At 45.0% G+C, this 72,089-nt stretch overlaps 1 protein-coding gene and 1 pseudogene across 1 annotated transcript; one reads left to right on the forward strand and one right to left on the reverse strand.

The window, feature by feature from the left end:
- Positions 1–24,881: 24,881 nt before the first annotated feature.
- Positions 24,882–27,245, forward strand: LOC127339478 (cell division cycle protein 48 homolog pseudogene; annotated as a pseudogene).
- Positions 27,246–32,885: 5,640 nt separating this feature from the next.
- Positions 32,886–33,879, reverse strand: LOC127341895 (uncharacterized). The gene is made up of 2 exons (XM_051367833.2): positions 33,318–33,879; positions 32,886–33,201 (listed from the first exon to the last, which is right to left on the reverse strand). The coding sequence occupies exons 1-2, from the start codon at positions 33,663–33,665 to the stop codon at positions 33,151–33,153; spliced, it is 399 nt and encodes a 132-aa protein (XP_051223793.1). The 5' UTR covers positions 33,666–33,879; the 3' UTR covers positions 32,886–33,150.
- Positions 33,880–72,089: the final 38,210 nt, after the last annotated feature.

The raw sequence follows: 72,089 nt of genomic DNA on the forward strand, positions 1-72,089 counted from the left end.
CATATTTTCCTCTCTCATAATAACTTTCAGTAGTGTCATGAGAAAACTCAACAATATAACCATCACATAAAGCATTCTTATCATGAGTCTCATGCATAAAATTATTACTCTCCACATAAGCATAATCAATTTTATTAGTACTAGTGGGAGCAAATTCAACAAAGTAGCTATCATTATTATTCTCATCATCAAATATAGGAGGCATATTGTAATCATAATCAAATTCATCCTCCATAACAGGCGGTACTAAAAGACTACTATCATTATAATCATCATAAATAGGAGGCAAAGTATCATCAAAGTAAATTTTCTCCTCAATGCTTGGGGGACTAAAAAGATCATGCTCATCAAAGCCAGCTTCCCCAAGCTTAGAATTTTCCATATCATTAGCAACAATGGTATTCAAAGTGTTCATACTAATATGTTCCATGGTTTTTTAATTTTCTCATCAAACCATCCATGTCTTAAATCAGGAAATAGAATAAGAAGCTCACTGTTGTCCATTATGCCAAACTAGTGTAAACAAGAAACAAAAAGATGCAATTGCAGGATCTAAAGGAAATAGCTTCGAGCACACACACAACGGCAACAGAAAAGTACTTAGCTACCTGGGACCGAAGTATGAGAGCCTTTTACCTTTCCTCCCCGGCAACGGCGCCAGAAAATAGCTTGATGTCTACGACCCCTCCTTTTCCTGTAGACAGTGTTGGGCCTCCAAGAGCAGAGGTTTGTAGAACAGCAGCAAGTTTTCCCTTCAGTGGATCACCCAAGGTTTATCGAACTCAGGGAGGAAGAGGTCAAAGATATCCCTCTCATGCAACCCTGCAACCACAAAGCATGAAGTCTCTTGTGTCCCCAACACACCTAATAGGTGCACTAGTTCGGCGAAGAGATAGTGAAATACAGGTGGTGTAAATAAGCAGTAGCAACGGCACCAGAAAAGTGCTTTGCCCAGGACAGTAAACAAGCAGTAGTAACGCAACAGTAGTAACGCAGTAAAACAGTAAACAAGCAGCGATAGCAGTATTTAGGAACAAGGCCTAGGGATTAGACTTTCACTAGTGGACACTCTCAACATTGATCACATAACAGAATAGATAAATGCATACTCTACACTCTTGTTGGATGATGAACACCATTGCGTAGGATTACACGAACCCTCAATGCCGGAGTTAACAAGCTCCACAATTCAATGCTCATATTTAAATAACCTTAGAGTGCAAGATAGATCAACACAACCAAACCAAGTACTAACATAGCATGCACACCGTAACCTTCACACTATGAAAGGAGGAATAGATCGCATCAATACCATCATAGTAATAGTTAACTTCATAATCTACAAGAGATCACAATCATAGCATAAACCAAGTACTTCATGATGCACACACTGCCAACATTACATCATGGAGGAGGAATAGACTACTTTAATAACATCACTAGAGTAGCACATAGATGAATTGTGATACAAAACTCATATGAATCTCAATCATGTAAGCAGCTCATGAGATCATTGTATTGAAGTACATAGGAGAGAGATTAACCACATAGCTATCGGTACAGCCCCGAGCCTCGATGGAGAACTACTCCCTCCTCATGGGAGACAGCAGCGTTGATGAAGATGGCGGTGGTGTCGATGGAGGAGCCTTCCGGGGGCACTTCCCCATCCCTGCGGCGTGCCGGAACAGAGACTCCTGTCCCCCAGATCTTGGCTTCGCGATGGCGGTGGCTCTGGAAGGTTTCTCGTACCGTGGCTTTTTCGTATCGAGGTTTTAGGTCCAGGGGCTTTATATAGGCGAAGAGGCGGCGTCAGAAGGTCAATGGGGCGACGACACTATAGGGGGGCGCGGGCCCCCCCCTTGGCCGCGCCGGCCTAGGGTTTGGTGGCCTTGTGCCCCCTCTCTGGCGGTTCTCGTGTGTTCTGGATGCTTCCGGGCAAAATAGGAACCTGGGCGTTGATTTCGTCCAATTCCGAGAATATTTCCTTACTAGGATTTCTGAAACCAAAAACAGCAGAAAACAGCAACTGGCACTTCGGCATCTTGTTAATAGGTTAGTTCCAGAAAATGCACGAATATGACATAAAGTGTGCATAAAACATGTAGATATCATCAATAATGTGGCATGGAACATAAGAAATTATCGATACGTCGGAGACGTATCAGTCATCTCGCTCGACATGGTCTTCATGCGCACCATTTGATGGGGCCAGCCGCGCCTGGTTGTCTTGCATGAAACCGCGCCTCAGCAGGTGCTCCTCCAGTTGTCCGGAATCAGGGTTGATCCAACGCTCGAGTTTGCATGATCGACACGGACATCTTATCTGGCGCCTATTGTTCCGAATCATGTCCTCCTTCGTGTCTATCTTGTATCTAGAGATTCGAGCGGAACTCATCGAGAGGACCATGCTTGCCTGCAAATGGTATACATAGAACAGGAAATTAGAACCGCAACAAATGCACACACATGCATGGGCCGTACCTCTCCTCAAGGTATTACATGGAGCGGAAAAATTCGGCATGACCTCTCCTCAAGGTAGGACATATGGGTAGTGCAAAATTTGCCGAAACGGAAATGAATCAACATTTCGGCAAACATCCATGCACCACACCGGCACACACACAAGCGCTTCACCTGCAACAAGCATCCATACACACGACGGCCACACAAGATCTACAAGCATATGCATGTCTCCTCCAAGCATATGTATGTCTCCTCCAACTACTCACCTTGTAGATTCGATACCGAGACGAGACCGCGATCGATGAGTTCGAGAGGAGGAGAGAGCATGGAGAGCCTTCTCCTCAACTCCAATTAAGTATCAACCAAAGTAAGTGCAATAAATACCCAAGCAAGTGAAAAGTAGAGCCAAAATGGTATGAGAGAGAAGGGGGGACGAGCTAGATGGAGGAAGAAGAATGGCTTGTGTAGTGTGGTAGGTGGGAGGTTGGCTCACTTTTGTATATCTGGTTCGCTATTTCTGTGGCGCACCGAACACAGTGCGCCACAGAATACCTTATTTCTGTGACGCACCAGGCATACTGCGCCACAGAATACCTTATTGTTGTGGCGCACTGTTGCCGTGCGCCACAGAATAAGGAATTTCTGTGGCGCACTGGGGTACGTGCGCCATAGAAATAGTAAAACCAATGATTGGGGGTGACAGGTTGTGGGGCCCACCAAGTTTTTGTGGTGCACGGTTCGCTGGTGCGCCACAGAATTAAGCTATTTCTGTGGCGCACCTTGCCTGGTGCGCCACAAAATAAATTTCTGTGGCGCATTTTTAATGGTGCGCCACAGAACTAAGCTCTGCCTATAAGGGTTTTCCTACTAGTGCTTCATCTAATCGGCATTTGAAATCCAAGGAATCATTGTACCGTTCAAGTCCTCTTGGATACCTAGTATAGTGAATTACATAGCTCGTTATTCCCTTTAGATAGTGCATCACTCTCTCAAGAGCATGCCAATGATCGTCTCTCGGGTTGGCCAGAAACTGGCTAAGTTTGCTTATAGAAAAAGAGATGTCAGGCCTCGCTGTGCATGCTAAATACACGAGCGAACCAATGATTTGAGAGTATCTCGATTTATCTCTAGTTGCCTTTTCATTATTAGGAAGCAATACACTAGGATCATAAGGCGTGGGAGAATATTTGCAATCAGCATAGCCAAATCTGCTCAACAACTACCCAACATAATGATATTGCACATGTGTAATCCCATTATTCTCATCTCCCAATAGCTTGATGGTCAAGGTAACATCAGCTTCTCCAAGATCTTTCATCTTGAAACACTAAGATAGGAAGGTTTTGACCTCCTCAATCAATTTGAGACTTGTCCCAAAAAAATTATGTCATCCACATACAAACATAGGACAACTCCCTCGCCCCCACCATGTCGGTAGTACACACATTTGTCGGCTTCATTTGCAACAAAGCCCAAAGATGTCAAAGTTATTTCAAACTTATCAGGTCATTGTTTCGGAGCTTGTTTGAGGCCATACAAAGATTTCTGTAATTTACACGCATTTCTTTCTTGACCTTCCAGTACAGAAGCATCAGGTTGATTCATGTAGATTCCATCGTCCAACTCTCCATTTAGGAAAGCCATTTAACATCCATTTGATGAACGAGATGACCGTGTGAGGTAGGTATCGAAGAAATCTCCGTCTTCCTTTTGGGTACAACCTTTAGGCACAAACCGAATTTTGTGCTTCTCAATATTGCCATCAGCTCAAAGCATCTTCTTAAGTACCCATTTACATTCTATAGGTTTGCACCCATAAGGATGTTCAGTTAAGTGCCATTAGCCAAGATGGAATCCATCTCGCTTTGAACCGCTTCCTTCCAGTAGTCTGCATCATGAGTTGCAAGAGCTTCTGAAATGGTAGTGGCAGTTGATACGTCTCAAATGTATCTATAATTTCTTATGTTCCATGCTAGTTTTATGACAATACCTACATGTTTTGTTCACACTTTATATCGTTTTGATGCGTTTTCCGGAACTAACCTATTGACGAGATGTCGAAGTGCCAGTTCCTGTTTTCTGCTGTTTTTGGTTTCAGAAATCCTAGTAAGGAAATATTCTCGGAATTGGACGAAATCAACGCCCAGCATCTTATAATTCCACGAAGCTTCCAGAACACCCGAGAGGGACCAGAGGAGAGCCACAGGGGGCCCACACAGGGTGGCGGCGCGTCCCAAGGGGGGGCCCGCGCCCCCCTATTGTGTGGCTGCCTCATCAGCCTTCCGACTCCGCCTCTTCGCCTATTTAAAGGTCCCTGACCTAAATCTTCGATACGAAAAAAGCCACGATACGAGAAACCTTCCAGAGCCGCCGCCATCGCGAAGCCAAGATCTGGGGGACAGGAGTCTCTGTTCCGGCACGCCGCCGGGACGGGGAAGTGCCCCCAGAAGGCTTCTCCATCGACACCACCGCCATCTTCATCAACGATGCTGTCTCCCACGAGGAGGGAGTAGTTCTCCATCGAGGCTAAGGGCTGTACCGGTAGCTATGTGGTTAATCTCTCTCCTATGTACTTCAATACAATGATCTCATGAGCTGCCTTACATGATTGAGATTCATATGAGCTTTGTATCACTATTAGTCTATGTGCTACTCTTGTGATGTTATTAAAGTAGTCTATTCCTCCTTCACGGTGTAATGGTGACAGTGTGTGCATCGTGTAGTACTTGGCGTAGGTTATGATCATAATCTCTTGTAGGTTATGGAGTTAATTATTACTGTGATAGTATTGATGTGATTTATTCCCCCTTCATAGTGTAAAGGTGACAGTGTGTATGCTATGTTAGTACTCGGTTTAAATTGCAAAGATCTATTATGCTCTAAAGGTTACTTAAATATGAATGCCGAATGTTGTGGAGCTTGTTAACTCTGGCTTGAGGGAGCTCTTGTAGCCCTACACAACGAATGGTGTTCATTATCAAACAAGAGTATATGTAGCACAAAGGAAGAGAACTTATTTATTATGTGATCAATGTTGAGAGTGTCCACTAGTGAAAGTATGATCCCTAGGCCTTGTTTCCAAATACTGCAATCATCGCTTGTTTCTTTTTTCGCATCTTGACTTCCTGCAATATTACTACCATCAACTGCACGCCAGCAAGCACTTTTCTGGCGCCGTTACTACTGCTCATATTCATTCATACCACTTGTATTTCACTATCTCTTCGCCGAACTAGTGCACCTATACATCTGACAAGTGTATTAGGTGTGTTGGGGACACAAGAGACTTCTTGTATCGTGATTGCAGGGTTGCTTGAGAGGGATATCTTTGACCTCTTCCTCCCTGAGTTCGATAAACCTTGGGTGATCCACTTAAGGGAAACTTGCTGCTGTTCTACAAACCTCTGCTCTTGGAGGCCCAACACTGTCTACAAGAATAGAAGCACCCGTAGACATCAGGAGTATCATACACGAGGTACACAATGAAGTCGGTACCAAAATTATTTGCAGTACTTTGTATATTGCTCCTTGTGGGAGCTTCATTGTAATCCTCATGCGATCTTAACTCTCATTATCATATTCCTCACCAAACTCCATAAGAATTTCAGGAATTGGATAAGATCTGCAACTAGACATGCTATACATATCTGTAATAGGAAATTATATCCTAAATGAACGTAGCTTCTCTGGACTCAAAGATGGTACCAAAATTCATGCCAACCACTCCAGGTTTCACCACAAGAAATCTATAAGCAATGTTATGGGAAACATAGCCAAGAAAGAAACAATCCACGATTTTCGGTCCAAACTTTTGCTGCTTGTTGATTGGCAGATTCACCTTTGCCAAACAATCCCAAGTTCATAGGTAGGAGAGTGTTGTTCTTTTCTTTTTTCCACTCCTCATATGGGATAATCTCTTATTCTTAGTTGGAACACGTTTTAGGAAATGACACAAAGTCAATATAGCCTCCCCCTGGCCCCCACCATTTTTCTGGATAAACCGAAGTATCTAACATGGCGTTAACCAAATCTGTTAGAGTATGGTTTTCCTTTCCGCAATCCCATTGGACCGATGAGAATTGGGATGCATCCTCCATTGGATTATACCATCTTCCGGACATAATAAATTGAACTAATTATAAAAGTACTCACCACCACGATCGGACCGAACCCTTTTTTTATCTTTCTTTCAAGTTGATTTTCAACTTCACCCTTATAGATTTTAAAAAATCAAGAGCCTCATCTTTAGTTTTCAGCAGACACACATAACAATACCTAGTGGAATCATCAATCGAAGTCATGAAATATTTCTTTCCCACGTCTTGTCAACTCACCATTCATCTCACATAGATCTTAATGTATGAGCTCTAGTGGTGCCATGTTTCTTTCCTTCGCAGGCTTACGAGAATGCTTTACTTGCACACAAGCATGGCACTTAGAGCCTTTGCAAAAGGTAAACTTCCGAATTAAACTCATATCAGCAAGAAGTGACATACAACCAAAGTTAGTATGACAAAATCGTGAATGCCAACCGTTAGTCTCGTAAACACTAGTGCTGACATGGTTCACAACATTACACAGAAGCCTTCCAAAGAGAAGCGAAACATGCCTTCGCATTCTTAACCCTTTCCAACAAAAGTTTCATACTTAGACAATACAACTTTATTAGACTCAAACACCAACTTCAAACCATCTTTCATTAGGGATCCACTAACGAGATTTTTATTGATAGAAGGAACATGGATCATGTTCTTCAATTGCAAAATCTTGCCTGAAGTAAACTTCAGATCTGCCGTGCCAACACCAAGAACATTAGCATGAACCTCAGGCCTGGTAAGAAGTAAACATAGAGATGTCAACACACACATGAATATTAGAACATGTATATACCCACCATTCTATGTGCTGAAACACGAAAATAACAATAGGTAATAATTTACCGTAACATGAAGTTCCTTCCTCAGTGTTGCCAACGATCATATTGAGAGAATTTGAATAATGTCCAACCTGGCTTTTCTTCCCCTTGCATTGTGTACAATGATGAGCCAAATGGCTCATCTCGCCACACATCTAGCAAGGATATTTCTTCTCCGTTTTCCCCTTATTTTTGAAGTTGGTTGTTTGCGGGACACCTTTGTTCTTTCCCTTGGACTTGCGGGTACTTTTCTTCACCATATTGGCAGCTAAACGTCCCTCGGTTCCACTGGTGTGTTTGTCTTTTTCCCTCGCCTTCTCTTCAACATCCAGGGAGCCAAGAATTGGGAAAGTTCCTCCATGAATGGGGGAGCTCAGTGAAAACGCATCCCGCGACAAACTTGTCTGGTAGCACACACTTGAGGAGCTCGAGTTCCTTTGCCATGATCTGCAGCTCATGGGTGTGTTCCACTACAGATTGGTTCTCAGCCCTTTTGTAGTCGTTGAACTGCTCCATAGCATACAATTCACCTCCAGCATTGGTATCACCGAACTTACCGTCCAATGCATCCGATAGTTCCTTACCGTCTCGGATGTGCAGATAGGCATCAACCAACTTGTCCCCAAGCGAACTTAGGACACCACCCACAAAGAGCACATGGGCCTCCCTGAATGCTTTATCTTCATCAGGAAAAAACGGACCTCTAGGAGTACCATCCGAAACCCAGTGCATGCCCATAGCAGTTAGCCACAAGATTGCCTTAATCTACCATCCTTTGAAATGCAAACATGTAAACGGACTCGGTTTGAACGCAACAGCAACACCAAACGGTGAAAACTGCCTAAGCATATAAGATTTTTGGATTGGTATATTGTTAAGCAATTTCTGAGTGAGTTTAGTACCCAAAGCAACATCACATATACGCTAGTATAATTAACCATAGACATGAAACTAATCACATGCAATAGTCTGCATATGTAACAAGTAGTAGCGCAAGGTTTGCGATGAGAAGCACATACATAGCGACCGGGGAGGTCGCTTCAGCAGCAGCATCACCATGGTCGTTGTTAATGTTGCCCATGGTGTTGTCGGAGATGCTGTATCTGTCGATGAAGAGACAAACTGGCGAGGAAGAACACGGGCAGCAGCAAGTAGTCGTGCCGATACACTCCCCAAAACCCTTATCGCCCACATCCCGGTGCAAGATCTCGACAGACAGGGTTTCAGAGGCCTGCTTTCTCGGACAGCCATGCACACAACCGCCGGGATGGGGAAGACTAGAGGAAGGCGCAACAAAAGTAATTGAACACACGAGAGAGAGAGAGAGAGAGAGAGAGAGAGAGAGAGAGAGAGAGAGAGAGAGAAGCGAGCCGTGAGATACACCGACCGAACCCCACGAGTAGAAAGCTAGGGAAACGCGACAAGTGTCGATACGTACCCAATTCAGTTGGTGCACCAAGCAAAAATTTAAGCTTCCACAAAATCGGTTTCAAACTAGAGTCACGATACGTGACGGGCAGGTGATGGGTGGTGAGGCGGGTGGGGGAGGAGGAGGAGGAGTGTGCGAGGACTTCTTCTCTTCTCACTCACTTGCAAGGACTAGAACAACAACCGTTATAGCCATTCGAACTTAGTCCCAGCTAGCAATGTGAGTCTAAATTTTAGTCCCTAAAACTGTTCACCAGCTGCCATCGTGATGGATGGAATTGTGAGCTATATGGACTGCTTTCCTACATCTAACATAAATCTAAATCTCAAGCAGCCGGCAGCCACGTCGCCCATGGAGCATGGAATGAGCCGACCTAAGTCCAACAGCGCGCCAAACGCGACAGCCACTATAGCTCGGCCCAGTATCTTGACACAGACACACAGTAGGTGTATCTACTCTAGTATAGGATGATCATATCCATCCAGAACAGTAGGTTTAATTTGAGCCCTCAGATTCTTACAGCAATCGACGGTGCTCTTCGTTTGCCGACACATAGAGAGAACACTGCCCAACTCCCGTGGTCTACATGGACGTGCTGTAGCTAGCTTTGGAGCGATGCGGATTAATTTCTGGTGAGCGTGGTAATTAACTAGCGGAGGTGCTGCTGCTGTACGGGCTCACGATTACTGATGTGAGGTGTATATATTGTGCCCACAGTCCACTGATTGATTAGTTAGTTCAATTCTCGAAAATGCATGCTCATTCGTGTTTTGTCAGCTTTACTTGCTACGTTGCTAGACTAGTGAGCCCAGTGGGTAGAAGGGTAAAGTTAACGTAGTACTCTGGATAACATGCGTGGATGCACGCAAGTCAACAATGGCGACGCATGCAAAGCTTGGCATGGCCGGCTGATGCATGAATCTGGCCGCCGGCAATAATGTGACTGTGTGAGGTTGGATGGATAAATCAGTAGTATAGGACCTTGTAGTATGTTGGGTATAAATCCGATTTATCGTGCACCTCCCGGAACCGCCATCTTCTAACAAGATTTGTCTAGATGACTAGCTTTATAAATAAATCCAAATAGCCGAACAAATATGAAGCATGGAGGAAATAATCATAGGCTGGGCCACCAGATTTTTTTTTATACAAAATCAGCCAAGCACCCTAAAAAAACACAAGATTGCAGTACTAAATGCCCCCTTAACAAAGTTGCCGACATGAAGCATGGGAGACACATCGCCGTGGTCGTGAAACACCCAGGCTCATCGACATCGTCCCCAAGACGGACACACCACAAAGCGTCGTTGCTGCCATCCCAGCTGAGGCAGACACACATTTTCACCCAAAGCGTCATAGGGAACCAAGGCGGCGCCCCAAGAGGAAAGTGACCCTTGTAGACATCACTGCCGCCGACGCCGAGGCGCAAAGCTTTCGCTCGGCCTGGCCCCACCCTAAACACTATGATAACATGCCACACACACCCACAACGGATCGAGGACTCCAGATCCAGAGCTTTGTCGACACGATGACAACTTCACTAGGATCACCCACCACGACACACCTCGCCACCCAAGTGGCCAAAGCACACCGTCAACACCTTTCACAACATTGCTCTCTGAGCCAACCATGTAGCCTGCTATCCAGAGCCTCCGCCTCGACATCCACGGGCCCGAGTTTGTCATCGCACCTAGCCTACATCTACCAATCACCAAAGTAAAGGGTCGAAAGGCCCCTCCTTCCCCACCCCTGTACTACGCCCCAACCCGATGCCCAACAACGAGCATTCCCTGATCTATACATCGGCAAAGCCCAACCTGGTGGCCACCAACCGTTGCCTACAACAACGGCCATCATGTCACATAATTAGTGCCGCCCACTACAGAGCCTAGATCTAAACGGGGCTCTGATACATGTAAAATGCATCTATAAACTTTCTACTTTACCAATTAATATTTCAGCATATATAAGGTTCAAATACCTTGTTTAACATTGATTTATAGGATTTTTCATGAAATCCCAATTATTTGTTATCTAACCCTAGGAGGCAAAAAAAACCTTCTGTTAGTCTTCTTAACTTACAGAGACCTATGGTACTACAGAAAGGGGGCTAGGTCAAAAATGTTGGTTGGGAGATTTTTATAGGAATCCAATGAGCTAAAGTAGGACCCCGGAGGCCCAACGAGCTGAAAATGGAAGGCCCAACAAGTCAGGTGGCCACATCAAGAGGATCTAGAGCCTCGAGCATCAGATATCATCGGCTCCACTGCCATTGGTTTCTTTTTCCTAAAATGTTCTTTATATATCTTCAGGGACTTTATTTCGCGAAGGACAGAGGAGGAGATCGAAAACCAGGAAACAAAGTCTGTAGTGCGCCGCTGGAGGAAGATTGGAGGCCGAACTGTGGCCGGGGTCAGCCTCTACTTTCTCTCCTCATTCACCAATGCGTCCACATCATTATCCACCATGGGGTTAGTCCACTCCATGTACTTGGTGTTTATGTAGTAGCTTGATCAAATCTCTCTATGTGATTTCATGTCTTAGATCCTTATGAGCCGCCCCACATGATTATGAACATATTTTGTAAAACCTATGATAGATATTGTGGTATGAGATGACAAGTGTTATGCATTTTGTTTCACGTGGAGATGTTTAATAGATACAATGTTTTGTTATCATTACCTTTGTGTGTAGATAGGTTGCACTATGGCTTGTTGATGCAAGTTATATGGGATTTATGGGGACCTCTGAACTTTATGTAGTGGTTGGACATTAAGTCTTATGAGAGTGCATTTGCTACCCGCATGGGTAGCTACACACCTCTGTGTTAAATGGTGATTCGAACCCTATGAACCTCTTTTAGCTTTCTATCTACCATGGTGGGCACGAATCTCGAGGAATAAATGTACGGTGATAGAAACACCCACACCCATGCGTGGGTGTACAAAAGTATTTCCGTTCTTAGTAGAACACATATTTCTGGTGTACAAAAGTGGTTTCAAAATTTTGATATGAGTATTTTTTGGTCAAAGTCAACTTACCAACGTATTTTTTGTTGACTTTTGAATACTGAGTTGACTTTGACAAAAAAAATCAAATCAAAATTCGGAAACCACTTTTGTACACTAGAATTTCACATTCTACTAGGAAACCGAGCTAAAACAAATTAATATGGATTGAATATTGGTATGTGCGTAGCTACCCATGCGGGTAGCAGGCTTCATTGCATTTGCTACCCGCATGGGTAGCTACAGACGTCTCTGTTAAATGGTGATTCAAACCGTATGAACCTATTTTAGCTTATTTTCTTAGTAGAACACATATTTCTGGTGTACAAAAGTGGTTTCAAAATTTTGATATGAGTATTATTTGACCAAAGTCAACTCGCCAACGTATTTTGCGTTAACTTTTTGAATACTGAGTTGACTTTGACAAAAAAAATTCAAATCAAAATTAGGAAACCACTTTTGTACACTAGAATTCCACATTCTACTAGAAAATCGAGCTAAAACAAGTTAATATGGATTGAATATTGGTATAATGCAGGGGTGAGTAGCTACCCATGCGGGTAGCAGACTTCATCCCTAAGTCTTAGAGTGTATTTGCTACCCGCATGGATAGCTACGCCCGTCTGTGTTAAATGGTGATTCAATCCGTATGAACCTATTTTAGCTTATTTTCTTAGTAGAACACATATTTCTGATGTACAAAAGTGGTTTCAAAATTTTGATATGAGTATTTTTTTGGTCAAAGTCAACACACTAACGTATTTTGTGTTGACTTTTTGAATACTGAGTTGACTTTAACAAAAAAAATCAAATCAAAATTCGGAAACCACTTTCGTACACTAGAATTGCACATTCTACTAGCAAACCGAGTTAAAACAAGTTAATATGGATTGAATATTGGTATAATGCAGAGTTGCGTAGCTACCATGCAGGTAGCAAGTTGCTACCCGCATGGGTAGCTACACACATATGTGGTAAATGATGATTCAAACCTTGTTTGTGGAGCAATGGCCTTGGGAACTGCCACTAGAGGTGTGTTTGTTCGTTTACTCGGTCACACCTATTCATGGCTTCACCGTTATTGCAATTCATCTATGATTAAGTGCAACAGAATCATGAGCACAACACGCATTAGGTTGTTGCGATAACGAGAGATGTGGCCTAGTGACAAAATAGATATTGTGTAAGTGGCCATAGCACCGCATCTCTTGGTACATGCACATCTAGGGATAATGGAGAACAAGTACTTGTGGCCAATGTGACACAAGTGTCATGCTAGTGACATGCACCCATATGGTACTTCACTTCTCACCTTCATGTCTTATTTACATGTTGCCGATATAAATATTTACCATTCAAGCATGGCCATTGTTTGTGCATTATAATTTGTAAGATGGTTACCACTACTATGAGAGAGAGAGATCAAGTGAACCCATGTTCATTATTTACATAAGAGTAAAACCATCATCCTATCCTCTTGCATTGTAGAAGATCAGAGTGGGACATCTGAAAATTTGCTCACGTCAATTACTTTGTTGCATTAACTTGAAAGCAACCAATCAACCCTTGCATCTTCAAATTGTTCAGTGCATAGATAACTAAAATTATGACACTCTAGTTTAAGAAAATAATCTTTTATCTCTAAATAGTAGACCCCCACTACCTGATTTTGCTGCACTGTGGTGCCTCCACGTCATCCTTATTACCCTGCGCGAATTGCTGTCGTCCACGTCTATGTTAGTTCTCTCCATCTCCCGACCTTTTCTCCACTTGGGCTGGTAGTTCATCTTTTCTACATTGGCTGGGCACCCTATGTGGGCTGTTGGCACCCTATGTGGGCTGGACAAGACCCCAGACGACGCATGTCACATTGACACTCTCGATGTTTGTTCTTGAAAAAACCGGCTGTACATGTTCCATGGTGGTGCCGCCATTGCGACCTTCTGCTTTCTCGCCATAAATCGCCCACCCAACAAATTACTCGTGAAACCGATCGAATGCAGCCAAATATTTATCAACCATCATTGCTCTGTAAATGTGCAAGAAACTGCTCGGTTGAACTGAGCGGCTAGTGCTACGTCATGTCTGTGTGCTACTCGATTCCGAAGACATCCTGAACGTTTACTGACACTGGACGTACAGGATCAAGAGGGCCCGTCCCCTTCTGTAAATTTTGCATCTTGCACCCTTAGTATTGATACCTCGGATAAACGAAGAACAGACTCTCCCAAGTCCTCGTCTAGGATTGTCTTTTAATTAGATCCGGCTGCAGCTTGATGCGCCGCCGCAGGCCTGTCCGATTCTTCCGGCCGTGAGCCTCCTGCTGGTTGAACCAGTAACACCAGAGGAGATGCGTGGTTGTTGCTCGCCGCCGATGTTGCCTCCCTAGATCGACCACGAGGTTGCCTGTGTGCTTGTACCAATCGTCCATGGCTAGCTGAACTTGACCAAAGATTGTCTCCTATGCATCCGTGTGTTCCAGGAATCATGCGGATTGCAGAAGGTTGGCCCTCGATGCAGAATTCTTTAGTAATTTAGTAGTTTCGATGTCGATCTACATGTCACTCGTGCTACTGCATTTCCATGAGATTGGGGAAGAAGACAACGGAAATTGTGTTGTTCTTGTGATAGAGTAAATGTTTAGGGGTCCAGATGTGTATTTTCCTACAGGGTAAGTGGGTAGCAGATTGATTATAGGGGGTTCAGTCCTGGCCGTCCAATTCAATCCAACGCCCCTCGTGCGTGGAATCCAGTAGCATGCAAATGGGCTGTAGCACTAGATACTTCCTCCGGCCACGGCGTCCATCCTTAAAAACCTACGTACGTAGTACCAGTAGAGCTAGGGACATCCAACGCTCCTGTCTGCTCGCTTCGACGTCTCTGCTATCGGTATCCACGTTGGTAGCGGTCCGCTTCTGATTTTGCTTCCCCCTTCTTTTTATCGCCTGGACATGTTTGTCAGTCTGCAATGTTTTGCTCCGGCTCAAAGGCACTCGGCGTTTTGACTTCCCGATTTGACTGGATTGTGTTTGCTGCTTGCTGAAGTTAGGAAGAAGCTGTTGTCATTTGGGTTCTGCATGCTGCTCGCTGAAGGTAGGAGTGGGACTCTAGGAGGAGGCGCCTATCAGCACCAGTACGGCCTACGCAGTAGCTGCTTGCATCAGTACATAACCTCCCTTGCCTTACTCTTAATTTTATTTTACTTTGGATGAGCAAATGCATATTTATTTTCTTATTTGTCTGGCTGGTCGCATGAATTTGTTCTGTACTAGGTGTTTGTTAGAATGTCTAAAGGCCCTTCTCTATTTCAGATTGACATTGTTGTTAGATATTTCATGACAATATATTCGCCTGTTGAGGAGGACATCTTTTCGACAACATTGGCCATCATAATATGTGGCAGGTTTCCACAGGGCTAATTTACCTCAATATCCTTTTTTTATCATTGGCAAATTCTATTCACCCTGCCATTAATAGTATTATAAAGTGTATATATTGCTGAATGATGAGCCTCTACTTGCTTAGTCTCTGTTTTTAGATAAAGGAGCGATAGCCCCAGCCTCTGCATCAATTGATGCACACGACACTTTATTAAATATCACGAAGTATCAAGTACGAGAACAAAAGTATAAAAGAGAATTACAATCATGGATCTGACAAGGTTGCAACATGAATCAACCAACGGAAGCAACGACATCTAAATAGGCTAGCCATACTCTGTCATATTACTGTGTCGCTATCCAGTAGTCCGGTAATAGAAATCCTGCGTAACCATCAGCAGCTTGTTGCAGCCAGTATCCATATCCTTGCGCTGATCCTCCGGTAGCAGGAAAGCCCATAACTGTATCCAATGCACAACTCGATGAATAACCTGCAAAAAGTTAGTGCCCTTCGTATTATTAAAAATCATATCATTTCTAGTATTCCATACTGTCCAGCATATAGCAGATATACCAATCCTAATTTTATTTTTATCTTTCTTCGGAACTCCATACAACCAGTTCCCAAACATATTATTGATACTCATTGGTGGCGGAATGTTATAAGTAAAGTAAATCATCCTCCAAATGATAGTAGTAAAAGGACATGCAAGGAACAAATGCTCAACAGTTTCATTTGCATCACAGAAGCAACACTTTTGAGACCCTGTCCATCTACGTTTTGCCAAATTATCCTTGGTAAGTAAAACCTTGTTGTTAAGAAACCACATGAAAATCTTAATCTTTAAAGGAATTTTCAGTTTCCATAAATATTTGCGCAGAAATCTAGTATGACCATTCATATAATCAAGATACATAGATTTAACTGTGAACAGTCCCGAATCTGTAAGCTTCCATACAAACTTATCAGGTTCATCGGTAAGGTTGATGGTAATTAGTCGTTGACACAAATGCAACCACTCAGTATATTTGACTTGCTTAGAGCATCTCCAGTCGCGTCCCCCAAAGCGTCCCCCAAAGGGATTTGTGGCACGCCGGACAAAAAAAGCGTTCCAGCCGCGTCCCCCAAAGCCCATTTTTGTCCGGCGCGGCCCGATACGGTGTCCGGCGCCCCGAGCCCGTCCCCGTCCCACAGGGGACGCTCCGGGGACGCCGGACACAACAAAAAGCGAGGCGGGCTCCCACATGTCGGCGACTATTTGCATAAACCGTTGGTTCGCGCCTCTTTTCTCGTCGCTCCTTCCTTCCCGCGCCTCCCACCCCACCGCCGCCGCTGGATTTCCCGGCCGTTTGGGCGTCTGATCTCTGCTGAGAGTCGGCACCGTTGTCGCGGCTGGGGCTCCCGCCGGTCGTGCCGCCGCCGCGTCGCCAGCGCGTCCCAGAACGCGCCGTCAAAGCCGCCCCACCTCCGCGCACAGAAGGTGCTCGACGACTTGCCAGGTAGGCGCGATTGGCCGCTGTTTGTTGCGTCGTCTGCCTCGGCGCAATTTTAACCATTGATTTTGCTTTAGCCATGGACAGCGACGATGAGATGGTTGCCCTGCTGCTGGAGGATGAGCAAGCGTTCGACGACGACCTGCGGGAGCATTTGCTGATCATCGCGTCCCTCCAGGACATGCTTGACGCTGAGGCGGAGAAGAGGAAGAGGCCGCGCCGCGGAGGATCAAGGCCGGGAAGAAGGAAGTCGAAGCCCCGGCAGAGGATGGAGGGGCATGCCATGCTGCACAACGACTACTTCGCCGACGGGGCAACACATGCCGACAATTTTCGGCGCCGGTACAGGATGAGCAAGGGCCTGTTCATGAATATCCTCCACGACGTTCGAGAGTTCGACCCCTACTTCAAGCTCAAGGTCGACGTTGTAGGCGTTCTCGGGTTCTCGTCCATTCAGAAGTGCACCGCCGCCATGAGGATGCTTGCATACGGAGCACCTGCCGATACACAGGACGACTACCTTCGCATGAGTGAGTCTACTGCCATTGAGTGCATGTACAAGTTTTGCCGAGCTGTGGTGGAAAAGTTTGGCAAATACTACTTGAGAGGGCCAACTGAGGAAGAGACTGCAAGGATCATGGCACAAAATGCTGCCAGAGGATTTCCTGGAATGCTTGGAAGCATCGATTGCATGCACTGGGCATGGAAGAACTGCCCGTTTGCTTGGCAATGTATATACAAAGGGCGTCATGGATATTGCAGTGTGGTGCTTGAAGCTGTGGCAGATTATGACCTGTGGATTTGGCATTCTTTCTTTGGCATGGCGGGATCACACAATAACATCAACGTGTTGCAGCGGTCTCCGGTGTTCAGCAGACTAGTGGAAGGGCATGCTCCACCATGCAACTATGAGATCAATGGCCACCAATATACCAAAGGCTATTATCTAGCCGATGGTATATATCCAAAATGGGCCACTTTTGTTAAAACAATCTCGAATCCATCAGGTATGAAGAATTCTCACTTTGCTACACGACAGGAGGCTTGCAGGAAGGATGTCGAGCGGGCATTTGGTGTGCTTCAAGCACAATTTGCCATTGTCTGGTACCCTGTTCTAAGCTGGTCTCACGACCAAATGTGGGAGGTGATGCAGGCTTGTGTGATCATGCACAACATGATCATCGAGGATGACCGCAAGAATCATGTTAGGTCACATGTTGGTCCCTATGAGTGTCAAGGCCCTCTCGCGGAGGTTGATCATGAGTTGCCTGCAGATTTTGCTGATTTTCTCGCCATGCACGCAGAGATTCGTGACAGCAATGTGCATGAGCAACTTCAAGCTGATCTCGTTGAGCATTTGTGGAGGATCAAAGGAAATACCGTGGCACCTTGATGTAGCATCTAGCCCTATTTATTATATTTGATTACTTGTTTTATTGTTTGTTGTAATTTAATTTGAAAACAATCCTCGCAAACATTTTTATTCATATGCTACATTTGATATAAATGGTTTATGTGTTAAAAAAATTATTTTAAATATTTGGGGGCGGCGTTTGGGGGACGCGGCTGGGGAGCGACGTCCCCCAAACGCGGCACGAATAAAACACGTCCCCCAAACGCTCAATCCGGCGCGGTTTGGGGGACGCTTTGGGGGACGCGGCTGGAGATGCTGTATACGCCAAAGATACTACCATCTGAACCGAAATGCAGTTTCTGTTCAGCAGTAGTATGTTACATACACGTTCTCTCAACTCTCAGATATATGTTGTAATCTTTGAGTTTGTGCCCTGTTCATGCCACATATATGGATGACGCTTGGAAAGGGGCATCAACCTAACATGTATTTACTCCCATCTTATGTTCCGGTGAATTCAGCAAGTGATGTCTGCGCTCTGTATTTTTATTTGAAAAGTGTTATTCCGGCCGGGTATGAATCTGATGCTATGTCTCAGTAGGCCTGACAGATGTTTGAGTAAATTGCCTGCTACCTACTGTATTAAATTTGAGAGGCTTAAGGTATGGATGTTTTCTTTCTTTTGTAAGAAGAGTATTTACCGGCTTGCTCTCTTATCTTTAAGATTATATTGCTGCAATGACTAGCCAAATTAATTATCTCTATCTCAATGATATTATATTCAGTCAACTATATCATGCAATATTTCAAACGGACTTCTCATACGGCTCTTTTAACTGATAGTAATTTGGGTATATCACAACAGTTTAATGTTATTAGATTGCAGCAGATATACGGAGCATCAGTAAGCATGCAATATTTTAAACAGATTTCTGATACGGCTCTTTTAACTTATAGTAACTCAGGTATATCACAACAGTGTGCTGTTATTAGTTTGCAGCAGGTATAAGGAGCAGTAGTAAGCCCAAATTAGGACACACAAGTGGTGACCGAAGGAAGCTTTGGTTTCATCAATCTCCTTTTCCCAAATATGATAGCAACTTTCTTTTTATATAGCATCCATGTAATATTTCCTGCAGCAGTATGAGAGATAGGCAAAAGAATTTGGTACAGTTGACAATTTATTTCACTCATTTGAGGTCTTTAGGATGTGCCTGTTTCATTCAAGTTTACAAGGCTGAATGTACTTCGGATTTTGCAGGCAGCTTCAGGTTGAGTTTATGCTGAGTAGGTCAATTTTTGTTTGCGCTTTATTGTGGTTCTTGATTCTTGGACGACATTTAATGACTCCCAAAATCTACTTTGGCATGTACACAATATCCACAGATATATCATACTTTATTTTTACTGATCATAGTTTCTTCAGACGACTTGAACAAAATTCTCCATGTCGGTTTTGCTTGACGTCATTTGCCATCGCATGTATAGTATAGAGGTGATATTTATTCTATAAACATTCTTTGCTGAAAATCCCGCCGCAACGCGCGAGGTATCCTCTAGTTTGCTTTACATTCTTCTCCTGCGGGCGCAATACCATATACTTCCATATTGATAGGTGCTACAAATATCCCTGCACTTGGAGGCTATCAGGCACCGTCCATCACTGGGAGGTGTCCATTCTCCAAAGGCGGCCTGGTAGGGCCTCGAGTAGCGCCTCCCTCAGATCGATGCCACCAACGGGAGCAACAGGGCAGATCTCGATGCCACAAGGGCCCAAGCAACCACCGACCATGGCCACCCAACCTCACCCGGCGGCACACCATCCACTGTCGTTTAGAAACAATACCATTTTATCAATTTTGCATAGATAAGAATAAATCGCACACTCCAACCCTAATTTGAGCCTTAAGTTTTTTACTACCTTCATCCTGAAACTTAAGGCTTATATTATTTTTAGAAAGTCGTGTCAAGTTTGACTAAATTTTTGCAAAAAATTATTATCATGCAAAATACAAAAGTAATATCATTAGATAGATAATGATGAAATCTTTTGGTATGATATCTACAAAATATTATATTTGTTGATATATTATTCTAGAAATTTGGCAAAACTTTACTGCATTTGACTTTTCAAAAAAAAATTTAATCTTTGGGATGGAGGTAGTAGTAAATATCGTGCAACCAATTTCCAAACATTCTTAGATGACGGGGAGACATTAAATGAAACAAAAAGAAGTATGCATAATAGCTTTGCGGTAGGACAACCAAGAAACAATTGTTATAACGTCCCAATCTCCTTAACAACAGTTCTTGATGTTTACAGATAGTACTTTGAGTTTCCACATGTATTAGTGAGGGTTTTCATTAGTCAAGTGGGCATACATACAGCCTGTTTGGTTCCTATGCACACTTAGCTAGATCTATGTTTGGTAAGTGTGGCTGAAAAATTAGGCGCCATAAAGTGTGGCAAAGGAGGCAAAACAAATCACAATCTGGCAGATGAACCATATTTTTAGATATGGGAAACAGAACTCCAGCCTCTGCATCAAGCATGCACACGTTCTTTCTTCATTATTAAAACAACAAACTCTGGCAAAAGCCATTACAAAGATCATACAAACCAAGGCCACCAGAAAAGACCATCGATGATGACGATGGCAGTCCATCGCCAGCTCCTCGATGAAATCTAGAAAACCCCCAACCGGTCCATGCAAGCCAGGAGCCTAAATTCGCCCAGCATATCCATGAAACGCTCCAACGCACTTGCTCCGGATGTCGCTGCCTCCATCGTCTTCCGCGAACCCATCTTCAGCATGCAGATCGATGAGCAGACTCTCGCTACACTAAAAACAGACACCACTGTGGTGCCAAGTAGGACAACATCCCTGCGCGCTAACTTCAAAGCACATTGTGGTTGCCGCTGGTACACCACAACACCATGCCGCCAAGTACCAACAAAAAACAACTTGAAGTCTCTGGAGGATCCGTTGTGCGTAGCACCTGCCAAACCAAGGATGAGTCAGCGTAGCACCTGCCGTTCAAGCATGACTTAACATTAATTGCTTCGAAGCTCCGTGCAAGACAAAGCCACTCCACCTCCCGCCTCTGCCATCCAGCGTTGCTCCACACACGATGCTCCCAAGAGAGAACACGACACTGCTGCACCACCATCGCCCTATCCGGAAGCTAGATCCTAGGGTTTCCCCTAGAGCAGCACGAGTGGATTGACAATAGTTGCACAACAATGCCTCATCAAGGAAACGGCGTAGAACGCCTCCACCGCCCGCCAAGAAAGTTGGCTCAGTTTTCACCGGCAACTATGTCTCCCTGACTCACCGTCGGGACTAGATGACGGAATGGATCCACCAAATCCAGCCACGAACCCAACCGCCTACTTTCGGCGAAGAAAGAGACCACCATCACCAAGCCCAGGGTCGCCATCCCCAAACTCTGATCCAACTAAGGATGCACACATCCATTAAGCAGGAGTACTAGGTTTTCTAATTTTGTTTAAGATTAAAGCATAGTACTCAAAATAAATTGCATGAGTACCAGGTCCAGCTTGGGACTCAACTATAAATAGGAAACTAATTCGCGTCCGTGGAGATTTGAACTCAGGTGTTGGGTTTGTACATCCACCCCCCAAACCCGTTAAGCTAAGCAGATGAACCATATAAATAATAAAGTGTGGCAACAACCAAATATATTTGCAAAAAAAACAAATATATGTCAAATTTTTGAACAGCATGGCAAATTGTGGCTACAAACAAAAATATGCTCATATATTTAACAATGGAAGAGCACGATGGAGTATCTAACTTCATGAGGAACACATCTAGTTTTTTTTTTGACAGGAAACATAGCTTTATTGATTAACTCTCATAGACTAAATTCGTCGACTATGGATAGATCTTCTGTTGGGATGTTGGTCGCTGAGATCAAGGCTTCTGGGCGAGGCTTCACGTCGATCTCGTTCCGACATGTGAAGCGTGTTTTTAATTAGGCAGCTCATTTGTTAGCTAAATCTAGCTTGGATGTAAACTCTAGTTGTGTTTTTTATTCTGTTCATCTAGTTTTTGTCAAAGGTTAACTGACGTACGCTATTGTACTAAATGAAGGCATATGTAACCATGTTACCCACAAGTATCGGTCTAAAACTAACATTTCAAGGTCTCGTGGATATATTTGTATCACGACTTTAAAAAATCTATAAAAAATACACAGTAGAGTCCTGCTTATTCGGTAAAAAAAAGTTGTATGCAATTGGTTACAACTCGGTCATTATAACATATATACCAGTCAGAACAATTATTGGAAGAAGAGTAGAACAATTATAGGAAGAAGAGTGAAGATCTTGTTTGACTTAGATGAACATTTTCCCTATATGGTCTCAAGGAAAAAAATATTTACTGTGATTCTTTATCGGTAGAAATATTTTATTTCAAAAGTAGATGTAGTATTATTTCATGTAGCTAAAATGTTTATATAACAATTATGAACATTTTTCATACATGGTGGAATATTCCTAATTGTCTGAACTTCTCGAAATGGGCTTTCGTCCCGCTATATTAATATAGCAACCAACCGATACAAGATAGCAAGCACCACTGGGGCAAACAGCACATCAAGCCCAAAATAAAGAAGAGAGAAAAGGTAAAAGAAACTAATGCCGACACCAATAGATCGAAGAAAACAAAGATATCCCGCAATCGCTGCACCCTCCGGAGAAGTCCCACCGCTTCCTAGCACATCAAGTCGCCGCATATAAGCAACACCTTCAACAAGGAAGCGACGATGTCACCGCTGCTGCCCGGACTCATCCTAGGGTTTCCCCCGGTATGTGGAGAGGATAGGGTAGGGGTACCCCCGACGCCCTTCAGGAAGGAAAGGAGACACCCGCAGGCGTCACCGCGTCGGCGTCGAACAGGCCGGCAGGGATTTCTCCCGATCCCCTAAACCACCACTCCCTCAGACGACTCGGAGTGCTCCACCCAACTGCCACCAACCAGCATGCACCACCACGATCTTGAAGCCATCCTCGCTGTCTCACTGTGGTCCTAGACACGAGGCCTCGAGGGAAGGAAGGGCACAACAGGGTAAAGGGAAGCAGCGCCACAACCACGCGGGAGTGAACATCCTCCACCGCCAGCGCGGAAGCAGACCAGACGTGTCAGCAAAAACACACTGAGCCCAACCTAGCCCAACCGGGCCCAACCTGGCCCGTAAGGTTTCCGCCGCCACGCTGCAGCAGGCTGACGTGCAGCGCCGCCACCCACCGAACCCCACCGATGCCCCACGTCCACCTCCATGGAGTAGCATCCGGGCCTGAGGCAGCCCTCCCTAACCCAGATGGGGCCTAAAAGGTCTGGGCTACGAGGGTGCATCCAGCCGCATGTCGGCGACCGGCCGCCACCAAGCCACCGCGCTGCCCCGGCCCGCCGCCAAGGAGCAGCACCTTCGCCACAGGAGCCACCCGGCCGCGCCGGACCAGCAACTAGCCTAGGAACACCGCCGCGGGCGCCGAGCTCCGCGCCTCCTTGCCACGCGCGCGGGGAATGGCAGTCGCCGCCGCCGGCACCGCACGAGCAACGCCCGATGGCACGCGCCGACGGCGGCAGAGGGGAGGGGGAGGAGAAGGGGGACGTGCAGCGGTGCGTAGGGTTGGCTCCCTCTCGCCCGCGGGGGGGGGGGGGGGGAGCGAGCGAAGCGGTATCCTTGTTCATGAACTTCAAATACATGTTTAATAGAATTCATTATTTTGGTAAGGTTACTTTATGAATTACATTATCTTATTTGTAGCATATAGCATGATACTCCCTATGTAAATATAAGGCGCACATTTTTCGCACGATCTTTGATGCACAACTTTGACCACTAATATATACTAAATATGTTGAGTGAGAATGTATAAATAATTGTTGGATTCGTCTCGTAATTCTCTTTCATTTCATAAATATCTATACAAATTTTGTGGACATATTATAAATATAAATCATAGTTAAAATCGTAAGACATTGACCAACGAAAGCTAAGAATACTTTATGATGAACGGACTACAAAATATGCAAAAAAAAATCATAACACTAGATGCGCCAAATGGGCTTTTCACATCAGTCCTTCTGGCTTCGCTTTGTGCGACGCTCTACAAAGAGATCCTCGGGGCCCTTGGCGAATTGGCTGTCGTTGTAGTTTCAAGCAGAATAAAATCAACACTAAGACTTCTCCCATAAAGTTGACAGATGAATTCGTGCACGGAATCGTGTTAACGAATGATTGTGAAAAACACCAAGCAATCTGCAAACTGAAGGAATACATCGTAATTATAGAGTTCAAAGAACATCAGCTCAGACCTAACCTTCAGTTCAGGTCTAATACGCACATAGTAGAAAGAATTGTAAATTGCAGAAGCTATGTTCAGGTCTAACAAGCACATAGTAGAAAGAACTGTAAATTGCAATGTTCAGTTCAGTGCCGAGGATGATCTGGTTTACTTTGCGAAACGCTCATATGGGCCTTACCGGTAACCGGTTTCGGTCTTCTTTTCTTTTCGACCACTCCGTCAACTTTCGGCGAGTCTATTTTCCGAATTTGAATACGTCCAAAAAAAATATTTTCCGAATTTGAACGAGGCTCGGACATCAGCTGCGATCGAGGCATCGAGCGCCCTGCTCCAGTCGGAATCGAATTTTCTGGCCGCGTCTTCAAATAGGAGCGTGACCCGTACGCCTCCTCTTCCTCAACACAAGTCCAGAACAGGAACGCAGCAAACACTGATCGGAGTAATACTACGAGACAAGCACATCGAATCGAGATCAACGATCCAGAGGCGCTGAACACGATGTCGGCCGCGCCGTCGAAGAAGGCCGCGAACCGGCTGGTGGTGGAGGAGGCGACCGACGACGACAACTCCATGTGCAAGCTCCACCCGGCCACCATGGAGAGCCTCTCGATATTCACTGGCGACGTCGTGCTGCTCAAGGGCAAGCGCCGCCGCAGCACGCTCTGCATCGCCATCGCCGACGACACATGCGAGGAGCACAAGATGAAGATCAACAAGGTGGTCCGCTCCAACCTGCGCGTCCGCGTCGCCGACGTCGTGTCCGTGCACCAGTGCCACGACGCCAGGCACGGGACGCGCGTGCACGTCCTGCCGGTGGACGACACCGTCGAGGGCATCACCGGCAGCCTCTTCGAATCGTACCTCAAGCCCTACTTCATGGACGCCTACCGGCCCGTCCGCAAGGGCGACCTCTTCCTCGTGCGCGGCGGCATGCGGAGCGTCGAGTTCAAGGTCATGGACATCGATCAGGGCGAGGACCTCGAGTACTGCATTGTGGCTGCCGACACGGAGATCTTCTGTGAGGGAGAGCCCGTGAAGAGGGAGGACGAGGAGAGGCTCGATGACGTCGGCTACGATGACGTGGGTGGTATGCGCAAGCAGATGACGCAGATAAGGGAGTTGGTCGAGCTGCCGCTCAGGCACCCGCAGCTCTTCAAGTCCATCGGCGTCAAGCCTCCCAAGGGCATCCTTCTCTACGGCCCTCCCGGCTCCGGCAAGACCCTCATCGCCCGCGCCGTGGCCAACGAGACCGGGGCCTTCTTCTTCTGCATCAACGGCCCGGAGATCATGTCCAAGATGGCCGGAGAGAGCGAGAGCAACCTCAGGAAGGCATTCGACGAGGCGGAGAAGAACGCGCCCTCCATCATCTTCATTGACAAGATCGACTCCATCGCTCCCAACAGGGAGAAGACCCACGGCGAGGTCGAGAGGCGTATCGTCTCCCAGCTGCTCACCTTGATGGACGGCATGAAGGCCCACGCGCACGTCATCGTTATGGGCGCCACGAACCGCCCGAACAGCATCGACCCTGCCCTCCGGCGCTTTGGTAGGTTCGATCGCGAGATCGACATTGGCGTACCGGATGAGGTCGGCCGCCTCGAGGTCCTCCGCATCCACACCAAGAATATGAAGCTGGATGTTGACGTCAACTTGGAGGTGGTTGCCAAGGATACGCACGGCTACGTCGGTGCCGACTTGGCCGCGCTCTGCACCGAGGCGGCACTGCAATGCATCAGGGAGAAGATGGGCGTGATCGACCTAGAGGACGACACCATCAACGCGGAGATCTTGAACTCCATGGCCGTCACCAATGACCACCTTAAAACGGCTCTCGTCGGCACGAATCCATCTGCACTTCGGGAGACCGTCGTCGAGGTGCCCAACGTCAGCTGGAACGACATCGGCGGCCTCGACGGCGTCAAGAGGGAGCTCCAAGAGACCGTCCAGTACCCAGTGGAACATCCGGAGAAGTTTGAGAAGTTCGGCATGTCGCCTTCCAAGGGTGTCCTCTTCTACGGGCCACCGGGGTGCGGCAAAACCTTGCTGGCCAAGGCGATCGCTAATGAATGCCAGGCCAACTTCATCAGCATCAAGGGACCTGAGCTGCTCACGATGTGGTTTGGCGAGAGCGAGGCCAACGTTCGTGAGATCTTTGACAAGGCGCGCCAGTCTGCACCGTGCATCCTGTTCTTCGACGAGCTCGATTCCATCGCGATGCAAAGGGGCGGGAGCGTGGGCGACGCCGGCGGCGCGGCGGACAGGGTCCTGAACCAGCTGCTGACCGAAATGGACGGCATGAACGCCAAGAAGACGGTGTTCATCATTGGCGCCACCAACCGGCCTGACATCATCGACTCGGCGCTGCTCCGGCCCGGCCGCCTGGACCAGCTCATCTACATCCCCTTGCCGGACGAGGCCTCAAGGCACCAAATCTTCAAGGCCTGTCTCAGGAAGTCGCCCGTGGCCAAGGACGTCGACCTTGGTGCGCTCGCGAGGTTCACGGCCGGTTTCAGCGGCGCTGACATCACGGAGATATGCCAGAGGGCGTGCAAGTATGCGATCAGGGAAGACATCGAAAAGGACATGGAGAGACAGAAGCTGGGGAAAGATAGCATGGAGGTAGACTGCGTGTCGGAAGCAGAGGAGGTGGCTGAGATCAAGGCAGCTCACTTCGAGGAGTCGATGAAGTACGCGAGGAAGAGCGTGAGCGACGGCGGCATCAGGAAGTACCAGGCCTTTGCTCAGACGTTGCAGCAGTCCAGAGGGTTCGGCACCGAGTTCCACTTCCCGGCGCAGCCGCAGGCGACAGAAGCTGCTACCAACACCTTCGCGGCAGATGATAAAGACGATCTGTACAATTGAGCCATCGTTGTTAGAAACTTAAGTAGCATAGTTTCTGCTTTTTGTTCTGTTTCCTCTTCTGTTAGCATTTTGTTGACTATCTCCATGTACTCACTTTTTCGTATGTAATAAGTATTTAAATCATATACTGTACTAAATAAAATGTCATGAAATAAGAAGCTCCCTGTTGGCCCAAAGAAAACCTATGCGCACTTTCATTTTCAGCAAACTCTGAAACTACCCCGAGCCGTTAACTGAAACCTCGCAGTGGCAATTCAGAAGAGATGAATTAATGTGAAGTGTTTGAAATGACTAAATATGAAGAAACCTGAAGCCAAAGATTGTTTGCATCCTTTAGTAGGCTGTGTCTGAACTCTGAACTCTGAATTCTGGAATCTGTGGCTCACACATTCTTAGTTGGAGGGAGATTTTTTGGGGTCAAATTATCATATATGTAATTTATGTTAGAAATCAGAACCAGCAAGAGGCAAGTTGAGGAGGGGTAGATTGTGCGGTTGTATGTAACTGTCGTGAGATATATCTAACTTGTGTATACTTGTTCAAGTTATGTGGTTGGCTTTTCAGCTCTTCATTCATAACTATGAAGATGAATGCAGTTTTATTGAACACGAGAAGGTTTTCTTTGTCTTCAGATTTGACAGCCTACTTTCTTTTTCTGCTAGTGGGAGTTGCAATTTACTGCATTGCTGCATCCTTCCTGCATTAATTCAGCGCTACCCAGTTGCCTTAGTGACTATTTTTCGTGTGCTCCAAAAGATAATCTCATGTTTTCTAGGAATGTGTAGTTAATTGATGAAACTATGTTGATCTCCTGATAGATTTTTCAAGGATAGATTCTGTGGTTTACATGTGTCTGAACAATAATACGTAATATGACTTCCTTTTGAAGTTTCCCTAAAGTTGCTAATTCCTCGCATCAATCTCACCATTCGTCAAACCGGCATGAACACAAACAGATTTCCTCCTCGCCAAAGGGAAATATCCGGAGCAATCAAACGAGGAGATTGGCTAGTAGGGGATCCATCATGCCAGAAGCTTGCTTTCTTGCCATTCCCAATTGTAAATATTGGTAAAACCAGCAAAAGCTGCTTGTCAGACGCCGGCGACCCATCCCGCGCCCGCCCGTCCGGATGGATCCAAACAGACAAAACCGCGGCCCAACGCGGCCATGCATCGCAAATGCGGATGGCCGCGGTGTCCAGGACGATCCAAACCCGGCCCAAATCTGGGCCGGGTTTGCGTGGCTGCGGATGGCAGGCGGCGTCCTCGCGTGTTCGTCTGGTCCACATGTCTGGCCCATCTGTTGGTGCCCCAGTCCTATTAAATGTGGACTGGGGAGGGGGACTGTCCCTATCTAGTCCCCACTCAACCACTCCACTTCGGCCGCACGAGCTCGACCTTTCGCGCCGCCATGGCCCCGAAGCGAGAGTTCGAGCCGGCTGCCAATGACCACGAGGCCGGCAGCTGCCGTCGAGCCGCGCCGGCAGCGTTCGACATGGGGCCGCCGGCTCCCATCCGCGACCGGATCTACGTCACCGTAGTGGTGGCGCAGATGTTCTGGGAGGCTGGCGTCCCAATGCCATGGGGCGACGTGCACCTCCCCCACGGCTGGCACCTGAGCCTAGATCGGGTTCCGGTGCCGCCGATCCCAGGCTCCGGCCGCGCCCGCGTCGCGCAGATCCGGCGGCGGCGCGCGCGGCTGCCGGCGGACCACCGGGAGGACCCCGCCATACGGCGACACAAGTCCCAAGCGGGACTTGTCGTTCGAGGTGGAGCACGATGCGCGCCGGCGCACGTGCTTCACCTCGGCAACGGTGAGGCCTCGCCCGCGGCCGCCTTGCGCGCAGCCGCGCACGCCTGCTAGGAGGGCTGGTCGCCGCCCCTGCGGCCTCTACATCAACGAGCCCGCGGCGGCACCAGCGCAAGCGCCACAGGCCCAGCCCGAGGAGGAGGACGACCCCGAGCTGCAGGCCGCACTGGCGGCGTCCCGCGAGCTGAACGACCTCGAGGAGCTGGCCAAATGGCCACACCTCGCCTCCGCACTGGAGGAGAAGGACAAGAAGGCCCGGGAGGATGCCGAGGCCGAGGCCGAGGCGTGGGCGTTCCTCGCCATGGCGCACCGGCAGGAGGAGGCTACGCGCCAGGCCGCGCTTCGGGAGGAGGAGGAGCGCCTAGCCGCGCTCCGGCACGAGGCGGAGCTGCAGGTCGTTGCGGCGAAGCTGCGGCAGAATGAGGCGACGTGGCTGGCACGCCTACGTAGGGAAAGGGCGCAGTGGTCGCCCTGGCCGGAGTCCCGGCTCCCATGACGTGTCCAGCCGGAACAGGGCGTCGCCGCCGGGGGGGGGGGGGGGGGGGGGCGTCGTCCTCATCGACGGCGACGACGATGAGTACTACTGGGAGTAGGGTGACGTAAGGCTTTTTTTTGCGTAAAAATTGCCTAAAAGGGCTAAGTTTAAATGAACTCTAGTTCATATTCAATTTGTTTTTGTTTTCCTTTATTTATTTATTTTTGTTATATTTGACATTTGGGATGCATTCGCATGTTGGGGGCAGTGCGCGAACCAAATAGACCGATGGCCAAGTCCGTCAGTCAGTGTGTCCGCGTGGCCACCAAACGGCCCCATCCGGACTGGCCAACGCAACCCGATCGCCACGTTGGAGATGCCCTTATATTTCTATGACCAACTCAACCACTCCCATGAGGCCATCCTCTTGCAAGAAGCCTGTCGGCAGTCCGGTTCCTGTTCGTTGGTTGCTGTTGCTGGTTGACTAATGCACACATGAGTACATGCATGGCACAAGATATGCGGGACATGCAAAAGGTATGAATGAATGTATGATTTGAGGTAATCTGAATCGGTCACAGTTGAGTAGAACTGCTACTAGGAGAGTAGGAGTAAATAGTACAAGGTAGAACTGCTAATTAAGTTGGATTAAATTTTTCACCCAAACGAACATAATCCGTTTGGGTCGGGAGAGAGGATTTTCGGAGCCGGTGCTCAGTGCGTATCCGTATCCGGACCGTCTATGCTCCATCAAGATCCGTACTAGCTCCTTTTTTTCCCCTCTCAAACAACTTCTCTTTTTTATCTCTCACACCACACAATCTTTGGACTTGAAATTTTGCAGATCATATAAACATAACAGCTAGAATATGGGAAAAATATTTTGGATTTTTTATGCCATTATGTATATATATATATATATATATTTCAAGAATTTATTTTGTATTTTAAATAATTTTAAATTTTAAATTGAACAAAAAATACAAACTATTTTTCCCTCGTCGATTTGTTATTTTGACTAACTTGTAAAAAAGTAATTGAAATATTGTATAATTTGAGATATATGAAAAAGCAAAAGTCAAAAAAGTTGAGGGTGCCTAGAGTGCACGTGCTCTCTCACACTTTTCCCTTCGTGTCGCCGGTTTGTGTCACCCCGTTGGTGATGCCCTAAGAGCATCTCCAGTCGCGTCTCCCAAACCGTCCCCCAAATCGCGCCAAATTGAGCGTTTGGGGATGTGTTTTGTTCTCCCCAGCAGCGTCCCCCAAACGCCGGCCCCAAACATTTGTTTAAAGCTTTTTGAACACACAACCATTTATCAAATATAGCATAGAAATAAATATGTTTGCGGAGATTGTTTTCAAATTAAAATACAACAAACAATAAAACAACTAAATAAATATAATAAATAGGGCTAGATCAAGGTGCCGCGGCATTTCCTTTGATCCTCCACAAATGCTCAATGAGATCAGCTTGAAGTTGATCATGAACATTGCTGTCACGGATCTCTGCGTGCATGGCGAGAAAATCAGCAAAATCTGCAGACAACTCATGATCAACCTCCGCAAGAGGGCCCTCACACTCATAGGGACCAACATGTGTCCTGGCATGATTCTTGCGGTCATCCTCGATGATCATGTTGTGCATGATCACACAAGCCTGCATCACCTCCCACATTTGATCGTGAGACCAGCTTAGAGCAGGGTACCGGACAATTACAAATTATGCTTGAAGCACACCAAATGCTCGCTCGACATCCATCCTGCAAGCCTCCTGTCGCGTAGCAAAGTGGGAATTCTTCAGACCTGATGGATTAGAGATTGTTTTGACAAAAGTGGGCCATTTTGGATATATACCATCGGCTAGATAATAGCCTTTGGTATATTCGTTGCCATTGATATCATTGTGTGATCCCGTCATGCCAAAGAAAGAATACCAAATTCACAGGTCATAATCTAACACGGCTTCAAGCACCACACTGCAATATCCATGACACCCTTTGTATATACCTTGCCAAGCAAACGGACAGTTCTTCCATGACCAGTGCATGCAATCGATGCTTCCAAGCATTCCAAGAAATCCTATGGCAGCATTTTGTGCCATGATCCTTGCAGTCTTTTTCTCAGTTGGCCCTCTCAAGTAGTATTGGCCAAAACTTTTCCACCAAAGCTCGGCAAAACTTGTACATGCACTTAATGGCAGTAGACTCACTCATGCGAAGGTAGTCGTCCTGTGTATCGGCAGGTGCTTCGTGTGCAAGCATCCTCATGGCGGCGGTGCACTTCTGAATCGACGAGAACCCGACAACGCCTACAGCGTCGTGCTTGAGCTTGAAGTAGGGGTCGAACTCTCAAACGCCGTGGAGGATATTCATGAACAGACCCTTGCTCATCCTGTACCGGCGCCGAAAATTGTCGGCATGTGTTGCATCATCTGCGAAGTAGTCATTGTGCAGCATGGTATGCCCTCCATCCTCTGCCGGGGCTTGGACTTCTTTCTCCCCGGCCGGATTCTCCGCGGTGCGGCCTCTTCCTCTTCTCCGCCTCGGCGTCAAGCATGTCCTGGAGGGACGCGATGATCAGCAAATGCTCCCGGAGGTCGTCGTCGAAGGCTTGCTCGTCCTCCAGCAGCAGGGCAAGCATCTCGTCGTCGCTATCCATATCTGTAGCAAAATTAATGGTTAAAATTGCGTCGCGACAGACGAGGCAACGAACAGCGGCCAATCGCGCCTACCTGGCAAGTCGTCGAGCACCTTGTGTGCGCGGAGGTGGGGTGGATTTGTCGCCGCGTTCTGGGACGCGGTGGCGAGGCGGCGGCGGAACGACCGACGGGAGCGCCAGCCGCGACGACGGTGCCGACTCTCAGAAGAGATCAGACGCCGAAACGGCCGGAAAATCCAGCGGCGGTGGAGGGGTGGGAGGCGCGGGAAGGAAGGAGCGACGGGAAAAAAATGCGCGAATAAACGGTTTATGGAAACAGTCGCCGACATGTGGGAGCCCGCCTCACTTTTCGTTGTGTCCGGCGTGTCCGGTGCGTCCCCTGTGGGGCGGGGACGGGCTCGGGGCACCGGACACCGTATCGGGGCGCGTCGGATAAAAAACGGCTTTGGGGGATGTGGCTGGAAGCGTTTTTTTGTCCGGCGCGCCTCAAATCCTTTTGAGGACGGTTTGGGGGACGCGAATGGAGATGCTCTAACAAGTCATAGTCATTTGAGACTTTTTTTTTCGATAAAAGGGCCTCACGGCCACAATTTCATTTCTGAAATGGGAGAAACTCAGGTTCATATCTTATTTTTACTACCATACCATGTAACGCTGGAACCCATCTACCAAAGCTACTTTCCAACAACAAAACATGTCATAAGTCATAGCGGCATTTCAGACTTCCGGTCGAGTTAACAGAATCCAAGATCCGAGTAGCACTACGAAATGGTACAACACAATGTAGAACTCGTAATTAAGTTGGAACAAATCCATGAGCTAGCTAGGCTAGATGGACAAAATTAAGCTCTTCCTGATTGCTGATGCGGATCCATTGCTGCAGCTGGCAAATGCGATGGCCTAGAAACCTAGGGCTGATTGGAGGAGGACGAGGTTCTTCCGTGTGGGATTCTGATGTGCTGCTACCTGTGGGTTGGCTGCTGCTGGACGAGCGCGGCCATCTCCGCTTTGAGCTGAAGAATCAGAGATCGAGAAGAGCACTCTCTAAGTTACATGCAGAGAAGCAAGGTCTATGCTACTACCTGAAAGAGACGGAAGAAGAGGACACGAGCAGAGCATGCGTGCGTACCTGTTTGCACTGCCTCTTGAGCTTGAGGTTGTCGTCGACGAGGCGGCGGACCTCCTTCTCGAGCTCCTGCACGTAGGCCCTCTTCCTGGCCCTGGAGCGCAGCGCGGACTCCCTGTTCTTCATCATCCGGACACTGGCGGTGGTGTCCTGGTCGTCCCCGCCGCTGCTGCTGACCCCCTGGTCCTCCCCAGCGCCGGCGCCGGCGGCGGTGCCGATGCTGAGGGAGAGGCAGGGCAGGTCGAGGTGGTGAGGGTGTACGGCGGGCGGAGGATGGGTGGCGCTGGAGATGGAGAAGAGGGAGCTGAACCCGCTCAGGCTCAGCTGCGGACTGCCGGCTTCCTCCGACATGGTTGCTTCCTTTCTTGCTTCCCGGTTACTATGTCGATCGATCCTTGCGGATGCCTACACCTTTGTGTGGTGTGGTGCAAGCTACTCCTAGTGGATAAAGGTGGATGTGGCAGCACGTGAATTGAATTCGTTCGCTGCAAATGCAAAGCAGGAGTGGACCGATGCTTGCGGTCCATCCGCCGTTCCCGCTTTTTAATTTTTGCTGGTCCTCTGAACGACGAATGCATGGCACACTTTCAGAGCATTGGCTGGCTTCAATGTCGCAGGCAGCGCAGTACGGCGATCACCGCTCCACTCGGTTTTTAGAATGTGCCACTCCACTGTCCACTCGTGACTCGATACAGTGACAGTGCATCCATCTCGCCTTAAGTGATTCCTATTTTTATTCTTCTTCAAGATTTAAGCTATTCCTAGATAGCTTCTTCTGGCTCCATGGGCCAGCCCATTATCTCATCGCTCGCGTTCACTGCTTCGGCTGGTTTTCGGCCTGGCTTTTAGGGCGACTTCTTTTGGGCCCCTCCTTATGCAGAAGCTAGTTTATAGAAAATTATGGTGAGAAACTGTGGTGGGAAGAAGCTCCTAGAAGCAAGTTCCTCCTTTTTTTTGGGCTTCTAGGAATTTTGCTTATTTGAGGTGTTGAGTTGTGAAATGCCTGTAATGTCTCTAAATTGGATATGTGTTCGAAATAACTTATAATACCATAGATATGGTCGTGTTAGTGAAAAATTAGCCATAAATGAATGAATAAAATTAAGGAAAGTCTAATAAGAATTAGAATACAGTGTCGTAGTATAATTTAGTACAATCCGAAATAAAACAAATGTCATAGTGTATTCGTAACTACAATACAAGAACTTCTCACGCAACTAAACTCTCAGCAATGTCCTTGTGTAGTTGAGCCATGACGCCATCAGCAGAAGAGGAAGTGTGCCCGCTGGTAAAAGATGCGCTATCCTCATGGATATATGAGGCCCGCTCGATCCTGTCGAAATGGGCATCATACTGTCACGAATGAAGTTGTGCAAACACATGCATGCGGTGATGATCTTCGTTTGCGTCAGAGGATCGTGGAAATGTGGTATGGAAAGAAGAATGCGCCACTTCATTTTTAGAACACCAAATGCTCTTTCAATGGCATTTCGTAAACATGAATGGAGATGGTTGAACTTTTCCTCCATGTTCTGTGGAGGTGCTCCTTGGAAGTATGGAACTTGGTACCATTGCTCTTTGAATGGAGCAATATAACCTGTTCTATTTGGATATCCAGAGTCGAGTCGACAAGATAGTATTTTCCTGCATGTTGAAATGGTGTCAAAACTTCCAATAAATTATCCACAACGTAATATTTCTTGTATATACTTCATATGTGATGGCATTACCATGAGGAGGGTGCGGATAATTGGCGAACCTAGGCGGCAGTGGCGGATCGGCGGGGTCCTGTCCGTGCTGCGGGAGATGAACACGACGCGAGAAGTGGAGCGGCGGCGGGGACGGAGCGGGGCGGCGGCGAGCGGCGACTGGCGGCTGGGCCGGTGGAGGGGCCGGTGGTGGTGGACTAGCGGCGGGGCGGCAGCGAGCGGCGGCGAGCGGCGACTGGCGGCTGTGCAGGATCGATGGGGATGCTCTGTGTGACTCAGTTCGATGGGGAGATAAGGTACGTTTTCTTTTCTTTTTTCGTTCTAGAATTTTCGTGACCGACAGCCACTTCGGAGTGGCATTCTCTGTAAAATGCTCCAAACTTGAGGTGATAAGGGGTGGCCCGATCTTCTCAGTAAGCAACGGTGGTGATGATGATCACGGGATGAACACAGCGGAGAATCACAGATGATGAAGTGGATGATAACTTGTATGACGCAACGAGATCTCTCGATTGGTCCCTATCGCCAATGCAACAGCTCTCAACCCTGCAAGATATTCGCAACTCCACACACTTGCGCACGTAGCCGCCGACCACGAAGCGGTAAGTTGCAACCTTCTAATTCCCAATGGAACAGCAGATTACACAAGACTTTCAGATCTACACCAAATCAAGCAATATGGTGTAGGGGATTCAATAGTTTTGCAGAGCAAACAACTAAGAACTAGGGTTTATCTTAAACTTGGTCTAAAGCAACTTTGGGGGCATCATGGGCACTTATATAGGCATCCGGGACGACCTCGGGTCGAAAAAGTACGAAAATAACCGACCCAGAATAGATTTGGTCGAGACAGACTCGGACACGGCCGGTCTGGGGGCCGGTCGACCGGGCCTGGGACCGGACTGGCCGGTTCAAACTGGGACAGGGACCGGGTGGCAACCGGAGGCTGGCAGTGTCGCGCAGTAACGCTCCCGGTTGGCATCAGCGTGACGCCCGGTTGGCACCGGGTCGAATCTGGCAGGCCGTCCGGTCGGACCGGGCCAGGGACCGGGCGCGCCGGCGTGGCGGCCGGTCTGACCGGGAGCTGGACCGGCCTGGACTTTGGCTTCTCCTCTCGTGCATGCCTCCCGCTCCTCCCTCGCGCGTCCATGGGCGGAGCCAAGGCCCGGCATGTCCGGGCAGCTGCCCGGGCTGAGCTGGTGATTTCTCCTTAAGTACTACTGGTAAGTGAGGCATTAAGCAAGACTTCTTATGGGGCAAGCACTGAGGAAGCAAATTTTACTTACACTTTGCCCGGGCTGTAACAATGAGCTAGCTCCGCCACTGCGCGCGTCCATGGGGTATCTTCATGTCCAGCTCCATGTCCAGCTTCACGTCCATCTTCACGTCCAGCTGCTCCTCTCCTCCTCGTGCAATGCTTGTCTCCTCTTCATACCTGATGATACATAAGTAACAGGACTTAGGCAGTATAAAGTTCTCATCAATCAAAGTATCGTTTAGGAACAAGTTCACCTGTTGTTTAAGTAGCTTCGCACGAGCCCTTGTAATAGGTCCAATCCGAACTTCATTGGACTTGAGCTTCACAGCAGCTTCATCTTCATTTGGTAATGACGGAGGTAGTAGTGTGGTAGGGATGTCCTCATCATCTCCCCCCCCCCCTTCAAAAGGCGTCGACCTCGACGCTCCAAGGTCTTCTCTGTCATATGGTGTCAAATCAGCAACATTGAAAGAATTACTGACACCAAACTCATCAAGTGGAAGATCTATCGAGTATGCATTATCATTGATCTTGGCAAGCACTTTGTAAGGACCAGCACCACGAGGAAGCAACTTGGACTTCCGCAGCTTCGGGAACCTATCCTTGCGAAAATGTACCCAGACCATATCACCAGGCTTGAACAACATCTTCTTGCACTTCTTGTTCATCCTTGCAGCATTGCTCTTGTCTTTCTTTTCTATCAACTCGTTAGTCTTCACATGTATCTTCCGTACAAAATCTGCCCTCTTGGATGCCTCCATATTAACTCTCTCATGTATGGGCAAAGGCAACAAGTCAAGTGGAGTAATGGGTTTGAAACCATACACCACCTCAAAGGGACACAACTCCGTGGTAGAATGTACCGCCCTGTTGTAAGCAAACTCCACATGCGGCAAACACTCTTCCCACTCCTTCAGGTTCTTCTTCATCATGGATCTCAACATTTGTGACAAGGTTCGATTCACCACCTCAGTTTGACCATCAGTTTGGGGATGACAAGTAGTACTAAAAAGTACCTTTGTCCTCAGCTTTCCCCAAAGTGTCTTCCAGAAGTAGCTCATGAACTTCACATCATGATCAGAAATAATAGTCTTCGGGACTCCATGTAGTCGTACAATTTCCCTGAAAAACAGGTTAGCAACATGCGACGCATCGTCGCTCTTGTGGCAGGCAATAAAGTGTGACATTTTAGAAAATCTGTCCACTACCACAAATATAGAATCATGGCCTCTCTTAGTACCCGACAAATCCAACACAAAATCCATACTTATATCCTCCCAAGGTGTAGTAGGTGCCGGTAAAGGAGTATACAAACCGTGAGGCTTCAGCTTGGACTTGCTGCAAGTAATGCACCTCTTCACATACCTGTCCACATTCCGCCTCATCTTTGGCCAATAAAAATGACCAGCGAGCATGAGTAGCGTCTTCTCACGCCCAAAGTGACCCATCAAACCTCCAGCATGTGATTCCTGCAATAAGAGCAAACGTGATAGATCAATTAATCAACTTGACATAGTATTCCATATTCATCGGATCCCAACAAACACAACATGTAGCATTACAAATAGACGATCTTGATCATGATAGGCAGCTCACAAGATCTAAACATGATAGCACAAGGGGAGAAGACAACCATCTAGCTACTGCTATGGACCCATAGTCCAAGGATGAACTACTCACGCATCAATCCGGAGGCGGGCATGGTGATGTGGAGCCCTCCGGTGATGATTTCCCTCTCCGGCAGGGTGCCGGAGGCGATCTCCAGAATCCCCCGAGATCGGATTGGCGGCGACGGCGTCACAGTAACTTTTCTCGTATCGTGGCTCTCGGTACTAGGGTTTTCATGACGGAGAGTTTTTATAGGCGAAAGGGCAGAGTCGGGAGGCGGCCGAGGGGCCCACCCCATAGGCCGGCGCGGCCAGGGGCCCCACCGCGCCGCCATGTGGGGTGGCCGCCTCGTGGCCCCTCTTCGTCTCCTCTTCGGACTTCTGGAAGGCTCCGTGCAAAATAAGACCGTGGGCTTTTGTTTCGTCCAATTCCGAGAATATTTCCTGTGTAAGATTTCTGAAACCAAAAACAGCAAAAAACAGGAACTGGCGCTTCGGCATCTTGTTAATAGGTTAGTGCCGGAAAATGCATCAAAATGATATAAAGTGTATATAAAACATGTGAGTATTGTCATAAAACTAGCATGGAACATAAGAAATTATAGATATGTTTGAGACGTATCAGCCCCACTCAAAGGCAACACGCTTTTTAGTCAAATCATTCAAAGGTGCAGCAATAGTACTAAAGGTTGGCACAAATCTTCTATAAAACCCAGCTAGACCATGAAAACTTCTTACTTGACTCACATTCATGGGAGTGGGCCAATTTTGAATTGCTTCAATTTTATACACATCTACTTCTACTCCATGCTTAGAGACAACATAACCCAGAAATATGACCTTATCTTTGCAAAATGTGCACTTCTCAAGATTACCATAGAGTTTATTATCTCGCAACACTTGCAAAACATGTGAAATATGTATAGTATGATTAGATTCATTGTGGCTGTAGATTAATATGTCATCAAAATACACAACCACAAACTTGCTAATAAAATCACGCAAAACATGGTTCATTAGTCTCATGAAAGTGCTAGGTGCATTAGTTAACCCAAAAGGCATTACTAACCACTCATATAAACCAAATTTTGTTTTAAAGTCTGTTTTCCATTCATCCCCTTCTTTCATCCTAATTTGATGATAATCACTACGTAAATCAATTTTAGAGAAAACAGCAGCACCACTCAATTCATCTAGCATATCCTCTAAATGGGGAATAGGATGACGATATCGAATAGTAATGTTGTTTATCGCCCTACAATCTACGCACATACGCCATGTACCATCTTTCTTAGGAACTAGAATAACAAGAACATCACAAGGACTAAGGCTTATGCGAATATAACCTTTGTCGAGTAGCGCTTGTACTTGTTTCTGTATCTCCTTCATTTCTTCGGGGTTCGTTCTATATGGTGCCTGATACGTCCAAAACGTATCTACTTTCCCGAACACTTTTGCTATTGTTTTGCCTCTAATTTGTGTATTTTGGATACAACTAACACGGACTAACGCTGTTTTCAGCAGAATTGCTCTGGTGTCTCGTTTTTGTGCAGAAAATCAACTTTCAGGAAAATCCCCGGAGTTTATTCCAATGGGCCTATTTTCATAGAAGAGTAACGGAGCCAGAAGGCCAGAAGGAGGGGGGCCATGCGGCAGCCACCCCACCAGGCGGCGCGGCAGGCCCCTGGGCCGCGCCAGCCTATGGTGGCGGCGCCTCGGGCAACCCCAGGTGTCCTCCCTTCTGACTACTTAAAGGTTTCGACCTAAAAACGCACGGGGGTTAGACGAAATCGCCAGAAGACATCCAGAACACCGCCGCCATCGCGAAACTCCGTTCTGGCACTCCATCGGGACGGGGAATTGGAGGAGATCATCGCCATCATCACCACCGACGCCTCTCCATCGACCAGCCATGTTTCCCCCATCCATGTGTGAGTAATTCCCCCGCTGTAGGCTGAAGGGGATGGTAGGGTGATGACCCACAAGTATAGGGGGTGTATCGTAGTATCTTCGATAAGTAAGAATGTCGATCCCAACGAGGAGCAGAAGGTGTTGACAAGCAGTTTCGATGAAGGATTCACTGTAAATGCTCACAGACAAGTATTCAGGGGGTTTTGATGTAACAGTTGAATAAAGTACGAGTAAGTAAAGTGCGAGAGTAACAATTGCAGCGAGTGGCCCAATCCTTTTTAGCACAAAGGACAAGCCGGTTTGTTTACTTATAATGACCAAACGTTCTCGAGGACACACGGGATTTTAGTCTAGTGCTTTCGCTACATACGGCTAAATAATCTTCATTGTTATGATAAGTGTTGTGTGGGTGAACCTATGCTAATGTACCGCCCTTCCTAGGACTAATACATACTTGTGATTATACCCCTTGCAAGCATCCGCAACTACAAGAAAGTAATTAAGAATAAATCTAACCACAGCCTTAAACTCGGAGATCCTGCTATCCCTCCTGCATCGATATACCAACGGGGGTTTAGGTTTCTGTCACTCCGGCAACCCCGCAATTGGCAAACGAATACAAGATGCATTCCCCTAGGCCCATAAAGGTGAAGTGTCATGTAGTCGATGTTCACATGACACCACTAGAAGAATAACACCACAACCTAAATATCATACCATTGAATATTACTCAACCATAGTTCATTACTAACATTTAGACTTCACCCATGTCCTCAAGAACTAAACGAACTACTCACGAGACATCATATGGAACATGATCAGAGGTGATATGATGATGAATAACAATCTGAACATAAACCTTGGTTCAATGGTTTCACTCAATAGCATCAACAACAAGTAGAAATAGATACCGGGAGAGTTTCCCCTATCAAACAATCAAGATCAAACCCAAATTGCTACAGCGGTGACGAGGTGCTGCGGTGGAGACGGCGGTGATGATGGTGGAGATGATGATGATGGTGATGGAGATGATGTCCAGCTCGATGACGGTGACGATGGCGTCGATTTCCCCCTCCGGGAGGGAATTTCCCCGGCGGATTCCTGCCTGCCGGAGAGCTCTTTTCTCTCTGGTGTTCTCCGCGCCGCAGAGGCGGCTGTAACTCTTCGTGAGGTACCCTATGTGGCTTAGGTTTTCGGGACGAAGGGTTTCGCGAAGAAAAGGAGGCGAAAGGGGCTGTGGGGCCCCCACACCACATGGTGGCGCGGCCAGGCCATGGGCCGCGCCGGCACGTGGTGCAGCCCCACCTTGGGCCTTCTCAGCTCCTCCTTCTGGCTTCCTTCGTCATCTTGAAAAATAGGATTTTTGGTATAATTTCCTTCCACAGTTGATCTTCCGAAATATTGCGTTCTGACGGTGCTTTTTCCAGCAGAATCCTGGCTCCGGTGCTTGATCCTCCAATAATGATGAAACATGCAAAATAGATGAAATAACATAAGTATTGTGTCCAAATATGAAATATATCAATGAATAACAGCAAATTATGATATAAAATAGTGATGCAAATTGGACGTATCAACTCCCCCCAAGCTTAGACTTCGCTTGTCCCCAAGCGAAACTGAACTCAGTAAACAGGACCACATGTTAATGGAGTGAAGAGTCGATAAATAAAATACGGACAAGAAGCATCATATTCATTCACACAAGACATTCTAGTAAACAACTTCCTCATATAATTCAACTTGAAACAAGTATAAGGTAATCACAAATAAAGGTGCATAAGAAATCATAGTTGGTGATGGCAAACTTCGTTCCTGGTCAGAGAACAATTAACAGATTATATTTATCTCATTGAGCAGCGCTCTCATGTTAAAGTTTATATGGCACAACTTGCATACTCAATCATAATAGTCTCCTCATAATCATTGATAACTTGCAAAGCTATATTCATTAAGATAAAACTTGTACTAAACAAGGAAGAATAAAAACATGATGAAGTAAATCACAATATAATGGTTTGATCACAACTACTCAAATGCTTGCTCAAGATGGAGGGAAATAGGTTTACTGACTCAACATAAAGTAAAAGACATGCCCTTCGCAGAGGGAAGCAGTGATTAAATCATGTGCTAGAGCTTTTTCAGTTTTGAAATCATATAGAGATAATAAAAGTAACATTTTGAGAGGTGTTTGTTGTTGTCAACGACTGGTAGCGGGTACTCTAACCCCTTTGCCAGACAACCTTCAAAGAGCAGCTCCCATTTTATTTTTATTTTGTGTGGCACTCCTTCCAACCTTTCTTTCACAAACCATGGCTAACCGAATCCTCGGGTGCCTGCCAACAATCTCATACCATGAAGGAGTGCCCTTTTATTTTAGTTTTATTATGATGATGACACTCCCCCCAACCTTTGCTTACACAAGCCATGGCTAACCGAATCCTTCGGGTGCCGTCCATCAATCACATACCATGGAGGAGTGTCTATTTAGTTTAATTAAGTTGGGACTGGGAATCCCATTGCCAGCTCTTTTTGCAGAATTATTGGATAAGCGGATGAAGCCACTAGTCCATTGGTGAAAGTTGCCCAACAAGATTGAAAGATAAAACACCACATACTTCCTCATGAGCTATAAAACATTGACACAAATAAGGGATACTAAGTTTTGAATTGTTTAAAGGTAGCACATGAAGTATTTACTTGGGATGGCAGAAAATACCATGTAGTAGGTAGGTATGGTGGACACAAATGGCATAGGTTTGGGTTAAGGTTTGGATGCACGAGAAGTATTCCCTCTCAGTACAGGTCTTTGACTAGCAAGGTTAATTAGCAAGCATAAGAGTTGAAGGAAACAAACAAATATACATGTGATAGAAATAATCATGCATCTTCCTTATAAGCACAAACAGTTTTAACTTCAGAATAATAAGCTATGAGCTAACAAGAAAGAAATACAATGAAACATCTACATGTATTTCTCTTTTCTACTTAAACCTCAAAGTGTTGTTGCTATTGACCAATGCTAAGTTTGCCAAAACCAAATAGATTTATTCAATGCTCCCAAAGTGATACCAATACTAACAACAAGGTAAATCATATAATAGAGATTGCAAACTAAAATGAGATGTGCAATATGTAAATGATAAGACTTCTCATTAATATTCCATAACGATAACTCACACCAAGGGATACATAGATAACCAACTAAAGGAGAGATACTTCCAAACTGCAACCCATCTTATATGATAACTTCCCTACTCATGATATGACACTACTTGACAATAAAAAGTAAAGGGTAGTGATGATGTGATACCGCGGCACTCCCCCAAGCTTGGAACAAACCAAGGGGATGCCAATACCGATGATGAATTACTCCTTCGGTGATGGTGGTGATGAATTCCTGACAAGCTTCTCAATAAGCTCCTGAAGCTCATCAATCTTGTATGTGAGATTGCGAATCATCTCCGAATTGTGCTCGACGCGGTTAAGAAGTCTGTCCGACGGCGAGTCCCAACTCTTGGAGTTATTTCCCCACTCTTCACCCTCAGGCTTCCTCCCTCCTGCAGTGTTAGAGCGATCTATATCCCAATTGCTAGGCAATGCAGCCTTGGGAGTCCCTTCAATTTGATTATTGAAAATTAGATTGTGGAAGGGATGGTGAATGCCTGATAAAGATGTTTTCGGAGCTAGGTAATGACGTGGAACCGCTCCTCCAGTGCGAATTCTTGCGCTCTTGTTTGCACTAAAAGGGTTGTCCACCACCTTGATGCTTGCGATGGTAGCACGCGGGTGTGTGCGCGAATCTTCCTCCATCTCTTCTTCATCCTCTTCCTTGTCGTCCTTGTCCTCCTCTTTCCACTCAAGATCTTGATTATCTTCATCCGGAAGCTCCTTGCCCTTGTTCTTGGAGACCATGGTGCTTCTAAACTGAAAACAGATCCTGGCAGAAACAGCTCGAAACAAAACACGTCGAGAAAACAATATACGGACCTCCAGGGGTCCGGGGGATTATATAGCAAAAATTTTCACGACAAACGGAAAGTACCAGATCGAACCAGAGTCGGAAAGGGGCGAAGAGGCGGCCAGACCATAGGTCGGCGCGGGCCCAGGTCAGGCCGCGCCGGCCTATGGTGGCACGCCCTCGTGCGTCCTTTCCACTCCGTTTCGAACTCGTAATTTTTCATATTTTCCAAAAACAGCAAAAATATTGTTCGGAAAGTAAATTGCGAACTTTTCATTACCAGTACTGTTACCTATTCAAAGTCGAGTTACGCGGATTTGTCAATTTGTCCTTTAATGAAAGCCTCCGGTGTTTCCACTTGAATAATATCAACATCAACATTATAAGAATCACCTGAGATATAATGCTTGAGTCTTTTTCCATTCACCACTTGCGTGGCATTGCCTTGGAGAGAGCTAATTTTAATTGTTCCTGAACGATACACCTCCTCAACAACATATGGTCCTTCCCATTTCGAGAGTAATTTCCCTGCAAAGAGTCTGAGACGAGACCGATACAATAGGACTTTATCCCCAACATTAAATTCTCTTTTGATGATCCTCCTATCATGCCATTTCTTAACTTTCTCTTTAAAGAGTTTAGCATTTTCATAAGATTCACTTCTCCATTCATCTAGAGAACTTAATTGCAACAACCTCTTATCACCAGCTAGTTTAGGATCTTTATTTAGTTCTCTAACAGCCCAATAAGCTTTATGCTCTAGTTCTAAAGGTAAATGACAAGCTTTTCCGTAAACCATTTTATAAGGTGACATTCCCATGGGATTTTTATAAGCAGTTCTATAAGCCCATAGTGCATCCTTCAATTTACTAGCCCAATTCTTTCTAGTTTTATTAACGGTCTTTCCCAAAATAGATTTAATCTCTCTATTTGATAATTCTACTTGACCACTAGTTTGAGGATGATAAGCGGAAGCAATTCTATGATTAATACCATACCTAGCAAGAGTTTTTCTAAAACCTCCATGAATAAAATGAGAACCTCCATCAGTCATAATATATCTAGGCACACCAAATCTAGGAAAAATAATGTCTAAAAGCATTCTTAAAGAGGTCTCACCATCAGCACTTTTTGTGGGTATGGCTTCCACCCATTTAGTAACATAATCAACAGCAACAAGTATATGAGTATTACCTTCTGAAGATGGAAAAGGTCCCATGAAGTCAAATCCCCAACAATCAAATGGTTCAATAACAAGAGTATAATTCATAGGCGTTTCATTACGTCTGGAGATATTACCAACCCTTTGGCATTCATCACAAGATAAAATAAACTTTCTCGCATCCTTGAAGAGAGTTGGCCAATAAAAACCTGATTGTAGAACCTTTTGTGCGGTTCTTTCTCCGGCGTGATGTCCTCCATAAACACTACCATGACATTTACTCAATATCTCTTGTTGTTCATATTCGGGAACACACCTTCGCAGAATACCATCCACTCCTTCTTTATATAAGTGTGGGTCATCCCAGAAATAATGCCTCAAGTCATAAAAGAATTTCCTTCTTTGCTGAGCTGAAAAGGTTGGAGGCAAGTACTTGGAAACAATAAAGTTAGCATAATCAGCATACCAAGGACTGTCTCGCGAGCTCACCTTTATTACAGCCAATTGTTCATTTGGAAAACTATCATTAACAGGAACAGGATCATAAGCAATATTTTCCAATCTAGACAAATTATCAGCAACAGGATTATCAGCACCTTTCCTATCTACAATATGTAAATCAAACTCTTGCAAAAGAAGTACCCATCTAATAAGCCTCGGCTTAGCATCTTTCTTTGTCATAAGGTATCTAATTGCAGCATGATCAGTATGAATCATAACTTTTGAATCAACAATATAAGATCTAAATTTATCACAAGCAAAGACTACAGCTAATAATTGTTTTTCAGTTGTAGCATAATTTCTTTGAGCAGCATCAAGAGTTTTACTAGCATAATGAATAACATTTAGTTTTTTATTTACCCGCTGTCCAAGAACAGCGCCTACAGCAAAATCACTAGCATCACACATAATTTCAAATGGTAAGTTCCAATCAGGAGGTTCAACTATAGGAGCAATTGTTAAGGCTTTCTTTAGAGTTTCAAAAGCTTCCTTACAATCATCATCAAAAACAAAAGGTACGTCTTTTTGAAGAAGATTAGTAAGAGGCTTTGAAATCTTGGAGAAATCTTTAATAAATCTCCTATAAAGCCCAGCATGACCAAGAACACTACAAATACCTTTAACATCCCTCGGATAGGGCATCTTCTCAATTGCTTCAACTTTAGCTCTATCAACTTCAATACCTCTCTCAGAAATTTTATGTCCCAATACAATTCCTTCATTAACCATAAAGTGGCATTTCTCCCAATTAAGAACAAGGTTAGTTTCTTCACATCTCTGCAAAACTTTATCAAGGTTTCGCAAGCAACTATCAAAAGAATTCCCATAGACGGAAAAATCATCCATGAATACTTCCACAATACTCTCACAAAAGCCATGAAAAATAGCATACATGCATCTTTGAAAAGTAGCAGGAGCATTACATAAACCAAAAGGCATACGCCTATAAGCATAAGTTCCATAGGGACAAGTAAAAGTGGTTTTCTCTTGATCTTTAGTTTTAACAGCAATTTGTGAAAACCCAGAATAACCATCAAGAAAGCAAAAATGAGTATTTTTAGACAATCTTTCTAGCATTTGATCAATAAATGGTAAAGGGTAATGATCTTTCTTAGTAACTTTATTAACTTTTCAAAAATCAATGCACATTCTATACCCTACAACTACTCTTTGAGGGATGAGCTCATCATTATCATTAGGCACAACAGTCATTCCTCCTTTCTTGGGAACGCAATGCACAGGACTGACCCATCTACTATCAGCAATAGGATATATAATACCAGCTTCAAGAAGTTTTAATACCTCATTCCTTACCACCTCCTTCATCTTCGGAATTAGATGACGCTGATGTTCAACAACAGGCTTTGCATCATCTTCCATATTAATAGCATGTTGGCAAATAGAAGGAGAAATCCCCTTCAAATCATCAAGAGTGTAGCCAATAGCTCATCGGTGTTTCTTCAATATTTCCAATAACCTTTCTTCCTCAATCTCTGAAAGCTTAGAACTAATAATAACAGGATATATTTTCTTATCATCAATATGAGCATATTTAAGATTATCAGGCAAAGGCTTTAATTCAAAAACAGGATCTTCCTTTGGTGGCGGTGTTGTACCCAAATCTTCCACCGGTAAATCATGCTTGAGAATAGGTTGGCGAAGAAAAATTTCCTCAAGCTCATCTCTTTCTCTCCTAAAAACTTCACTCTCGCTATTCTCCAAATGTTGCTGCAAAGGATTATTAGGAACAAGAACAATAGATGCACACTGTTCCATTTTAAAATCATCACTAGGCAAATCAGCTTTATAAGGAGTTTTGGTAAATTTAGAGAAGTTAAACTCATAAGATTCACCAGCAAATTTAGTCAAAATTTTCTCTTTCTTGCAATCTATAATAGCTCAACAAGTATTTAGAAAAGGTCTACCAAAAATGATAGGACAATAATCACTAGCAGCAGAACCAAGTACCAAAAAGTCAGCAGGATATTTAATCTTACCACATAAAACTTCCACATCTCGAACAATACCAATTGGAGAAATAGTTTCTCTATTAGCCAGCTGAATAACCACATCAATATCTTCAAGTTCACAAGAATCAATTTCGTGCATAATCTCCGTGTAAAGCTCATAAGGAATAGCACTAACACTTGCACCAATATCACATAAACCATAATAGCAATGATCACCAATTCTAACAGATAGCATAGGAACACTAACTTGTTTGGGTTTATTAGGATGTGAAACAATATTAGAAGCATCTTCACAGAAAATAATATGACCATCCTCCACATTTTCAGTCACAAGATCTTTAACTATTGCAACAAAGAGTTCAACTTTTATTTGTTCTTCAGGTTCTACAGGTTTCTTTTCACTTTTATGAACCGCACTATTTATAACAGAGTACTCCTTCATTTTAGCAGGGAAAGGAGTTTTTTTTCAATATAAGCTTCAGGAATAACATGATCAACAGTTTCAACAACAACGCATTTATTAATAGATGAATCAATTTTATCTTTATACGGTTCATGATACTTATCAAAATTCTTCTTAGGCAATTCATAATGAGAGGCAAAAGCTTTATAAAGATTTGCAGCAACTTGAGAATCAAGACCATATGTAGCACTCATATTACGAAATTTATCAGTATCCATAAAAGCTTCAATGCATTTATAATCATAAATTATACCTGATTCTCTATCCTTGTCGTTCTCCCAACCTTCAGTATTTTCTTGGATCCGATCAAGAAGGTCCCTTTTAAACTCTTCTTTGTTGCGTGTAAATGATCCAGAACAAGAAGTATCTAGCAAGGTCTTGTCTTGAAAAGAAAGTCTTGCATAGAAATTATCAATAATAACATTACCAGGAAGCTCATGAATGGGGCATTTGAGCATTAAAGACTTCAATCTCCCCCAAGCTTGGGCAATACTCTCTCCATCATGAGGCCAAAAATTATATATGCGATTCCGATCCTTGTGAATTTCACTTGGAGGATAGAACTTAGAATAAAACCGGGGCACAATATCATTCCATTCAAGAGAATCCCCATTATCCAGTAATTTATACCAATGCGCCGCCTTACCAGACAGCGATATAGAGAATAGTTTCTTCCTCACTTCATCCATAGCAATACCTGCACACTTGAATAAACCGCATAATTCATGCAAGAACAATAAATGATCTCTAGGGTGGACAGTTCCATCCCCTTCAAAGCGGTTATCCATAACACGTTCAATAATTTTCATAGGTATTTTATATGGTATCACTTCCTCACCTGGCGCCTCATCCACTACCGTTGCAGTAGTAGTAGATTTCCCAAATAGAAATTGAAGAGAAGATCTCTCCATAATGACTTATAGCAGCAGGCAGAAATAAAATCAGCACAAACAGTAAAGGTTTTCCTTACCAATTCCACTTACCAATAGCGCTGAGCTCCCCGGCAACGGCGCCAGAAAATAGTCTTGATGACCCACAAGTATAGGAGGTTGTTGACTGCCAAAACCCACCGGCGGGCAGCGGCCTGTCAACACAGGTAGAGCCGGGAAGAGCCTAGAGCTGCGGCTGGCTGAGACCCCTCCGAGCGACGGCCCGCAATGCTCTTCTGGTCACACGCGGCGATGCGAAGTGCAAGGGCGTGCCACCTGACCTATACCTGGTCAGGAAGGTGATGGGGATGCCTCGCTTAGTTCCTGCATGGCATACACGTAAACATTAAATACGAGCCTCGATCGGCTCTCAGGTTATCCTGTGAATCGGCTCAAAGAGCCGATCCACCCATGATTCGTACGGGGTGCACGAATACTTGGTGATCCTGCTTGATCAAGATATAGCTAAAGAGATCTACGACGATTTAGGGTTTTCACCGCATAATCGGATCATCCTACTCCAGGTTGGGCCTCGCGGCCACGCACGGTGCTCATAAGCCGATCCTAAACAAGGCCTAAAAACCAACATGACGTTGATCCTCGGAACATCCTGTTTAGGACTTGCGAACGCCACCCTACGTGCCGCTGGATCCTCCCCCCCTTTGTAAGGCCTAACTATTGCAGATATTAAACTAATCCTTGCAGAACAAGGAGCAATCGTAACGGATCAGGTCTACTAGATGATGAACAAGCAGGGTGCCGCCCCCACACCTGAGATAGGCGTGAGGGCGGCTAGACATGCAAGGGTTGCACTACGTAAGCATGTTATACGAAGAACTATGCTAACCCTAACACATCTATGATAACTACGTTGCTCGCCATCAAAGACGCTTCAGTACGAGCAACGCATGAACAACGTGGAGCTTGTGCTGCCTAGATCGCAAGATGCGATCTAGGCAGCATGTCGCTTACCTGATTGAAACCCTCGAGATGAAGGAGTTGGCGATGCGCCGAGATTGGTTTGTTTTGGGTTGAACGTGAGTTGTTGTCTATTCCATAAACCCTAGATACATATTTATAGTCCAGCGGACTTTCTAACGTGGGAATATCCCACCGTGCATGATACAAACTCTAATCTTGATCTAAAACATAACCTACTATAATTAAAGATACACGGGCAAACTAGCCCAAATTCTCCGTGCAAGGCCGCTTCAGAGATCTTCCACGTGTAGCCTTCCAAGCCCCTCTCTCTTATGGCCCACCTCTGGATTTGTCCAAAATCTGGTGATAACACATGCCCCCCTGGTTTTGGAAATAACATTTCCAAAATCATTATGCTTTCCTTTCGAAGGGTCATGTCGTGGCAGACCAGAGCCATTTGCAGCATCCGTCATCATTATGCCCTGTCCTCTCAGCTTCTCTGCAAAATTTGACAGCTCTGACATTACCCCTTCGGAAACTGTAATGGCAGTAATTCCCACCAGGTTTCTCATTATTTAACCGTGCCGACTGATTAGTTATCTTTATCCCCTTCCTCCGTTCCAGCCATCGGCACCCCCAAAAAACCCTTCTGCGCACCATGTCTTCTTCTTCCTCTGCCTCGTCGGGACTTTCCTTCGAGTCCTCTTCTCCCGAGCCGATGCCAGCACCGAGCCCACAAGAGGTCCATGCGGCCAACATCCGCCGCGCCATTGAGGCCGGGGAGGAGTCAGACCATGACTTCTCCATCTGGTCCGAGGACGACCAGTCCTCGACGGATGGGGAGAGCGACCTCCGCTTCCTCACCAACGGGGAATCGGAGGAGGAGAGCGATGACGATCGCTTCTCCTGGGATGACTTTACCTCCTCCGAGGTGAAGGAGGAGGAAGAGGAGGAGGAGGATGACGACGACAGCCCCTCCGACGAGCCGCCGGCCAAGCGCCATTGCCCCTGGCCAGGGAATCTCAGTGATTATGATAGCGACGACGACGACGACGACGTGGGCAGTGACGGCCCGTAGAATAGGACCTCTAGAATAGGATCAGCAACAGTAGACGGGGCAATGTATCCCCTTAGTACTCCCTTTTGAGAGCAATCAGCTCTTCTATGTAAGAAATCTGGTTTATCAATGAAGAACTTTTCCCCAATTTGATTTCGCTGATTTCTTCGGAGTTTAATTGAGCCGATTCCCTCTTCTGCTGACCCCGCCGATCGTTACTTAGCCAATGCCCAACGAGCCGATGACAACGCACCGGTATCTCAATGTCCCATCCCTTTGAGCTCTGGCGGACAACTAGGCAGATCGACGTTCTCACGAGAGCCCCAGAACCACTGCCGACACGACTTGCTCCTGAAGTCGATACCACATGGGTTTTCAGCCCGATGAAATTTCAATCGGCTTCTTAAGAACGGAAGTTCTGCGTCATCAGTTGCCCCCCGAGCCTCTATCAAGGCGAGCATATTAGTGGACTAACCAAATGTGTCGCTATCGGTTCCCAAGTCATGATGCGGAACCAGCCGATTTCAGCAAAATCGGCTCTCCAGAGCAGAGAACCTTCAGGGTGAGCTGCCCCCCGAGCTTCTTCAGTCTACTTTTCGCGCCGTGCAGGTCAGATCGGCTCCTTCCCTGTGGTGGATCTGATGCATCCCATCCTTAACCTGATCTGCACATTACTCGTAAAAAAGAAACCAGAGGTTCTTGAAGAGGAAACCGAAGTCATCAAGCCACTCAACTGAGGAGCTCTTCCATTAGAATCTCTCTTCGTGACTCACTTCCTGCTCCATTGACCCTTTCTGCTCATAACAGCTGTTCCTCTTGAGTCGATGGCCACGTATCTGCATCGGCTAAACCTTTTGTTATTTTTTTTTATTTGGCCGATTTTTTAGAATGAATCGGCCCCCAATATTCCACTGCACGCATGTCTGCACATGTTTATCTGTATATGTCCATCTGACTATATGCCCCCCGAGCCGAATCTGCCAAATGACTGCAGATATCGGCTTTCATGGTTAGTCAGGGCACTGCACTTGCACATCGGCTTCGCAAAGATTCATGCTTTTGCCAGAATGTGTTGACTTTCATCTGCCGACGTGGCCGCTGCCCAGTAGATCGTTGCTGACCATAAACAGAATATGTGCAGAAGATAATTTCGGCCGATTGCTGGAATCGGCCTCCACATTGCTTGTTCGATGAAGGTTTTGTAATGTCCCTCCATAAATTTTTTGGGGCCGATCACAAGGATCAGCCTCACCCGGTTTGCTCATCGGTTTAATCTTGCTACTCGGTTAGGCTGGATAAAACCAACCCAACCTCTGACTTGATGCGCCTGCTGTCGTCCACCTTGAGTGCATCGTATAATCGTGGAGCACTAAGCTCTGTCGGCAAGACGAGCACCATGTTTGTGCCAGCCGATGTTTCATCATCGGCTTTCTTTTGCTTGGGACGCCACTCCATTCTCCGTGGACGACCCTCTTCATCCAGGGCCCGCTGAACCTTTGCAGCCAGATCAGGCCGTGCCTTCCTTAGCGTGCGCAAGTATAACCTTTCGGCTTCCTCCAGGCCGCGCAACCGCTGAACCCTGCGTTTTTGTGAACGGCTGAGTCCGTCAGGGCACCACCTTGGACGGTGGTACCTGTCTTCTTCTTCTGGTCCCTCATCTTCGGAATCCTCAAGATCTGCCCAACGAGTTGACTCAGCGCGTTTGCTTTGTGGCGGGAGAGGCCCTAAGCGCTCGAACACAGACACGTTGGCTGCCTCCTTCTTCTTCTTGTTGCATTCTGGGCAATTGCCGATTGTGGGCAATCGGCTCATTCCTGAATCCCAGCGATGTACGAAGAAAGGGCAGTCCCAGTGTCTGGCGTTGTCATCTTGCTCCCTTGACTTGTCCGTGGCACGGCGCTCGTGCTCCTCCTCATCGCGATCCTGCCGACGATGTCTTCTGGCTTCTCTAGCCAGACGATCTCCTTCATCATCATAGTTGGACCGTCGGTGTTGGTCATACTGACTCACATATTTGTTGAGGAGGTGATCAAAGAGAGATCGTTGATATCTTATATTCTTCACTTCCCCCTCTGTGACGTAGCGCTTGCCATCATGATGGAGCCGATCGCGTGGAGCGGCCTCCTCTGTGTCCTTGCTATGAGAGCAGCTGCCCTCATCTCCATCTTTGCCAGAGTAGTTCCCAGGTCCTACCATGTTGATGCTGAACGTGGGACCTGGCTGGCAGCCCTCGGGGTAGATGACCTCTACCATGTTAACGGCGGGGAAGGGTTGGGTGTCGACCTTCATGGCGTACTGGTTGAAAATTAGACGCCCCTTCTCTATCGCCGCTTGGATGTGCTGACGCCACACCCTGCAGTCGTTGGTGGCATGGGAAAGCGAGTTGTGGAACTTGCAGTACGGCTTTCCGTTTAGCTCTTGCGCCGTGGGGAACTTGAGACCTTCAGGAATCGTCAACTGTTTCTCCTTGAGCAGGAGGTCGAAGATTTGTTCAGTCTTGGTCACGTCAAAATCAAATCCCCTGGGCGGCCCTGGTGGCTTTACCCATTTGCAGGACACGGGGGTTCCTCCCCGAGTCCACTCAGCCACTTGCTACTTCTTGGTCTCCCGCAGCACTTCACCTTCCTCTGTATCGACCATGACTCTGCACGCTTGAACTTGTCTTGGTACAGGTGCAGGTGGCGCTGTTCATATGCTGATAGTTTCTGAAACATGTGCGCCGACGAGGGATAATCTGCTTGGGAGGCCATGTCCTTGAGCTGTGTTGCAAGGCCAGCTACGCCAACTCGATTGCTTCCTTTTCGATTATACGAACCGAATAACATCGGTTCCTAAGATTCTGAAGCGCTGGATGTACTCTGTCACCGTTTCTCCGCGCTTACGACGTAGTTGTGCTAGATCGGCAATGCCGGACTCGGAAGCTTACGAATGGTATTGCGTATGGAATTGTTCTTCCAATTGCTTCCAAGACTGGATGGAGTTTCGGGCAGAGAGGTGTACCATCCAAAAGCCGATCTGTGAGGGACTCGTGAAAAGAGCCTCACGCGTAGCTGATCCGACACCGAAGCCGGTCCTAGTTGCGCCAAATATCGGCCGACGTGCTCGATGGAGCTGGAGCCATCCGATCCACTGAATTTGGAGAAGTCGGGGAGCCGATATTTAGGTGGCAGCGGGATCATCTCGTACTCGTCGAGGGTACGGCTTGGAATAGCCGATTGCCCTTCTTTTCGGCACCATGCCGAACTGGTCTCTCGGTATGGTGCGATCTGATCCGCCGTCTTTGGCTGCAGAAGTTGCACTCTGAAGATTCGCCGAGGTGGCGTACTTAGCCAGCCATGCTTGCTTTTCCAGCTCTGAGCCAACTGCAGGAGCTGGGCTCGGGAGTTTCGTCGGGGTGGCGTACTTAGTTAGCCACGTACGCTTTCAAGCTCGTCGCTGACGTTTCTCCTATTTTCGCCGGAGTCCCTGATGTTGTGGCCTGGTTTGAGAGTGCCCAGTTGCCACAATCTGGCACATACGTGCACGCGTATCCTTGAGGGATCTCCTTAGGCGCCTCGGTCAAGAACTGGTAGTCACTAGGATCACCACCAATCTTGTAGACGACGAATGCCGGTGTAGCCGGCACTTCAGGTGGTGCTGCCAACGCATATGGCAGCGGTGGACGGGACTGGAGCGGCAACTCTCCTTGATGCGTCCCGAGAGCTGGTCCTGACGGCGAGTACTGGTGGCTCATGATCTCCTGGATCACGCGCAGAGCGAGACGCTCCAACACGTTGACCAAGTTTTCAGAGTGGCGGTGTAGTGAGTGAGCCACCAAGTAGTTGATCTCCTGCCATAGGCCCCTGGTGCGTTCCTCCGACGGGGCAGAGAGATCTATCCCATCAAGTGCACCTTGCGGTGAGAATCCCTTCCATCTGATGCCATGGGAACGGGTTCTCTGGAAAGAGCCGATGAGGTCGGCTTCGAGGGTGACCTTGATCTCGTCATATTTCTTCTTGAGCTCGGCAGGCAGCTCCTCGTAGGTGACTGGCGTGCCGTCCGCCGCCATCTCAGATGTAGATGGCGATGTGGTTGATGTAGACGATTGTCCCACCGGGCGTGCCAAAATGTGTTGACTGCCAAAACCCACCGGCGGGCAGCGGCCTGTCAACACAGGTAGAGCCGGGAAGAGCCTAGAGCTGCGGCTGGCTGAGACCCCTCCGAGCGACGGCCCGCAATGCTCTTCTGGTCACACGCGGCGATGCGAAGTGCAAGGGCGTGCCACCTGACCTATACCTGGTCAGGAAGGTGATGGGGATGCCTCGCTTAGTTCCTGCATGGCATACACGTAAACATTAAATACGAGCCTCGATCGGCTCTCAGGTTATCCTGTGAATCGGCTCAAAGAGCCGATCCACCCATGATTCGTACGGGGTGCACGAATACTTGGTGATCCTGCTTGATCAAGATATAGCTAAAGAGATCTACGACGATTTAGGGTTTTCACCGCATAATCGGATCATCCTACTCCAGGTTGGGCCTCGCGGCCACGCACGGTGCTCATAAGCTGATCCTAAACAAGGCCTAAAAACCAACATGACGTTGATCCTCGGAACATCCTGTTTAGGACTTGCGAACGCCACCCTACGTGCCGCTGGATCCTCCCCCCCTTTGTAAGGCCTAACTATTGCAGATATTAAACTAATCCTTGCAGAACAAGGAGCAATCGTAACGGATCAGATCTACTAGATGATGAACAAGCAGGGTGCTGCCCCCACACCTGAGATAGGCGTGAGGGCGGCTAGACATGCAAGGGTTGCACTACGTAAGCATGTTATACGAAGAACTATGCTAACCCTAACACATCTATGATAACTACGTTGCTCGCCATCAAAGACGCTTCAGTACGAGCAACGCATGAACAACGTGGAGCTTGTGCTGCCTAGATCGCAAGATGCGATCTAGGCAGCATGTCGCTTACCTGATTGAAACCCTCGAGATGAAGGAGTTGGCGATGCGCCGAGATTGGTTTGTTTTGGGTTGAACGTGAGTTGTTGTCTATTCCATAAACCCTAGATACATATTTATAGTCCAGCGGACTTTCTAACGTGGGAATATCCCACTGTGCATGATACAAACTCTAATCTTGATCTAAAACATAACCTACTATAATTAAAGATACACGGGCAAACTAGCCCAAATTCTCCGTGCAAGGCCGCTTCAGAGATCTTCCACGTGTAGCCTTCCAAGCCCCTCTCTCTTACGGCCCACCTCTGGATTTGTCCAAAATCTGGTGATAACAGTATCATAGTATCTTCGATAAGTAAGAATGTCGATCCCAACGAGGAGCAGAAGGTGTTGACAAGCAGTTTCGATGAAGGATTCACTGTAAATGCTCACAGACAAGTATTCAGGAGGTTTTGATGTAACATTTGAATAAAGTACGAGTAAGTAAAGTGCGAGAGTAACAATTGCAGCGAGTGGCCCAATCCTTTTTAGCACAAAGGACAAGCTGGTTTGTTTACTTATAATGACCAAATGTTCTCGAGGACACACGGGATTTTAGTCTAGTGCTTTCGCTACATACGGCTAAATAATCTTCATTGTTATGATAAGTGTTGTGTGGGTGAACCTATGCTAATGTACCGCCCTTCCTAGGACTAATACATACTTGTGATTATACCCCTTGCAAGCATCCGCAACTACAAGAAAGTAATTAAGAATAAATCTAACCACAGCCTTAAACTCGGAGATCCTGCTATCCCTCCTGCATCGATATACCAACGGGGGTTTAGGTTTCTGTCACTCCGGCAACCCCGCAATTGGCAAACGAATACAAGATGCATTCCCCTAGGCCCATAAAGGTGAAGTGTCATGTAGTCGACGTTCACATGACACCACTAGAAGAATAACACCACAACTTAAATATCATACCATTGAATATTACTCAACCATAGTTCACTACTAACATTTAGACTTCACCCATGTCCTCAAGAACTAAACGAACTACTCACGAGACATCATATGGAACATGATCAGAGGTGATATGACGATGAATAACAATCTGAACATAAACCTTGGTTCAATGGTTTCACTCAATAGCATCAACAACAAGTAGAAATAGATACCGGGAGAGTTTCCCCTATCAAACAATCAAGATCAAACCAAAATTGCTACAGCGGTGACGAGGTGCTGCGGTGGAGACGGCGGTGATGATGGTGGAGATGATGATGATGGTGATGGAGATGATGTCCAGCTCGATGACAGTGACGATGGCGTCGATTTCCCCCTCCGGGAGGGAATTTCCCCGGCGGATTCCTGCCCGCCGGAGAGCTCTTTTCTCTCTGGTGTTCTCCGCCCCGCAGAGGCGGCTGTAACTCTTCGTGAGGTACCCTCTGTGGCTTAGGTTTTCGGGACGAAGGGTTTCGCGAAGAAAAGGAGGCGAAAGGGGCTGTGGGGCCCCCACACCACATGGTGGCGCGGCCAGGCCATGGGCCACGCCGGCCTGTGGTCTGGCCCCACCTTGGGCCTTCTCAGCTCCTCCTTCTGGCTTCCTTCGTCATCTTGAAAAATAGGATTTTTGGTATAATTTCCTTCCACAGTTGATCTTCCGAAATATTGCGTTCTGACGGTGCTTTTTCCAGCAGAATCCTGGCTCCGGTGCTTGATCCTCCAATAATGATGAAACATGCAAAATAGATGAAATAACATAAGTATTGTGTCCAAATATGAAATATATCAATGAATAACAGCAAATTATGATATAAAATAGTGATGCAAATTGGACGTATCATAGGGATTGGATGAGATTGGTCATGTAATAGCATAAGATTGTTAGGGCATAGTGCCTAGTATCCATTGTTGGTACTTTTATGATATTGTTGCAACTTGTTATGCTTAATGCTTGTCACTAGGGCCCGAGTGCCACGATCTCAGATCTGAACATGTTATTGTTTCATGATGATATGCATTGTTTTATGATCTTACCTGCAAGTTGTATACACATGTCGCTGTCCGGAACCCGAGGCCCCAAAGTGACAGAAATTGGGACAACCGAAGGGGAAGGCGGTGATATGAGGATCACATGTGTTCACGGAGTGTTAATGCTTTGCTCCGGTGCTCTATTAAAAGGAGTACCTTAATTTCCAGTAGATTCCCTAGAGGCCCGGCTGCCACCGGCTGGTAGGACAAAAGATGTTGTGCAAGTTTCTCATTGCGAGCACGTACGACTAAATATGGAACACATGCCTATGGATTGATTAGTACTTGGATACCGTTTTATTACTATCTGCAAATGCCCTGCCTTGATTGTTACATGAGTTTCTCTCATCCATGCAACGCCCGTTCATCCATCCCTGTGCCTATAGTATTTTAATCCTGCTTTTACTATAATCACTACTGCTGTCTTTGTTACACTGCTGCTGATATTTCACTACTGCTACTGCTATAAAACTGTTACTACTGATAAACTCTTGCAAGCAAGTCTGTTTCCAGGTGCAGCTGAATTGACAACTCCGTTGTTAAGGCTTACAAATATTCTTTGGCTCCCCTTGTGTCGAATCAATAAATTGGGTTTTACTTCCCTCGAAGACTGTTGCGATCCCCTATACTTGTGGGTCATCAAGACTATTTTCTGGCGCCGTTGCCGGGGAGCATAGCTTTATTTGCAAGTTCACTTGGATTGATATTGTTCGCTGCAAATTCTCCATCATGGGTAAACCTCGCGATATTAAAGTCACCATATTACCATCCACTACAAGAAAAGGTACAACTCTGAGTACCTCTGCTGCTCTTGAGTCACCATCTGTGATAAGTAAACTTGTTTCACCACCACAAGCTTAAAATGCTGGTACTTCTGCTGAATCTGAAAATTCCTCTTATAATTTTGATGATGCTTCTGCTGTGCCTGATAATGATGGTTCATTAGGATCTTTTCTAGATGCTACGATTGCTAGGTCTAGACAAATTGAAAATACTGAAACTCCTAATGAAAATGCTGCTGCACCTGTTAATTCACCCGAGTCTGTTGAATACTCTAGTGATGATCTTGATGAAGATTATGTAGAATTTGATGATGATTTCATTGATAAATGCAGTGCTACTACTGGTACAAGTAATATTAAAAAGCTTCTTGCACAACATACTGTTAGATATAAACTGTCCCCTGATCCTAAATTTGCCACTTCTCCTATAAACATTAAGGATAAGGATTATGATTTTTCTCTTGATTTATCTCATATATCTAGTGTTGAGAAAACACCTTTTTGTGGTACTGAAAAAGAAAGTGTTGTAGAACACATGATTGAGCTGTCTACTCTGAGTAGCTTGTTTTCTGACGATGTTAAGAAGCGTACTTATTTCGTTGCTAAAAAAATTCCTTTCTCATTAAAGGATGATGCTAAAACTTGGTATAATAGTTTGCCTCCTGATTCTATTGATAGTCCAAAAGATTTGCTTGATGTTTTCTTTCGGAAATACTTTCCTGTTAGTGCTCAACATATTGCTTTGCAGAGAATTTATAATTTTGACCAGGAAGATGGAGAGAAATTGCCTGAGGCTTGGGCAAGATTTTGCTCTCTTATTAGAGCTCGGCCTGGACATGATTTGGAGAAGCATGATTTACTTGATATATTTTATAGTGGACTAACCATTGAGTCTGGGGCATACCTGGATAGTTGTGCTGGTTGTGTTTTCAGGAAAAGAACTCAGGGCATTTACTGAAGAATTATTGGCTAGAATAGGCCAGAATCATGATGATTGGGCTACACCTGAACCAACCCCGACACCAATATTGAAGAAGAGGGGTATGATTAAATTAAATGATGAAGATATGAGGGAAGCCAAGAAATCTCTTAAGGAGAAGGGTATTAAATCCGAAGATGTGAAGAATTTACCTCCCATAGAAGATTTATGTAAGATAACTCCCCCTTCATCCATGATTGAGGTACACTCTCTTCAACGCTTTACTAGGGAAGATACCGTATTCAAAACCTCCTGCTCAATGCTTAGATGAGTTTGATAATTATATTGTTAAGCAAAATAATTTTAATATGAGAGTAGAGAATCATTTAATGAAAAATTCCCGAGCTATTAGTGAATTGCATGGTATTGTGGAGAGAACCTCCAATGATGTTAAGATGCTTGTTAAACATTTTCATATGGTTCAAACTCAAATTGATCAACTTACTAAAGTGCAAAATGACTTGTTAAAAAATAGTTCTAAGGAGAAACATGCTTATGAAGTAACAACTAGAGGTGGTGCTTCTACTCAGGATCCTCTATATCCCGAGGGGCATCGCAAAAGAGTTGAACAAGATTCTCAATGAACTGAAACTAGTTCTCCTTCTAAGAAAAAGAAAAAGAAACATAAAAATGTTGTAGAATCCTCTGAGCCTGTTAATGATCCTAATAGTATTTCTATTTCTGATGCTGAAACTGAAAGTGGTAATGAACATGATAAAGATAATGATAAGAATGATGCTTCTGATAAAGAAGAAGTTGAAGATGAACCTGAAAAGCATGAGAAAAATAAAAAGTATACTAAAGAAGATTTTATTGCTAAGAAACATGGTAATGAAAGGGAACCTTGGGTTCAAAAGCAAATGCCTTTTCCTGCTAAGAAACTAAAATCAAAGGAAGAAGAACACTATAATAAAATTTTGTGATTGGATGAAACCTTTGTTTTTGCAAATCCCTTTGACTGATGCTATTAAATTGCCTCCTTATTCAAAGTATATGAAGGATATTTTCACTAACAAAAGGAAAATTCCTAATGAGGAGATTTCCACTATGCTTGCTAATTACTCTTTCAATGGTAAGGTTCCAAAGAAGCTTGGCGACCCAGGTATACCGACTATTCCTTGTTCCATCAAGAATAATTATGTTAGAACTGCTCTATGTGATTTGGGAGCAGGTGTTAGTGTAATGCCTTTTTCTCTTTATAAGAGACTTTATTTAGATAATGATGACGCGTAAAGCACACGCCCGTTGGGAACCCCAAGTGGAAGGTGTGATGCGTACAGCAGCAAGTTTCCCTCAGTAAGAAACCAAGGTTTATCGAACCAGTAGGAGTCAAGAAGCACGTCGAAGGTTGATGGCGGCGGGATGTAGTGCGGCGCAACACCAGGGATTCCGGCGCCAACGTGGAACCTGCACAACACAACCAAAGTACTTTGCCCCAACGAAACAGTGAGGTTGTCAATCTCACCGGCTTGCTGTAACAAAGGATTAGATGTATAGTGTGGATGATGATTGTTTGCAGAAAACAGTAGTACAAGTATTGCAGTAGATTGTATTTAATGTAAAAGAATGGACCGGGGTCCACAGTTCACTAGAGGTGTCTCTCCCATAAGATAAATAGCATATTGGGTGAACAAATTACAGTCGGGCAATTGACAAATAGAGAGGGCATGACAATGCACATACATGATATGATAAGTATAGTGAGATTTAATTGGGAATTACGACAAAGTACATAGACCGCTATCCAGCATGCATCTATGCCTAAAAAGTCCACCTTCAGGTTATCATCCGAACCCCTTCCAGTATTAAGTTGCAAACAACAGACAATTGCATTAAGTATGGTGCGTAATGTAATCAATAACTACATCCTCGGACATAGCATCAATGTTTTATCCCTAGTGGCAACAGCACATCCACAACCTTAGAACTTTCTGTCACTATCCCAGATTTAATGGAGGCATGAACCCACTATCGAGCATAAATACTCCCTCTTGGAGTTAAGAGTAAAAACTTGGCCAGAGCCTCTACTAATAACGGAGAGCATGCAAGATCATAAACAACACATAGGTAATAGATTGATAATCAACATAACATAGTATTCTCTATCCATCGGATCCCGACAAACACAACATATAGCATTACAGATAGATGATCTTGATCATGTTAGGCAGCTCACAAGATCCAACAATGAAGCACATAAGGAGAAGACGACCATCTAGCTACTGCTATGGACCCATAGTCCAGGGGTGAACTACTCACTCATCACTCCGGAGGCGACCATGGCAGTGAAGAGTCCTCCGGGAGATGATTCCCCTCTCCGGCAGGGTGCCGGAGGCGATCTCCTGAATCCCCCGAGATGGGATTGGCGACGGCGGCATCTCTGGAAGGTTTTCCGTATCGTGGCTCTCGGTACTGGGGGTTTCGCGACGGAGGCTTTAAGTAGGCGGAAGGGCAAAGTCGGGAAAGTCACGGGGGCCCCACACGCTAGGGCCGCGCGGGCCCCCACTAGGCCGCGCCGCCCTAGTGTGGCGGCGCCCCGTGGCCCCACTTCGTCTCCCCTCCGGTCTTCTGGAAGCTTCGTGTAAAAATAGGCCCCTGGGCGTTGATTTCGTCCAATTCCGAGAATATTTCCTTTGTAGGATTTCTGAAACCAAAAACAAAGAAAACAAAGAATCGGCTCTTCGGCATCTCATTAATAGGTTAGTGCCGGAAAATGCATAAATACGACATAAAGTATGCATAAAACATGTAGATATCATCAATAATGTGGCATGGAACATAAGAAATTATCGATACGTCGGAGACGTATCAGCATCCCCAAGCTTAGTTCCTGGTCGTCCCGAGCAGGTAAACGATAACAAAGATAATTTCTGGAGTGACATGCCATCATAACCTTGATCATACTATTGTAAGCATATGTAATGAATGCAGCGATCAAAACAATGGTAATGACATGAGTAAACAAATGAATCATAAAGCAAAGACTTTTCATGAATAGTACTTTCAAGACAAGCATCAATAAGTCTTGCATAAGAGTTAACTCATAAAGCAATAAATCAAAGTAAAGGTATTGAAGCAACACAAAGGAAGATTAAGTTTCAGCGGTTGCTTTCAACTTATAACATGTATATCTCATGGATAGTGTCAATGTAAAGTAATATAACAAGTGCAATATGCAAGTATGTTGGAATCAATGCACAGTTCACACAAGTGTTTGCTTCTTGAGGTGGAGAGAAATAGGTGAACTGACTCAACATAAAAGTAAAAGAAAGGTCCTTCAAAGAGGAAAGCATCAATTGCTATATTTGTGCTAGAGCTTTTATTTTGAAAACATGAAACAATTTTGTCAACGGTAGTAATAAAGCATATGTATCATGTAAATTATATCTTACAAGTTGCAAGCCTCGTGCATAGTATACTAATAGTGCCCGCACCTTGTCCTAATTAGCTCGGATTACCAGGATTATCATCGCAATACACATGTTTCAACCAAGTGTCACAAAGGGGTACCTCTATGACGCCTGTACAAACGTCTAAGGAGAAAGCTCGCATTTGGATTTCTCGCTTTTGATTATTCTCAACTTAGACATCCATACCGGGACAACATAGACAACAGATAATGGACTCCTCTTTAATGCATAAGCATGTAGTAACAATTAATGTTCTCATATGAGATTGAGGATATATGTCCAAAACTGAAACTTCCACCATGGATCATGGCTTTAGTTAGCGGCCCAATGTTATTCTCTAACATTATGCATACTCTAACCATTAAATGAGTGGTAAATCTCCCTTACTTCAGACAAGACGGACATGCATAGCAACTCACATGATATTCAACAAAGAGTAGTTGATGGCGTCCCCAGGAGCATGGTTATCGCACAACAAGCAACTTAATAAGAGATAAAGTGCATAAGTACATATTCAATACCACAATAGTTTTTAAGGCTATTTTGTCCCATGAGCTATATATTGCAAAGGCGAATGGTGAAAATTTAAAGGTAGCACTCAAGCAATTTACTTTGGAATGGCGGAGAAATACCATGTAGTAGGTAGGTATGGTGGACACAAATGGCATAGTGGTTGGCTCAAGGATTTTGGATGCATGAGAAGTATTCCCTCTCGATACAAGGTTTAGGCTAGCAAGGTTATTTGAAACAAACACAAGGATGAACCGGTGCAGCAAAACTCACATAAAAGACATATTGTAAACATTATAAGACTCTACACCGTCTTCCTTGTTGTTCAAAACTCAATACTAGAAATTATCTAGACTTTAGAGAGACCAAATATGCAAACCAAATTTTAGCAAGCTCTATGTATTTCTTCATTAATAGGTGCAAAGTATATGATGCAAGAGCTTAAACATGAGCACAACAATTGCCAAGTATCAAATTATTCAAGACATTTTAGAATTACTACATGTAGCAATTCCCGATTCCAACCATATAACAATTTAACGAAGAAGATTCAACCTTCGCCATGAATACTATGAGTAAAGCCTAAGGACATATTTGTCCATATGCAACAGCGGAGCGTGTCTCTCTCCCACACAATGAATGCTAGGATCCATTTTATTCAAACAAAAACAAAAACAAACCGACGCTCCAAGCAAAGCACATAAGATGTGATGGAATAAAAATATAGTTCCAGTGGAGGAACATGATAATGTTGTCGATGAAGAAGGGGATGCCTTGGGAATACCCAAGCTTAGATGCTTGAGCCTTCTTAAAATATGCAGGGGTGAACCACCGGGGCATCCCCAAGCTTAGAGCTTTCACTCTCCTTGATCATATTGCATCATTTCCCTCTCTTGATCCTTGAAAACTTCCTCCACACCAAACTCGAAACAACTCATTAGAGGGTTAGTGCACAATAAAAACTTACATGTTCAGAGGTGACATAATCATTCTTAACACTTCTGGACATTGCACAAAGCTACTGGACATTAATGGAACAAAGAAATTCATCCAACATAGCAAAAGAGGCAATGCGAAATAAAAGGCAGAATTTGTCAAAACAGAACAGTTCGTAAAGACGAATTTTAAAGTGGCACCAGACTTGCTCAAATGAAAATGCCCAAATTGAATGAAAGTTGCGTACATATCTGAGGATCACTCACGTAAATTGGCATAATTTTCTGAGTTACCTACAGAGAATTAGGCCCAGATTCGTGACAGCAAAGAAATCTGTTTCTGTGCAGTAATCCAAATCTAGTATGAACCTTACTATCAACGACTTTACTTGGCACAAACATGCACAAAACTAAGATAAGGAGAGGTTGCTACAGTAGTAAACAACTTCCAAGACTCAAATATAAAACAAAGGTACTGTAATAAAAACATGGGTTGTCTCCCATAAGCGCTTTTCTTTAACGCCTTTCAGCTAGGCGCAGAAAGTGTATATCAAGTGTTATCAAGAGACGAAGTATCAACATCATAATTTGTTCTAATAATAGAATCAAAAGGTAACTTCATTATCTTTCTAGGGAAGTGTTCCATACCTTTCTTGAGAGGAAATTGATATTTAATATTACCTTCCTTCATATCAATGATAGCTCCAACAGTTCGAAGAAAAGGTCTTCCCAATATAATGGGACAAGATGCATTGCATTCAATATCCAAAACAACAAAATCAACGGGGACAAGGTTATTGTTAACGGTAATGTGAACATTATCAACTCTCCCCAAAGGTTTCTTTGTAGCATTATCAACAAGATTAACATCCAAATAACAGTTTTTCAATGGTGGCAAGTCAAGAATATCATAATTTTTCTTAGGCATAACAGAAATACTTGCACCAAGATCACATAAAGCATTACAATCAAAGTCATTGACCTTCATCTTAATGATGGGCTCCCAACCATCGTGTAACTTTCTAGGAATAGAAGTTTCAAGTTTTAGTTTCTCCTCTCTAGCTTTTATGAGAGCATTTGTAATATGTTTTGTAAAGGCCAAATTTATAGCACTAGCGTTGGGACTTTTAGCAAGTTTTTGTAAGAACTTTATAACTTCAGAGATGTGGCAATCATCAAATCTAAACCATTATAATCTAAAGCAATGGGATCATCATCCCCAATGTTGGAAAAAATTTCAGCAGTTTTATCAAAGGCAGTTTAATAGTTTTAGCGATTTACAGTTTTGCAGGCTTTGCATTAGAAGTGGAAACATTGCCAACACCAATTATTTCACCATTATTAGTAGGAGGTGCAGCAACATGTGGAGCATTAACATTACTAGTGGTGGTAATAGTTCAAACTTTAGCTACATTATTCTCTTTAGCAAGTTTTTCATTTTCTTCTCTTTCCCACCTAGCATGCAATTCAGCCATCAATCTTATATTCTCATTAATTCTAACTTGGATGGCATTTGCTGTAGTAACAATTTTATTTTCAATATCCTTATTAGGCATAACTTTCAATTTCAAAAGATCAACATCAGAGGCAAGTCTATCAACCTTAGAAGCAAAAATATCAATTTTATTGAGTTTTCCTCAACAGGTTTGTTAAAAGCAGTTTGTGTACTAATAAATTCTTTAAGCATAGCTTCAAGTCCAGGGGGTACACTCCTATTATTTTTGTAATAATTCCCATAAGAATTACCATAACGATTACCATTAGCAGAAGGATATGGCCTATAGTTATTACTAGAATTGTTCCGATAAGCATTGTTGTTGAAATTATTATTTTTAATGAAGTTTACATCAACATGTTCTTCTTGAGCAACCAATGAAGCTAACGGAACATTATTAGGATCAACATTAGTCCTATCATTCACAAGCATAGACATAATAGCATCAATCTTATCACTCAAGGAAGAGGTTTTTTCGACAGAATTTACCTTCTTACCTTGTGGAGCTCTTTCCGTGTGCCATTGAGAGTAATTAATCATCATATTATCAAGAAGCTTTGTTGCTTCACCAAGAGTGATGGACATAAAGGTACCTCCAGCAGCTGAATCCAATAGGTTCCGCGAAGAAAAGTTCAGTCCTGCATAAAAGGTTTGGATGATCATCCAAGTAGTCAGTCCATGGGTAGGGCAATTCTTTACCAAAGATTTCATTCTCTCCCATGCTTGAGCAACATGTTCATTATCTAATTGTTTAAAATTCATTATGCTACTCCTCAAAGATATAATTTTAGTGGGAGGATAATATCTACCAATAAAAGCATCCTTACATTTAGTCCATGAATAAATACTATTTCTAGGCAGAGATAGCAACCAATCTTTAGCTCTTCCTCTTAATTCAACCAATTTTAATTTTATAATGTCACCATCTACATCCTTATACTTTTGCATTTCACATAATTCAACAAAATTATTAAGATGGGCAGCAGCATCATCAGAACTAACACCAGAAAATTGCTCTCGCATAACAAGATTCAGTAAAGCAGGTTTAATTTCAAAGAATTCTGCTGTAGTAGCAGGTGGAGCAATAGGTGTGCATAAGAAATCATTATTATTTGTGGTTGTGAAGTCACACAACTTAGTATTTTCAGGAGTACCCATTTTAATAGTAGTAAATAAAGCAAACTAGATAAAATAAATGCAAGTAACTGATTTTTTTTGTGTTTTTGATATAGAGTGTAAGACAGTAAATAAAGTAAAGCTAGCAACTAATTTTTTTGTGTTTTGATTTAGGTGCAGCAAACAAAGTAGTAATAAAATAAAGCAAGACAAAAACAAAGTAAAGAGATTGGATTGTGGAGACTCCCCTTGCAGCGTGTCTTGATCTCCCCGGCAACGGCGCCCGAAATTTAGCTGCTGGCGTGTAATTGACGTGGGAGTTAGAAATCTTTGGGGCGTAACTTTTCTTCGTTCCCCGGCAACGGCGCCGGAAATTTAGCTTGATGACGCGTAAAGCATACGCCCGTTGGGAACCCCAAGTGGAAGGTGTGATGCGTACAGCAGCAAGTTTCCCTCAGTAAGAAACCAAGGTTTATCGAACCAGTAGGAGTCAAGAAGCACGTCGAAGGTTGATGGCGGCGGGATGTAGTGCGGCGCAACACCAGGGATTCCGGCACCAACGTGGAACCTGCACAACACAACCAAAGTACTTTGCCCCAACGAAACAGTGAGGTTGTCAATCTCACCGGCTTGCTGTAACAAATGATTAGATGTATAGTGTGGATGATGATTGTTTGCAGAAAACAGTATTACAAGTATTGCAGTAGATTGTATTTAATGTAAAAGAATGGACCGGGGTCCACAGTTCACTAGAGGTGTCTCTCCCATAAGATAAATAGCATGTTGGGTGAACAAATTACAGTCGGGCAATTGACAAATAGAGAGGGCATGACAATGCACATACATGATATGATAAGTATAGTGAGATTTAATTGGGCATTACGACAAAGTACATAGACCGCTATCCAGCATGCATCTATGCCTAAAAAGTCCACCTTCAGGTTATCATCCGAACCCCTTCCAGTATTAAGTTGCAAACAACAGACAATTGCATTAAGTATGGTGCGTAATGTAATCAATAACTACATCCTCGGACATAGCATCAATGTTTTATCCCTAGTGGCAACATCACATCCACAACCTTAGAACTTTCTCATCCGTCCCAGATTTAATGGAGGCATGAACCCACTATCGAGCATAAATACTCCCTCTTGGAGTTAAGAGTAAAAACTTGGCCAGAGCCTCTACTAATAACGGAGAGGATGCAAGATCATAAACAACACATAGGTAATAGATTGATAATCAACATAACATAGTATTCTCTATCCATCGGATCCCGACAAACACAACATATAGCATTACAGATAGATGATCTTGATCATGTTAGGCAGCTCACAAGATCCAACAATGAAGCACATAAGGAGAAGACGACCATCTAGCTACTGCTATGGACCCATAGTCCAGGGGTGAACTACTCACTCATCACTCCGGAGGCGACCATGGCGGTGAAGAGTCCTCCGGGAGATGATTCCCCTCTCCGGCAGGGTGCCGGAGGCGATCTCCTGAATCCCTCGAGATGGGATTGGCGGCGGCGGCGTCTCTGGAAGGTTTTCCGTATCGTGGCTCTCGGTACTGGGGGTTTCGCGACGGAGGCTTTAAGTAGGCGGAAGGGCAGAGTCGGGAAAGTCACGGGGGCCCCACACGCTAGGGCCACGCGGGCCCCCACTAGGCCGCGCTGCCCTAGTGTGGCGGCGCCCCGTGGCCCCACTTCGTCTCCCCTCTGGTCTTCTGGAAGCTTCGTGTAAAAATAGGCCCCTGGGCGTTGATTTCATCCAATTCCGAGAATATTTCCTTTGTAGGATTTTTGAAACCAAAAATAGCAGAAAACAGCAACTGGCTCTTCGGCATCTCGTTAATAGGTTAGTGCCGGAAAATGCATAAATACGACATAAAGTATGCATAAAACATGTAGATATCATCAATAATGTGGCATGGAACATAAGAAATTATCGATACGTCGGAGACGTATCAGATAAGTTGATACCAATTGATATATCTTTGCAAATGGTTGATAAATCTACTGCTATTCCTGTTGGTATATGTGAGGATGTTCCTGTTCAAGTTACTAATAATTGCTTAATATTAACTGATTTTGTTGTGTTGGAAATGCCTGAAGATGATAATATGTCTATTATTCTTGGGAGACCTTTTCTTAACACCGCAGGGGCTGTTATTGATTGCAATAAAGGAAAAGTTACTTTCAATGTCGATGACAAGGAACATACTGTTTATTTTCCCAGGAGGATTGATAAAGTATATGGAGTTAATACAATTTCTAATTTGAGATCTATCAAAGTGGGAGATATTGATTGTCCAATATATGAGCCTAAAGAAGAATATCAAACTCTTGTGATTGGATCCATATCAATACAATATAAGGTAACATGATTGATTTGAGATTTATTTCTTCTTATGACATGTAAGATTTATTTGGTAGCAAGACTTGATCAACCTTGTTAACAAGTATATTTTATATGCATACAAGAGCTAAGCAACATTTCTTTCTTCTCCACTTGCTTTACTTGCTGTAGCACTACTTATTTTGCAAGATGCTTAGTTGCTTAGAGGTTTGAAAATCTTTTTCTGCCCTGTAATAATAATTTTGACACCCAGAAATGTGCATTTTCAAAGTTTTCAAAAATTTACAAAAATTATACTGTTGGTCTTATTTTTCGAAGAGCTACCTGGGAGCACCTGGGGATGACCAGTGGGGCACACCAGGGCTGCACCCCACCAGCCGGCGCGGCCAAGGAGGGGGGTGCGCCACCCTGTGGTATGGCCCCCTCCTTGCCCCACTAACTCATCTCTTCCTGCCATTCTACTCTCTCTCCCGAAAAAACTCGTACCCACTTTCTCTCACTCGCGTTTCTGCTCAAGAGCTCAAGATTTCTCGATCTCTTTCCTCGGCCCAGATTTTTGTCTGAAATTTGGCACATTTGCTCTCCGGTATGTGACTCCTCCGATTATCCAAGTAGAATTTTGTTTGGTTGAGTATATCTTGAATATTTTGCTGCTGTAGGTAACATGTTTAGTGAGCTTGCATGCTTGTTCTATGTTGCAAAAATTAGTTTTGATGCATGTTTAGTACTCTACCAAGTTCCTATAGTAGTTTCCCTCATTTATATGTCTCCAAACCAACTTTTATAATGTTTGTTGAAAAATTTCAGAAAATTGAGTGGAATAGGCACCAACTCAACCAACAAGAATTGGAGGTGCAACAGGTTATGAGAGTTCACCGCGAAGAGGGAGTATACCCCTCTTACTACCCATGCGTTGATTTTATGAGGAGTGCAGGAATCCTGCGGGATGTTCAAAATCTGATTGCTAATGCAGGGTTGGAAGGTTTTGTTGTTGGTGAACCTTGCCAATATGCAAAACTAACCATGTCGGTAGTGCAGGATTTTGAATTCATTTGGTCCCAAAGTAACCCCATGGTTCGATACAAAATTTATAATAAAACTGTCAACTTGCCTTTTGATGATTTTTGTGCAGCAATTAGAGTGCCACAATGGGGATCATGCAAGAAGGTTAGGGGACTACCGCAGGAGCTCTTGAGTCTATATAAGATGATTTGTCAAGGGAGAAGCTTCTCAGACGATAGTGGTAAAATCAGTAGTATTCAACTCCCAGCTATTCGCTACTTTGCTTATTTCATCACCAAGTGCGTTCTTGCTAGAAAGAATGCAAATAAGTTATCTATCCAGGATTTGGCATTCCTAGCTGCTGCATTGCAAGGCGATAGGACTTATAACTTAGGTGCTTTGATAGCCTATAGACTTGCTACTAACCGTGAGAAGGGAGGAATTTGTGGAGGTCTCATCGCCTCTCGTTTATTATCTATGCATGGTGTAGAACCTCATCATCTTGATATTCAGCTCTCCATGGAGAAACTTGACATTATCTCTATGATTAAACATGATTTTGTTTCTGATTTGTCTAATTTGAGTAACCTGTCTTACAAGATAACATTTTACAAGAAAACTTGGAGAACAACTAAGAAAACTGAAAGGCTAGTAGGATTACCTGCACCTGTTTTGTTTTACCTTGATTCCAGGAAGGATTGGTCAGTCACTGAAGGTGAACTGAATGCATACATAGAAGGGGAAGGCCATCATGCAGGGGATGGCACGGAGGAGGCCGAGGAACACCTCGACTTGTCATCCGATGGAGCGAGTTCTTCGCATCAACATTTTGGGCATGAGGATCCTTCACCCTTTTCTTCTGCACCGGGACCTTATTATGATCACGCCATGTATGATCCACCGGCGTGGAACCCTGACCCTCGCTGAGGTTGATCTCCACTTAGGCCAAAAGCCTAAGCTTGGGGAGAGGTATACCGGTATCACTCGATCATTGCATATTATAGTTGCTGGATACTTGTACATACTTGTTTAGCTTCTTAAAGTGGTTTTCTAATAAGAGGAAGATGATATTTGGGGAAGTGCTGATTGAAAACAGATTCTGGACTGATACCAAAAAAATTCTCAAAAACAGCCAGAACGTTATTTTGCGAAGCCAATTTTTGTGCATGTTCCCCAGGTTGTTATCTAACTTTCATTAGTTGAACACTTTTCGAGCTGGGCAGCGGAAGAATTTCTTAAAAATCGATTACTGTACTGCTGTCAAGTTTGACGAATTTCTGCTGCTTTGTGTTTACGTGATTCTTTTAGTTTTCATTTTCTTGTTTTTGCTTTGTTTCTTTCCTAAAACACAAAAAGACCAAAAATATTTCTGTTGTTTCTCTTTATCATTTGTTTATTTTGGTTTCTTGCTCTTATTTTGCTTTATTTGCTATCGTTGGTTTGCTATAAGAAAATCCAAAAAGATTTTGCTTTGTTTGCTTGTTTACTTTTGTTCTTGTTTCCAATTCGAAAATACCAAAAATATTTGCTGTTCTTCTTTGGTTTTGTAAAGTTCATTATGGAGTCCAGTGGTCTTCGGTGGTTGGAGCTTGGCTTTCATTCCATATTATTCAAGCTACACAAGTGAAAGGCAATAATGACGATCTACGACAATCCGACTGTGGTGAGAGGCTGGTATGAACTCCATTTGTTTTCATTTTTGTACATATACTCATCCATGTGAGCATGCTTAGTTGGTTCATGTGAGTTATATGTCATTTAAAAAAGTCTAGTAGTTCAT

Source organism: Lolium perenne, chromosome 3 (genome assembly GCF_019359855.2).
Source record: "Lolium perenne isolate Kyuss_39 chromosome 3, Kyuss_2.0, whole genome shotgun sequence".
Lineage (NCBI taxonomy): Eukaryota > Viridiplantae > Streptophyta > Magnoliopsida > Poales > Poaceae > Lolium > Lolium perenne.

Bases quoted from the DNA above. Each gene is read 5' to 3' on its own strand.
- LOC127341895 (XM_051367833.2), bottom strand. From the start codon at position 33,665: ATGTCGGAGGAAGCCGGCAGTCCGCAGCTGAGCCTGAGCGGGTTCAGC. The intron at 33,202-33,317 runs GTACGCACGCAT...CTGATTCTTCAG, and splicing joins TCAAGAGGCAGTGCAAACAG to CTCAAAGCGGAGATGGCCGC.